Source organism: Rhodamnia argentea, chromosome 10 (genome assembly GCF_020921035.1).
Source record: "Rhodamnia argentea isolate NSW1041297 chromosome 10, ASM2092103v1, whole genome shotgun sequence".
NCBI classification, from domain to species: Eukaryota; Viridiplantae; Streptophyta; class Magnoliopsida; order Myrtales; family Myrtaceae; genus Rhodamnia; species Rhodamnia argentea.
Window position 1 is genome coordinate 23,425,703 of NC_063159.1, and position 71,938 is coordinate 23,497,640.

General features: G+C 39.3%; 5 protein-coding genes across 5 annotated transcripts in view; 3 read left to right on the top strand and 2 right to left on the bottom strand.

Moving 5' to 3' along the window:
- Positions 1 to 5,098, bottom strand: part of LOC115735071 (protein APEM9) — a 7,431-nt gene extending 2,333 nt beyond the window's left edge. Inside the window, exons 1-4 of the mRNA XM_030666125.2 lie at positions 4,825 to 5,098; positions 4,549 to 4,725; positions 3,643 to 3,720; positions 1,066 to 1,348 (exon numbers count right to left, since the gene is read on the bottom strand). Of these exons, the coding sequence (XP_030521985.1) occupies positions 1,066 to 1,348; positions 3,643 to 3,720; positions 4,549 to 4,725; positions 4,825 to 4,895 (609 nt within the window). The 5' untranslated portion in view covers positions 4,896 to 5,098. The remainder of the gene's footprint in view (positions 1 to 1,065; positions 1,349 to 3,642; positions 3,721 to 4,548; positions 4,726 to 4,824) is intronic.
- A 25,871-nt stretch (positions 5,099 to 30,969) lies between these two features.
- LOC115735014 (F-box/LRR-repeat protein At5g02910-like) lies at positions 30,970 to 33,704 on the top strand. Its single transcript, XM_030666054.2, has 3 exons — positions 30,970 to 32,171; positions 33,036 to 33,215; positions 33,308 to 33,704. The coding sequence occupies exons 1-3, from the start codon at positions 31,125 to 31,127 to the stop codon at positions 33,614 to 33,616; spliced, it is 1,536 nt and encodes a 511-aa protein (XP_030521914.2). The 5' UTR covers positions 30,970 to 31,124; the 3' UTR covers positions 33,617 to 33,704.
- A 6,260-nt stretch (positions 33,705 to 39,964) lies between these two features.
- LOC115735025 (putative F-box protein At1g49610) lies at positions 39,965 to 42,756 on the top strand. Its single transcript, XM_030666068.2, has 3 exons — positions 39,965 to 41,219; positions 42,088 to 42,267; positions 42,360 to 42,756. The coding sequence occupies exons 1-3, from the start codon at positions 40,173 to 40,175 to the stop codon at positions 42,666 to 42,668; spliced, it is 1,536 nt and encodes a 511-aa protein (XP_030521928.1). The 5' UTR covers positions 39,965 to 40,172; the 3' UTR covers positions 42,669 to 42,756.
- Positions 42,757 to 50,135: 7,379 nt separating this feature from the next.
- Positions 50,136 to 51,158, top strand: LOC115735158 (fasciclin-like arabinogalactan protein 11). The gene has a single exon (XM_030666270.2). The coding sequence runs from the start codon at positions 50,244 to 50,246 to the stop codon at positions 51,000 to 51,002; it is 759 nt and encodes a 252-aa protein (XP_030522130.1). The 5' UTR covers positions 50,136 to 50,243; the 3' UTR covers positions 51,003 to 51,158.
- Positions 51,159 to 55,620: 4,462 nt separating this feature from the next.
- LOC115735172 (zinc finger protein JACKDAW-like) lies at positions 55,621 to 58,235 on the bottom strand. Its single transcript, XM_030666290.2, has 3 exons — positions 57,691 to 58,235; positions 57,110 to 57,509; positions 55,621 to 56,853 (listed from the first exon to the last, which is right to left on the bottom strand). Exons 1-3 carry the CDS (start codon positions 57,830 to 57,832, stop codon positions 55,884 to 55,886), a joined length of 1,512 nt encoding a protein of 503 aa, XP_030522150.1. The 5' UTR covers positions 57,833 to 58,235; the 3' UTR covers positions 55,621 to 55,883.
- Between the last annotated feature and the right edge of the window lie 13,703 nt (positions 58,236 to 71,938).

The window sequence follows — 71,938 nt, forward strand, 5'->3', positions numbered from 1 at the left end:
GAAACTGGGACATTTTGAGTAAAAAAAAGTTCAGAGTGTATGCTGCAGTGTTTCCTTTTCTTCTTTTTGATGTGAATCAATAACTGGCAAGCAGAATCCAAAACATATCTTAACATTTGCTCCAACATCACAAGTGTGGACACCAATTTATCAATACAAAACCCTATATACCACACAATGCATGATAAGCAAGAAACGCACTAGAAGGTCCATCTGGCTCTAAGTAACAAGATCAGGCCTTCTATAACCTAGATTCACCTGAGCATGAATTGTGTCCGAGTAGTTGGGCAGACCAATAGGGTTATCCAAGATCAAATCTACCACCATGCTTTTGCATTGTCAAATATAGATAATTGTTTCAAACAACCGTTAAGATGTAACAATGGGTCTAAACTTTTAATATTGTGTGCATGTGCATGTGCGTGTGCGTGTGTGTGGAGAGAGAGGGTGGTATGAGATCTGTATCAGACAAGACAAGCCCAGTGAAATGCCATTATCCCATTCTTAATGTCATAAGGCAGATTGAGATTAAAGCCAGAAGGCTACGGATGTTAATTAAGACAAAACAGAAACAAGAGAAACTAGACTCCTCCCAAAGAATATCGTTCCATTGGTTGAGATTAATGACATTATTTCCTTTTGCCACATTATGGGATAAAGTGGAATGTCCACTTTAACATCCATACCTACTGTCAAGCACATTACTGGCCCGTCATCATTACTACAAGAACTAATGGAAGATGGCCCTAACTAAACCTGCAATACAGTAGTCATCACATGTGAGGAGCTGGAAAAAAAAAAGACTGAAGTATACACCTTTTCCATTATTTTCAATGATACCAAAAAATTTATCTCAAACTAATTTGTAAAGAAATTAATTCCACCTATTTCACAATTTCTTGCTATGATTTCAGCAATCAAATAAGTTAAGAAAACATGGAAAGCAAATTGCATACTCCAGGCTCACTTATCATCAAAATTGCAAGCATGCTGAACAATAATCAATGATCACAAATTCCATAAATGAGCATCCCTTAACGAATATGGTTGCAAAATCTCTCATACCTGCTTTTTATCCTTGGGCAATGCAGCTTTCTCAACCCAACTTATGGCCAGTTCAAGTTCACCCAAGTTTCTAGCCAGTAAAGTCAGTGCATAAATGTCAACAACCTCCAAATATTTATCAACTGCCAAAACAAAATGTCCATCACAAATTTCTGTGCAATTAGCATTTGCCTCTGCATTGACAGGACTGTAATATTTCCCATCCGCATAGCTCCAGTTGCTAAGGAACTCCTCTAGAAGTTCTCTAACCCCTGGTAGACCTTCTGAAAGCTGCAAACAGGCCCTGATACAAAACTGCACCAGTAAGCGAAGCTCATGTTGTGGTAAAAGAGGTTAGCTAACTTGCATTCAACATGATAATCGAAGATGCTCTTAGAGACTAAAAGGATGAAGAGAAAGCCCAAAATCAATGTTCTTAACTATTGCCAATCTCACATCTTCCAATATATACTAATATCACACCAACAATTGGGTAAAAGAGGACTGTACAGACCAAGCATAACATAGGTCTTATTCTGCAATAGAGTTAAGATAGAGTGCATGAGATGATATTTAGTGGGTGTCATAGACCATGTCATCTGCTGATTTGACATATTGACTACCAATAAGAATATACCATCAAGTTGCATTATGGATGTGGCGCAAGTGGGTAGGGTGGTTGCCACATCTAAAAAAGCATTGTGTGTAGCATACACCAAATCAATACATGACATGTACAACTTCAATGAACGTATTCCAATACTGCACTCGTTTCATCTCTATTCTATTTTACTTCTATCAACCTCTATACAGATCTACTACCAAAAAAAAGAACCTCTATACAGCTCTTGTAGAAAAAGACACAAGGCTTCAAATTAAGCAACATATACTTCATTGTATAACCTCTCTAGGGCGGGGTGGGGCAGGGCGGGGTATAAAACTCTAACGCCCCCTGATTTGGATAAACTACAATCACTCCCGTTATATTTGTTGAAATTGAAGAAAACAGCCCCTCGTCCTTTATAATAAATTAACCATGAGATAGATATTAGAAGTCATTGGAGCCATAACAATTCAACTACATTGAGTATGGAACTTCAAAGTTCATAATGTCTAAGGATTGAAATGACTCTTGCCTATTACTTTTTATTCTTTTAAATCTTGTAGCTCAAGCACTTTGGCTTTTTTTTAACCCAAAAAACCTGAAACTTTAACAACAAACTAATGTTTGACACATGAATTCACATAGAGCATTTTCATAAATTTGAAGATTCGAACAAAATTCTAAATTTCGGCGAAATGCACAAAAGAAAAGCTTTTTGTTGCTGCAAAACAACAACAAACGCGCTATAACTAATGTTGACATATAATTCATTGTTTTGCAAATTTAAGTACATTAGTAAATGGGTTTAGGTCAATCTAAGTGTGGCATACTCCTAACCATTTACTTATATAGATGGCACCAAAGTGCCAAATTATTAAACCATGTCAAGTCTTCGGCAGTTAGGACTTAAGAGTTTATACAAACCTTGAGGCACTTAATCAAAGCGATGTCAAAATACTCTAATGCTTTTCTATAACTCTTCTGCATAGGGCTTTCAACTTATAGTCAACTTTGTACAAATGATAAGCAATTTACAAAAAGAAAAAAGCCCTCAGGTTTATCCTTATTAGCATTTTGCATCCTCTACTTCACACCTTCTAATTCCTATAACATTGGCTAACAATTTCCTCATAACATTAGAGACCAAGGCATAGACTGCCGGTTTTCTTAAAACCTCTCAGTGCAAATGGATAATTTGGAAACAAAAGGGTGCAAAGTGCATGTAAGGGAAAGTTCAGGGCCGGTTATGTAAAATCCTTTTGTTAGGCCAGATGATATCCCCCTAAAGGTCGTGAGATGGATTTGGAAAATATAATATCCAAATAAGTTTAGAGGCCTGAATAACATGTATCTCTTGGTGTAAGCCTTAAGGAACAAATGCAATAAACCCATCAACTTCATATACAATCTCCCTAAATCCTCTTAAGATCTGTGTGTTTCATTAACAACAATTGGTAAATGGAGCAGGCCAAATATGAATCTAACAATCAGGTAAAACATCAAAACAAAACCACTGCCCAATAGGCAAATAGCCTAGTAGTTTGTCTAACGTAGTGACCAAAGACAAACAAATTATCATGCAAAAAGAAAGAAAAAAAACAGAACAATGAAGAACACAAAACTCCAGATATTTGCTTTCCAAAAGAAAGGAACCCAAATAAGATGAGCATAAATCGGCCTCATATCATGTATGCATTCCTTCAACGATCTGGTTTACCCCAACAACCCAAATAAGATAAGCATATAAAGGTTGAGAAATGTAGCCACGCTAGCTTCAAGAAGGACTTCAGTCTACCAATGTTAACCTAGCAAATGCAAACACTCCAAAAATTTAACCAATGCTTATTGTATTTACTGTTGTTTACTTCTTTTGCACTTTTGATCTTCAAAAGGGTCAGGAAAGCATCAACACAACCATGGAAACCATTCCACGGAAAGGCACTATTCAACATGTAGTGATCGAAACATCATAATGCAAGAGGACACTAAATTACCCAATTTGGAGAACTTCAATGGGGATGGCAGCAACAGGACCGCACAATTCCGTTAGCTTATGCAGAATTTCTGCAGTCCTGCAAGAATATACTACAAGTTATAGTGCAATTTCAACTTTCCCCCTAAAACTAAAGCGAGCATGCGATTTTGCATAAATGAGTCGTCTTATCTATTGTGCAGTTAATAAATTGTCCACCATGAAGCTTCCTTCAAATATCTTTTTTGCTAGTTGAAGAAGTGCTATGTAGGTCAAGAGTACCTTCGTCCACTATCAAACTCGGAAATTGTTCCTAACCCCTCATCTCCCCCTCCCCCTTCCACCAGGCCATGTGCCTCGGTGGTTCTTTCAAGGAGTTAAAATCTAAAATAGGGGGACTAAAAATCTTGACTGATGGATCAGAACAGGTAAGGATCTTGTTGATATTGTAAAGATTTTGTTAATGAGTGGCAACTGCCTAAGGAAACTTTATAGTTTCCAATGCACTACATGTCCTCCCATTTTGTACGATCAGTGCTTTGTAATTGGAACATTTCAAATAAAGTGCAGCTAACAAGTGCTCCTAGGGCACTCGATAACAAGACCCTCATTGGTACTAAGATCTAGTGATGTATCGATATACTTTACCATTAGAAACCCGAAAAATTTTCTCATGAGCAGTTTGATGCGCAGCTTTTTAAACTAAAAAGACTGAAAGACGAAAATCTGCTTCTAAAGCTTATAAGAAAGTTCTGTCAATGCCAATGGCGTGAGATATGAAATAACCCCAGATAAGAACTAGACAGGGAAGGCTGCAAAATGCATGTGTTAATCAAACTAAGAGAACACGTAAAGAACATGTACACACTCATCAGATGGAAACTCATTACGAATGAATGAAATCAAGAAGAAAGGGAAAATACGGGACCTCCCCATTTCTTTCAAAGACTGCACTAACACCATCCCAGCTGATTCCATCATGTCATGCAGCTGCGAAAGACCGTCTCCTGCTTCTCCAATGAGATCACTCTTGTTCCGACACAGACGCTCCAGAACAGAGGAGGCCGATGAAGCCGCCTCCTCGTACATAGAGCACACCAGGTAACTGCGAATTTCAGAAGAGAGAGAGAGAGAGAGAGAGAGAGAGACATGAGCAAAACAAAATCGAAAAGGGCGATGAAAAGAAATCGACCGAACCCTTCACCTCTCGCAGAGGTCGATGTCTCCCCAAATAGAAGGTTCCGACGAAGCCCCCATCCTCGCCACTGCCTCCATGTCCCACCGTATCTTCTCGAGGCAACCGATGATGTCTGTTTTTCACCAAGGAGCGACCGAGAGCCGCCGGAAGTTGATTGTCCCCGCCGTCGGAAGAGCGGGTAAGGGGACTTACCGAGATAGAGTCGAGAAATGGGGACGTAACCTGGCGGCGCCACTGGCATCCACCGACGAGCACGCGAGTTTCAGAGAGAGATCTCTCTCGGTGGTGGGAGGCTGCGTGGTGTGGCCGATAGAGCGGGGGCTCCGGTCGAGTCAAGAGGCAATGTGGGGGCCTCAACGGGAATTACTATCTAACAATAAATTTATTCCAAATTAATTCGTTAATCATAAATTAAAAAAAAAAACTCTAAATTGCTACAACTAGAGGAGGCCATTTGGGCCCGTGGGCCCGGAACCGGCCCGTTGATCGGCCCGGAACCGGCCTGTTGATCGGGCCCACGGTTCCGGAAACGTGGGAACCGGCCTGGAATCGGCGATTCCAGGCCGGTTCGGAACCGTCAACAAACAAAACCAAAAATAAAAAAATAAAAAAAAATAAGTGGGCCGGGGGCGAGTGCCGTTGGGCTCTTCGCCCCGGCCCCCCTCTCCTCCCCCTCCCCCCCTCTTATCTCCTTTGGGCCGTTGCTTTAGATAAAAAAAAAAAAAGAATTAAAAATGATTCTTGCCTATAAATACATATGCTTCCCTTTTCATTTTTGTCACAAATTCTCCGAACAATCTCTCGAATTCTCTCTGAAATCCTCTCAAATCGCTCAAATTCTCCCAATTCTCTCAATCCCGACTCAATTCTCTCAATCGGATTTCCGATCAATTCTCTCAAAAATGGCAAGTGGAAGCGGAAATGCCGACAAGGGCAAGATGGCTATGGGAGATTCCGAGTATCCCATTCCCGAATATGATCCTCGTGAGTATGCAAGTTGGGAAGACGACGACGATAATATCAACTATGTCCCGATTCCGAACGTCGAGCACATCCCAACACAAGAAAGTCTTCATCCTCCCACCGGTGTCGAAGAAACGTCAACGGCAAATAAGCCGGAACGGAAGGGCCGAGATAATACATCGGACTTGTGGCTACACTTCGACAAGGTACGTGATGAAGTCGAAGGTAAGTATAATGTAAAATGTAAATATTGTTCGCAAACATATAAATTTACGAAAGGAGACGGCTACGGAACATTTCGTCGGCATTTGACGAAAAAACATCCAACACAAGCGGGGATGGACAATACGCAACAACAAATTTCCGAGTACGCCACTTCTAATCCTCATCCTATATTTCGTTTCCTTGAAGCACTTTATAAACAAACATTAGGTGAATATGTTGCCCTTGATCATGCTCCGTTTAATACTGGTGAAAATTTTAATATGAAATATTTGATAAATATTGCGTTGGTTCCGCAAGCACCAACTATTCCAAAAAATACTCTTAAACGCGAAGTTTTTCATCTTTATAAAAAAGGAAAAAAATCTTTAGCAAAATTTTTTGCGGAATTCAATGGACGTGTGCATATAGGTAGCGATATTTGGAGTGATCCTTGGCAAATTCATTCTTATATGGGTGTTACGTGTCATTGGATAGATGACAATTAGATGATTCAAAAAAGACTTATTGCATTCCGAGTTTTTGATGAAAGCCATTCGGCTCATAATATTTATAGAATAATTAGGCAAGTTTTAGAAGAATATAATTTAATAAATAAAGTATTTTCAATTGGTTTTGATAATGCCGCCGCAAATACCGCTTCTATTCCCGAATTAGAAAATATTTGCAAACCCACTTTTGGCGGACAATTTTTTCACATTAGATGTGCTTGTCATGTTTTAAATTTATGTGTACAAAATGGTTTACGAACTCTTGACACTTCTCTCGCCCCAATAAAAAGTGCAATTAAATTTTTATGGAGTCGTCCCCAATGTATGAAATCATGGGGAAAATTTTGTAAACAAAATGGGAGAAGGGCAAGAAGATTTCCAAAAGATATTCCGACTCGTTGGAATTCTACGTACGAGTTGCTTCGGCAAACTTTTGAATATAAAGATTTATTATGTATGTTTATTTCACAAAATATTCCCGAAATTACTTTACTTCCTCAACATTGGGACGTTTGCAAGAAAATTTTAGATATTTTGAAAATTTTTAATGATGCTACTAAGACTTTATCTGGTATTTATTATCCTACAACGCATTTATTTTTAATAGAGTGTGTTAATATTAGTAGTGTTTTTAGTGAATATGAAAATGATACCGAATTAGGTCAAACTATTTTAGTAATGCGAGAAAAATGGTTGCATTATTATTTGCAAATTCCTCTTGTCTATTTAGTTGGTATTGTTTTTGATCCACGTATTAAATTAGACGGTTTACAAGATTATTTGAATGTGTATTATCATGATTGTTTACATTTGGATGATTCAATAGATATTTCAAATATATTAGGACATGTTAAAGAATCTATAGTAGCATTATATGGAGAATTTTGTAGTAGATATGGTTTAAGTGATTCTGGATCTTTACAATCCATCGCCTCACGTAGCGAATGTGGTAGTTCACTTAGTAGAGGGTATAATATGCTTAAGAGTAGGCAAAAAAACAAAAAGGGGCAACAAGTAGTATTTCCGAATTAGAAAAATATTTAACCACTCAATTTGAGTTTCGTGATGCGTAACATAGTACTGATTTGGAAATCCTGAAGTGGTGGAAGAGTCACCAAATCGAGTATCCAGTTCTCGCCCTCATCGCTCGTCAAATATTAGCAACCCCTTTTTCAACGGTTGCGGTTGAACAAGTATTTAGTTATGGAGGATTAATTTTGGACTCTCGCCGTTCAAGATTAAGCCCGGACTCTGTGGAAGCTCAAGCTTGTGTCGGCGATTGGACGAGGGCGAAATATCGACATCAAGAGTTAGATCGTGAACACGAATTTTTTAGCGATGATGTTGGAGATACCACCGCCACGGGTACCACAACGGGTAGCGACGATTGACGATGAGGTAAGTTGGGGTTCTCAAAGGTAAAAGAACTACATGGGCTTTGATTCTTCTATCCCCAAGAAGATATGTAGGCGCTTAATGATAATTCATTAAGTTCAAGCCCATTCCTTCTTTTTTTTTTCCCATATTTTATTACAATGTACAATTTAATTGTATTTTATAATTTATAATTTATTATATTTATTTTATTATTTATTATTTTAAAAATTATTATTAAAAAAGAATCGGAATGAACAGGCGGTTCCGAAGCGTAACCGGAACCGGCCCGGAACCGCCATTTTACACGGCCGGTTCCGGTTCCACCTTTTCATGGAACCGGAACCGGCGGTTCCACCGAACCGGCCGTGACTAGCTACAACTAGTAAAAATTTATCACAAACCCTAAATTAATACATTCGATTATTTCTATTAAATTGAGTTACTTTATTTTATTGACCACGAAGATATTTAGGCATAATTTTTTATTGATGGTGAATATATTTTTATTCATCTAATTATATGAACCGATATAGATGACCGGTTTTACGGGGTATCGCGACCTAAAAAATAAACAAGTTAATTTCCGGGCTAATAGATTATCAGGTTAATTAATTAACTAACCTAACTCGGACTCTCCAAAGTCCATACCAAATCGCAACTTAAGGTTCAAATAATTAACAAACAATGTAATTTGAATTTGGAGTCGCCACTAATTATTTTCGGTAGATCGATTAGAAACCTAAATAAAATAGCGGGAGAAAACTATCTTATTTCTACGAACCGGAGATTTTGAATCCGAGGATTTGGTTACGCTAGATTACTCTAACGCCCTTTCGGTACCATTTTCATGAAAAATGTCTGATTTGGCAATTTTGATGGATTTTACTTGAAACTCAAAGGTGCAGTTTTTTGGTTTTTTCCTTTTTTTTTTCTTATGAGAATGTAAGACATTGAACTTTATGCGATATATACCATGGATGATTTAGAAAGAAAGAAAATGCAGCCAGTCATGAGTATTCACAAAAATAAATTAACATATAATAATGCTAAACTTTGGAACACGTATCATATCTAAAATAAACAAACAAATGTTCAAACCAAACAATTACATCTTTGTAGATCAAGATAGAGAAGATTACCTTCTATTACACAAAATCTTACTCACGTACACGTTATAGTTTCGTTTAAGATCTCGGAGTTGGAAGAACGTGGTTGTCGTCAAAAATGGCAAGCAGTGGCGTTGTTGGGTGGCGAGAGGCGAAGAATGTGTCGGGACTCGTCGAAGATGATGCTCGACTAAAGCTCTTTTCTTCACTCTCGAATTTTCTCTTTTGGTTTTTCTCAAGAACTCTCTTTTTCCTCACTTAGAATTCCTCTCAAAAACTCTCTCAATTCTTTTCCCCTCCCAAAACTCTCTTCTCTTCAAGAACTCTTCTTCTTTTATAGGCAAAGTTTTTCATCCTTCATTCTTCATCTTCATTTCCTCATCTTCCATTTTCATCTTCTCTTCTTCTTCTTCATCTTCATCTTCTCTTCTTCATCTTCATTTCCTCACCTTCTATTTTCATCTTCTCTTCACCATCCTCCTTTCATTATCTTCTCTTCTTTATCTTCTCTTCACCATCTTCCTTTCATTATCTTCTCTTCTTTATCTTCTCTTCACCATCTTCCTTTCATTATCTTCTCTTCACCATCTTCCTTTCTCCATCTCCTTTTGGAATTTGTAATCTGATCCCCGAAGTTTTGAGTATTTGCAATACGGCCCCCGAAGTTCTAAGTATTTGTAATACATCCTTTGAAGTTTCAAGTATTTACAATACCGTCTCTGAAGTTCTAAGTATTTGCAATACGATCCTTGAGGTTATGAGTATTTGCAATATAGTCCCTGAAGTTTCAAGTATTTGCAATACAGTCCCCGAGAAAATATTTCTTTCAATCCCAAATCTTCTTGGTGCATTTTTCCACCCCATGTCTAGTCCAGACGCCTGTTAAATCAAGGTCAAATTATATGCCAATGCTAAATGAATATGTGAGATGATTTTTGTTTAGAACTAAAATTAGTTCTAATTTTTATGTAAAAAATAGATTAGTCAAAATTTAGGCGTCAACATTTGCCCCTCTTTGAGTGGAGGTTCGTAGAGGTTCCGCTCAAAGACAAAATTGAATCCTGAATTTTGACGGTGCAAATTATGGATGAACTTTTTTGTGGGAGTTTTAATCCCATTTTTTTTTATGTAATGAAGTGATGCATGATATGCAAGACTGTAAATAACATGTGCTATAATTTTTCTTTTCCATGTTAGAGAAACCTGCACATAGATCACATATGAGAATACATGTTTTACCCAATACCTCATAAGCTGTTGATTCCCTTAATTTTCCGGTTTACGCAAACACGAAGACCTTAAGGTATTTGGCCTATCTGTTATCAAAGACTTCTCCCAATGCGAGACAGCGCAAGATATGTGTGTCCTTCGATATCACAATAGCTACATCGTTGTGAGTCGAAAGAAGTGGGATCAAGTTCACAAGAGCTACGTCGTTGTGAGTTGATTAAATGTCGAAATTGCCGGTGCATATGTCCTCACGATTCGACAAAGGGGAACTAAAATCATAAGAGCTACGTCGCTATGATTTGGTTTGGATCAAAATCATGGGTGCTTATGTCTTCATGATTTGATAAAGGAGCCGAGAATCATAAGAGCTATGTCATTATGAGCCGACTAAAGGTCAAGATCACCCGTGTATATGTCTTCGTGATTCGTGACCGAAATCATAAGGGCTACGTCGTTATGATTTGATAAGATGTCAAGATCGCCGGTGCATATGTCTTCACGACCTGATAAAAGAGGCATATTGCTTGAGTTGAACAATATTTGATAGGAGCACCATCGAATGGAATCGATAAGTACGAAATGGGCATATTGCACGAATTGAATCATAACAACTATCATCAGAAGAGTTGTTAATTTGAAAAGGGGTTCAGCAAACTTACCCGGGTTCTCCGAACGATTTAATCAAGGAACGAAACAGATTACTCGTATTGTACTTGGTAGGTATTTGCCTGCAGAACTTGCTCATTCAATAATCCTTTGATGAATTTTGCGACCTTGGGAGGGAATCATCGGGAATGCATTACCTATCACGGAATGTCGGAGGTAACATGTGCAAACATATTCAACAATGAGTTCATGTAAAACTATTCTGCCGAGCTTGCAATGATTAGAAATAACATGTGTATAATGCAATCACTCATACTATTGTTCATGCATAACCATTCTATCAAGTTAGCATTACCAATTCTGTCTAGGGATGTTCTCACATTATGAATACCTCAAATGTGAGCTGAATGGGGGCTTTAGTCCGAAAGGGCTTTTTCTCACTCTCAAGAAAAGCTATTTATCATGTCCGTAGGATTCAAGAAAAATCACTCAATCTTACGATCATCGCATTCGACAAGGATCCGAGTAATCTCGCAATTGATACGACCGAGCCGATCTAGAGGTTTTGATTAGGACCGTAATGAGGGCTAGGTCAAAGGTTTACAAAGGGGACTCTAGTCGAGTCAAGGCCGCTGAAATGAATTTCTTCGTTATCTACTATGGGTTTACAAGTTAAGAACCCCGCAAAATGAGAGAAAAACAATTTTGCTCGAACTTTTTCGAGCGATGCTTAAAATAATTGAACTCTACGTTAACTCAAGTGCCATAGTCGGAAAAGACTTTTGAATGGTTGTACCGTGGGTTATGATTTGGGGACTTGGAAAAGAAATGATTCATTTTGGCTCGGAAAATGTATGAGAAGCAGCTTGATGTTAGTGACCATTGCAATCTTGTCACCTATCTTGGCCTTTTGGGGTACCACCATTACTTTGAGGATGGTATGAGCAGAGGATTGCATTTTGCAATTTGACACTTAATGAGAACCTCTCTTGAAATGTACAAGAGAATTGTGCATTACAAATGAACAATGAATTGAATGGACATTGGCCTTACTTTTGGTAGGCACTTCGCTTTTTAAATGTCCAGGAATTTTTTGTAGAATCAACCTTTGCTCCTTTTTTTTTTCAGCTCTATTTTACTGCTGCATATTTCAGTATCTTGATGAGTTCATTCGAGGATTTTCGGTTGATCCGACTTTTCAAGTCCTACTCAAAGATGGGCCGTTTTTGCTTTGGGACAACAATGGTCACCAATAAGGGCTTTTAGAAATGCATTTGCAGGTTCAAATGGGTTGTGCAAATGGATATAAATGTGTAGGATAGAGTAACAAATGATTTTCATCATCCTAAGACCCTTGAATTAAAGTGCAAGTATAATGTAAGGAATCACCCGAAGATTAATGTTAGTCCAAGCAAGAAAATTTCCAACCATTGTGCCTCGTGATACCGATGGAATTACCTCTGTTTTGCCCCAATGTGGGGTGATTCTTGACAGGGTTGTAGAAGTGAAACCTCCGCTCAAATGGGTTAATCAACGGATAACCCGTAGTGTTTAGGATAGAGAAATGAATGCCTTCGTCACTTCGGTTATCATACCTTTCGCGAGAAAACTCTTTACCTCGGGGAGTGCTAAATTTAGCCACCATTCATCTCGCCAGAAAAAATGGGACGTGTTTGGAAAAGGATTGCCTTTCATCATTCCGTCCTGCCCCATTCTGTACATTCGATGTATCTTATGTAGTCTATGCTCCTTATTTAGAGTTGGTAAATTAAACATGATGAATAGTTATGCATAAACCATGAAGTGTATGAGTGTTTTCGAGCATACAAAATGCAGCAACTTTTTATCTTGGCGAACAGAATTCGCAAGCAAGTAAGAAAATTCTTAAGGGCGTGGATCGCGAGTTGCCCATGCTCGTATAAATGAGTTGCAAAACTTTATTGTCTACTTCGAGACATGAGATTATCAAAGGCTCCAAGAATTTCTCATTTCATTGATTTTTAGGGAGAAGAGATATTTCCCTATTTGGATAGGCAGTAACCCCTGTAAAAATCAAGAGGGAAAGCGTCAATGTACGTTCTCATGTTCTAAACGAGCTGAAACGATACCACTTTACCCTTGTACGCCTTTCTTGCGAACTTTGAATTAAAAAGGTCGACTCATCTAGATCGGATTGTATGTCCGGGATGTTATCTCTCCGGGTTACGTAACCATCCGAGCCAAAACTTCAACCGGTACTGGACTGTCAAGCAAAAAAAAAGTTTTTTTTATTAATCTTTGTACATTGATGCCAAATCCCAAGATCGAACCCCGGACGCCTCGGACTACTGTCATTCCCCCAACCACTAGGTCGTGGTGTTATTGGCGCCCACGGGTGGTTCGCTTTTTGTTATATTGTTCTCAAAGTAGTTGGTAATCCCTTGTCAAGAATAAAATAAGCTTAATTTAGAGTTTGAAACGACCGAGAGCCAATTGGGACGATACAGAGTTACCCATCTTTGAGCCCGCTTGGTCTTTTACTCGTATTCTCCCAAGTAAGGCTATTTAGAATCTCCCTTTACGGGCATTCAGGGGCGTCGTCCACAAATTGATTTGCTACAGGCCTAGCTTAACAAGGAACTTACGCATTTGATAAGAGAGGAGAAAATTCGCCCTTTAACTCTAGATAAATTCTAGACAGCTAGAAAGCAAAAAAATATCCCACGCAGGGGAACTATACATGGAATTAAAGGAGTATTCATGCGAGATTGGTTCCACCTCTTTTGCTGGCCATTCCAATGATCGACTAATTTTGTCTTGGATCATACACCAACGATCGTTGTTTGAGGATCCATAATCACTTGCTTCGGATCACAACTCGGGAGGTCCTTTAGTTCCGAACGGGCCGATCAAGGTGGCGAGCCCATCATCAAAGTAATCTTCTGATTTTTCGAGCAATTGATACTCGAATTGGGCATTGTTACTTGCTAACACTAGCGACAGATTTCCCACTTTGTTTTTGCCGTGAGCAGCTCGACTCCTTGAGTTTGAGCATTCGCCGTTGTTCGGGAACTTGTAGGGATGATCAACCGGTCTCTCGCTAGAACCACCAGCGGAAGGTTGGTATGGCCAATATTCTTGATTGGGAAGTGGCCGGGTACCTTTTACTTGGTAAGTTTTCCCGATATTGATCTTCCAATCAACTTTGCTCCGATCGCCTTGGTTCCAAGCTGCATCGTGCTTTTTCAGCTTATTTCTAAATTTTTGAAGGTGATTCGTGACACTTTGTAATGTGAGTCCATCTGCATTCATTATTTTGAGTACGGCCGTTGGTCGTGCTGAATTGATTCCTAGCTGTCGAACCGCATCAATGAATATAGAATGAAGCTCGGTGGACCAAATGGGCCTTTTCTTTTCGACAAAATCGTCATCGTCGGCTTGGCCATAGTTTTTTTGTTCGAGTAATTGCTTCCTTACAGCATGTTGCCAAATGTTTTAGAGCACTCGAACGCAGATCGGTTTCTCTAGGATGCCTCAAGCACCATGCAATGTGGCCCCGTTATGAACTGCCGATCATCACTTGCTGATGCTACGATGACCGGTATCTTCAACTCGGAATCAATGATCTTTAAGAGACTAATACCGTCCATATCGATCCCTACCATAGCTGTGACGACGATGTTAAAATCATATTTGTATTGCCTCGGCGCTTCTAAGGCTTCCGTTGCTTTCGCATAAGCTGAAACCATGTAGATGCACTTTCTCAAGATAGCAACGAGGATCAAGAAGGAAACGGGGTTGCCATCAATGGCCATGACTCGCAGATCCTCGGGATAGGAAGCTTCCCATACTTCCACCTGGAATGAACGTGTACTTCTTTTAAAACTTTCCATATGTAGACCAAAAATGGGTATTTCGACCAAAGACTAGGCTTTATATGTTCTTGGACTTGCAAAAACAAATTGCCCAAAAATCATAAAAGTGATGATGGCCTTTCGTGACGAGTTTTGGAGGTCATTAGATGCATGGAGACTTCAAGTTCCTTATAAAATTTTTCTAATCGGTTAGTCCCGCATATAGGTTCTTGCTTTCTCTACGAAAGAGGACAGCTTTTTCTCTCCTTTTCGATCTAGTGCCTTGGATCCATTTCGTAATAACTCTTACCTCTCACTTAATCTGTCATCTTTTTTCTTTTTTGATATGGAGGAGCCCTCAAATCTTTTCGCTTTCTCTACGAACGAGGCAGTTATTTCCCCCTTCAAATCTTTTCACATTTACCTATGTGAAGGCTTTCAATGCTTTTCTTTTCGGCGCTCAATCAAATCTGACAAGGAATTCACGCATTTAAGCATGATGATATTCGTGGATAGTACTGTTCTTTACCCCTGGATTAACTCTAGGCGTAAAAAGAAGAATATCTCACATGGGGACTTTGTAACAAACAGTACATTCATTCGTGCATGTCCCTACTTCTCTTGAGGATTTCATAAAGGCTGGCTAGTAATGCTCAAAAGAGCGATATTTTGAGAATCAGTAGGCTACAGATTCGGAGTTCCATCAGCGTTGAATTGACCGGATTGTGACATCGGGAAACTCCAATTGTAGTGATGCATGTCTCTTTCCTCGAAGGGCGTCGGTTCTGCCTCCGCAAGATCGACTTTCTGGGATGTATCCTCAACGAAATCCGATTGTGCGAGAATTTGCTCTGGGGGATGAACCGATAAATGAGCATTTTCAATGCTCGGATGTGGCTCATCGAGGAACATGTCACCAAAGGTGATGGGGCTGCTACAAACATGGCAAACAGCGATATTAAGAGCATCCCTATACCTCTTGTTCTCTGCTTGAAGCTTTTCATTTTCTTCTTTTAAAAACGTGAGTTCATGACTTTCATTTTGAAACTTCAATCGGGCCCACTTGTTTTGAAACCAAAACTTGACCTTCAAGGGCTCCATTCCTAGCTTCCGGCTCAATTCATTTTTTCGTTTCTTGTTCACGTAAGGGTGCTCCTTGAAGGCAACTTCGAGCTCTTTGATTTGATGTTTTCTTTTCTAGGGTTGACTACGGCTGCTGCTGCTATTGTTGTTGCTGCTATCGAGACCTTGAGCTTCCTCGCCGAGGGGGTTGGGTTTCATGGCTTCGACATTGGACTTGACCTCGAAATCTTCATTGCCTCTCGCCAGTTCGCTCTTAGGGATATCTAGGTCGGTTGCCTCCAGTAAGTGATGGTAGCCTCTAAACATGTTAGTTTGAAATAACTCTTACCGCCTTGTGTTCACTCGGGATTCTCTACTCTCCGATATACGCTTATTCTTTCTAAATTTTTTTTGAGTAATCATGTATGTTCCAGAGCCTCCTTTTTAACGTGGATGAAAACCACCAAGTCGGCGCTTCTCCCAAGATCTCGTGTTTTCCCGCTCTGTCTCCCTCCTTTCCTCCCGACGTGGTGGGACCCTCAAATCTTTTCGCAAGTATGCTTGTCTCTCTTTTAATATGGCGGGACCTTTAAGTCATTTCACAACTTTTTCGAATTCATGAGCCTCGAGATGGTAGATCCGTGATTCACGGACGAAACATCCGTAGTTTTACCCAGATAATTAACTCGGCCCCCCACAATAATTATGGCTATGACTTTTCCTGTCCTTTAAATTCGGATTTAACGCCGAGACGATTATCGCTTTCATATCTTCATCTTCAACCTTCTAAGCACTCTTTCGCACCCATTCTTTTTCGGTCGCTTCAACAACAATGGCCTCCCTCCCTGCACACGTCTTCTCGGCCGAAGTTTTGGTCAAATGGGAGAAATTTTACAATCTCCCGGGCCAGGGCTACTCTTATATAGCCAACCATCCAGAGGTTGAAACTGAAATTCGTCTTATGTTTAGGGATATGGACACTGCTTCTATTGAAGGCACCAAGTTAGAAGAGGAATACATGATCTTCTCCACCCTCTTCACTAACTTCCTAGAGGCTTACCATCTTGCCCATCAAGATGTTACCTTGGCCCATCTTGTGAGAGCTCGCTATCGGGATCGATCGCCAGCTTGGTGTTGGCCGGTCTTGTAGCCGGCAATCATAAGAAAGCCCTTGATTATGGTAATGAACAAGTCTCACCGCTGATTCGTGAGAGGGGAAACTTGGTGGAACGTTTGGCCATGTTCCGGACCATCTTCGAGCGCGATCCGCTCAATATTGTTTTGAAATTCCAATGCACATGGCTGGAAGAAAGGCTGGACGATCCGACCTTGGATATAGCCCGTGGGAGAATGCTGATCCATGATCCGGAATTTGCTGCCGAGTATCACGAGGACAAGGTAGCCAAGCTTAAAAAGAAATGTGAGCTCCTCCTCTTTAAGCCGGCGAATCTCGATTCTCGTAGCGATCGGTGTAGGCGGAGCATCAACCGTATGGAGAGTCGGTTAAACTCCTTCGTGATGATTATTAGGGCTCGGTTTGGCTTTACGTTCCCACCCCGATGATCTATTTGTAAGGCTTTCCGATGAATGAAATGAATGCAAGTTTTTACTCATTTTATCTTGGTCGTCATATATTTTTTTCGCAAGATAACCCATTTTACTCTGTAAATATGTAAATCTCACACTCCCGATGGTCAATTTAATTGGGCCAGAGAGATTCCCCCATTTGAAACAATCTCTCAGCAAAGATTAGTAATGAGGAAACAAACGAATGCCCAAATGTGAACAACTCGTGAATCAGTATTAATATTATAACTTGATTATGAAAACGTTAGAGTGAATCAAGTATAATATTTCTTTACAGTGTCAGAGTTGACTGGGTTGGTAAAGACACGACCATCCAGCTTGGCCGTAATCAAAGCACCACCAGGGAGCACCTTCTTTACTATGTATGGACCACCATAATTTGGAGCGAACTTCCCTTCTGGGAGTGAGACTATTAACAACAATTTCCGCAAGACTAGGTCATTGATATGAAAATATTGAGGTCGAACTTTTTTGTTGAATGATTTAACAACCCTCTGCTGATAGCACTAGCCATGACATACGACCTTAAGTCTCTTTTCGTCGATCAGATTCAATTGGCTCGCCCTCTCTTGGATCCATTCAGCTTTAGTCGCCTTAGCCTGAGACAATATACGTAAGGAAGGAATTTCCACTTCAACCGGTAGAACAGTCTCCATTCCATATACAAAAGAATACGGGGTTGCCCCAGTAGATGTCCGGATCGAGGTCCGATACGCCATAAGTGCAAATGGAAACCTTTCATGCCAATCATGATAATTTTCAACCGTCTTCACTAAGATTTTCTTAATGTTCTTATTAGCGGCTTCTATCGCTCCATTCATCTAAGGACGATATGGGGAAAAGTTCGGATGCTTGATCTTGAATTCCTTGATCAATTCGTCCATTAGCTTGTTGTTCAAGTTTGAGCCATTGTCGGTGATTACGGCTTTAGGTGAACCGTATCGAGCAATGATGTCCCGACGGATAAATTTCACGATATTTCGTCTTGTGACCGCCGAATAGGATGCGATTTCGATCCACTTAGAGAAATAGTCAATTACTACCAAGATGAATCGATGCCCATTGGGTGCTTTAGGGTTGATAGGGCTGATAACATCAATGTCCCACATAGAAAACGGTCATGGTTCGGATAATCGATGCAACTCGTTCGGAGGAACATTAATCTTGTCACCATGAATCTGACACTTGTGACGCCTTCGAACATGCTGAATACGGTTTCTTTTGAGCGTGAGCCAATAATAACCCAACCTCATAATCTTTTAGCTAACAAGTGGTCGTTCATGTGTGGATCACAGATCCCTTCATGTACTTCCATCATCAGACGAACCGCTTCGGTTGAGTCAATGCATCTTAGCGGGACGTAATCGAATGACCGCTTGTACAAATTCTCTCCGTTCAAGAAGAACTTCGAGGCCATCTTCCTTATGTACTTTTGGTCGGATACGGTACTTTTTTCGAGAAACTCTTGCTTCTGAATGTAAGTTTTGATATCGTGGTACCATGATTTGCCATCGGGTTCATCGGTCATAGCCATACAATATGCTGGCTTCCTTAGTACCTCGATCTTCAACGACTCAACCTCAAGTCCATTAGTGACTTGTAACATTGAGGATATGGTAGCCAAAGCATCATCGAACCGATTATGAGTTCTAGGTAAATACTCGAACGAGATATCGTGAAACTCCTCTATTAATTCATCTAGATACTCATGGTAGAGCAACAGTTTGGCATCTCGGGTTTTCCATTTTCCAACTGTTTAGAGGATAATCAATGCCGAATCCCCAAATACCTTGAGTCGAGTAACTCCCACCTCGATGGCAGCCTACAAGCCGAGGATGCACGCTTCATATTCTGCTATGTTATTTATGCAAGGGAATACCAATTTTGTTGCTACAGGATAATGTCGACCACCTGGAGATATCGTAACCGCGTTCGTACCTGATCCCGATAAATTGACAGCTCCGTCAAAATACATAGTCCAGATGTAATCCTCCACCGGCATGATTCGATCCTTAGAATGATAGGCATCATCATCTCGCCCCGGATTTTCAGCTAGGACATCTGCTATAGCCCGTCCCTTGATTGACTTTTGGGACAAATATTGAACATCAAACTCGGAGATGAAGATTTGTCATTTGGCAAGTCTACCAATCAAGGCGGGTTGATTAAACAAGTATTTGATAGGATCGCACTCTGTCACCAGAAGCACCTGGTAATGCAAGGTATATTGCCAAAGCCCGTGCAGTACCCTGACTAACGCCGCACATTTTTTCTCTGCTTCGGAGTACTTCATTTCCGAAGCTGTGAATTTCTTGCTCGGATAATAAATGGCTCGTTCTTTTCCATCCTCATGCCTCTCTTGGGCAAACATAGCACCCAAGGACTCACTAAGGATTGTGAGGTAGAGGATTAAAGGTTGCCCCGGTATTGGAGGAACAAGCACGGGTGGATTCATGAGAAGTCGCTTTAGTTTCCTAAAAGCTTCTTCACATTCGCTATCCCATTGGACTAGCGCATTCTTCTTTAACAGCTTGAGGAATGGCTTAGTGGTTTCTGATAAGCGAGAGATGAATAGAGTAATATAGTTTTGCCTACCCATCAAACTTCAAACTTTTTTAATCGTCGTCGGCGGCTTAACCTCACGAATAGCCTTGACTTTAGAAGGGTCGACTTCAATACCCTTGCCGCTTACCACGAATCCGAGCAGCTTGCCCGAGTTGGTCCCAAAGACACACTTGGCGGGGTTGAGGCGTAACTTGTACTTTCGAAGTCCGTCGAACAATTTCTTCAGCGTTTCGACGTGATATTCTCCATGCCTTGTTTTTGCTATCATGTCATGGACGTAAACCTCAATCTCATTATGCATCATGTCATGGAAAAGGGCAACCATGACTCGTTGGTAAGTAGCTCCAGCGTTTCTGAGACCGAACGGCATTACCCGGTAATGGAACATTCCCCATGGTATGGTGAAAGTGGTTTTTAACTTGTCATTGACATTCATCGGGATCCGATTGTACCCGGAGAAACTATCCATGAATGAAAATAATTCAAACCCCGCAGTACTATCAATAAGTATGTTGATATGCGGGAGGGGAAAATCATCTTTAGGACTGGCCTTATTCAAATCTCGATAATCGACACAGCACCGAATGCGCTCATCCTTCTTCATGATCGGGACTATATTGGCAACCCAATCAGAATATTCTATAGTTTCATGACCTCCTCTTTGATCTTCTGGACCAATTCCGGTCCAGCCCTCCTTGACTTTTGCACCACCGGCTTAGCCGAAGGATCGATCAGCAAACAATGTTAGACAATGGAACGGTCAAGACCGGGCATATATGCATAAGACCAGGCGAAAATGTCCCGGTAATCCTTCGGGAGCTTAATCAAGCGCTCAGACATCTCTTTGGAAAGGTTTGCCCCGATCTTAACTTCTTTAGGGTTTTCCGCATCGCCTAGGTTGACCGAGATAGTTTGTTCACCGGTCAAGGGCTTAATCTCCTCATGTCGCTCGAAATCTCGACGAATTTCCTCATAATCTGGACTGGACTCATCTAGGTCGTATACTTCTGAATCCACTAGGTTTCCCTCCTCATGTTCGCCCCTGAAACATAAAGTGGCGAAAATCGGAAAAACAAACGGGGTTTAGTTGCAAGGTGATTTTTTTTGAAGAACTTTATTTATTTATTTATTTTATTATTTATTTTATTTTTCGAAACCGTGGGACATGAATTCTTGAAGAAGCCTAACCCTCGGTTTTTACCATGATGACAAACTCGTTGGTCGTTGGTTATCGTCATCGGGTTGGTTTGGGATACTTCAACAAGATTTAAAAAATAATGCAATTTTATTGATATGAAATTACATCTTTTAGGAAAGAAAATCCAAGAGTACAACACAGAATAGAAATCCCAATGCGACCCAAAACCTAAAGGAAATAGAAAATGTCCCACGTAGGGGATTGCATAAACATAAAGATATTACTCTAAATCTAAACCCTCCAATGGATCATCACATATGGCATTGACGAATGATTTGGAAGGTTTAGGCGCCGGGTAAGGTTTCTCCTCATACGCTCCGTCTTCGGATATAGCAGCAATGGTTACATCGTCAAAACAACCGGCGATTTCGAAGACCTCTTCATCCTCTTCGGACCCTATTGGCTCAACTAGAATGCCTTGATCCTTCGGTGTGTCGGAGAACACAATCCCCAAGTCATCTTCGAGTTGGGTCAAATTATCGTAGCCTCCGACCACTCTAGCCGATCGGAAAGTGATATATAGAGGTGTGGGTAAAGGATCGCATGCTCGCTTACCGCGACCCATTGCGCATCTTTTATGCCTACATCCTTGACATCCCGCACCGGCTGTATGAGATTGGCTTTTGGGTTCAATTGGGGTGCGGATCCCTTGGCCATGTCGACCTAAACCCATACCGGGCTTAAAGCCATTGTCCACCATTATTTTAGCCACCATAAGAGAAGTGGTTAATATTTCGGGAACCGGCAAAGGACTTTCCGGTGATGCATGGATGGTGAGTACTATCTCAAAAGCATGGTAGGAATCTTCTTCATCATGAGCCGGCTCGATGTAAGGGATGACCGTTTCATTGAAAATCTGGTAATCTTCCTCTCCATGGACAATCACCAACTTCTGTTCGACCACGAACTTAATTTTCCGATGAAGGCTTGATGGGACAGCTCCGGCGTTATGAATCCAAGGTCGGCCTAGGAGAAGGTTAAAGGCCGAAGGAATATCCAAGATCTGGAAGAGAATGTCAAATAAAGAAGGCCCGATCTGAATCTCTTAGTTGATCTGCCCCAAGACATCCTTCTTTACGCCATCGAATGAGCAGATGGAAGTCTTGGCCGTCCGCAACCTGGCCGTGTCGATTCCAAGACGATTCAATGTGGCTAATGGGCAGATATTCGGTGCCAACCCGTTGTCAATAAGTACCCGAGCTACGTGAGTTTGCTTTTGTTTGATCGTTATGTGCAAAGCTTTGTTATGACCTCGTCCTTCGAGCGGAATCTCATCGTCATCAAATGCGACCTGATCCTTTAGAAAGATTGTCCCTACAAAGTTCTCTAGTTTGTTATGTTCAATATTCGCGGGTACGTGAATTTCACCGAGCACCTTCATTAAGGACTCCCGATGCTTCTCGGATGATTGCAAAAGTTCAAGTAGGGATACCCGAGCCGGTGACTTCCGCAACCGGTCGATAATGCTATACTCACTCGCCTTGATTACAGCCAAGAATTCCTTAGCATCTTTCTCGGTGACTTGCTTAGTCGGTTGGTCATCGCTATAAGCGCGTCTTGATCTTGTTATCGGGGCAAGATCGTAGGACCAATGAACCGCTTTGTCACTAACATACGGAAAAGGTTGGGGCGAAGCAATGACGATTCCGAGTTCATCGTCCGATGCATCTTCCAAGACGGACATGTCCGCTAACTCTGGGTCATTCTTGATCGAGTTAGTCACATTGGTATCTTCCACCCGAGACTCTTGAAAGGTCCCGGGTTGGGTCAAAGCTGCAAGCTCTTGATCCCGATCAATGATAATCTGGGATATAGTGGCCATTGTCCCGGTTTGACTTACCTAGACTATGAATTCGTTCTTCATGAGAGCAGAGACCTTTTCCTTCAACCGATCGAGTGATATCGGTTCACCGGCCTCATAATATCCTGCCATGATCAGAGCGTTGAGAACATCGGCTACTTCAACCTTAACAGCACCAACCTGTCTGATTCCTAGCCCGAATACAGCATTAACTTTACCCGAATGATCCGGCAACGGATTATTTCGGACATTCGGCGGTTTGTTACCTTGGAACGAGAATGCCTTAGAATCGAAAAGATCTTGAATCCGATGCTTCAATATGAAACAGTTGTCGGTGTCATGTCCAAACTCCCCGCAGTGGTAATCACATTTCTTTGATGGATTATATCTTGGCGAGCTCGTGTTACCGGGTCGTAGAGGCTCGGAAGTCGGTAAACCTCTCTTACGTAGAACCGCGAGTACTTGCGACGGGATTCCCGGTAGAGGGGTAAACCGCCGAGGGGACCGTTGATTCCCTCTTTGTCATTGCACGCCGAAATTAGCATGCTGCTGATTAGGAATCAGTACGACCGGCGTTTGGGTCGTGGGTTTTTGGCTGTTGGTCATGTTGACACATGGGGTCGGCTCCTTATCCTTTCCTTACCGCAAACCTCTTAGTCGTCGTGGTGACATCATCGTACCAACCTTTCTTCATACCGTTCTCGATTTCTTCAGCCATTGCGATGAGATGGCTGAATGACGTAGCAACGGATCCCAAAATTCGAGTTCTCATAATTTGCGGCAGAGTGGAAACAAACAATTTCATGAGCTCCCTTTCTGGAGGGACTGGTTTTAGCCGAGATGCCACGTTCCTCCACCTGGTGGCATACTGCTTGATTGTTTCTCCTTTCTTCATCTCAAGCTGTTCAAGATCTTCTTTGGTGGTGAGCACGTCCAAGTTAAAGCTAAAATGTTTGATAAAAGCATTAGCTGCCTTCTCCCAATCATCCATTCGATAGATCTTGTAGTCCGTATACCATCTCATGGCAGCTTCTTTTAAACTAGCCTGGAAAATTTAAACCATTAGAGAGCCGTTGGTCGCATACTTATTCATTCTTGCCTGGTACATCGGGACGTGCTGAACCGGGTTGGAAGTTCCATCATACTTCTCAAAGTCGGGCATCTTAAACTTCTCTAGCACCGTGACCTTTGAAAAGACAGACAGGTCAATCTGGGGTATGTTGTGAGTCCCCTCGACCTCTCGGATCCTTTGTTCCATTTGGGCCAACAGTTTGGCTGTATCATCATTCAATCCGCGGGCCGCGGGGCTAGTTTAGGGGATTGGGACTACGGGCGGCGTGCTCGAATTCACGCCGGTGATGATCACATCTTCTAGCGGCATTGTCGGATATGGAGTAGCTTCTAAGGCTTTACCGAAGTTGTCCGTAGGAGGAATTAGAGCGAGAATGGTTAGCGGCAAGCTGGCGGAGGATGATTGAAGTTTGGCGGCGAAGGTGGCCATCATTTCTTCCATCTTTCGGGACATCATCCCTTCAAAGCGCTCGGTCAAGGAGCCAAGTTTCTCGTCTAAGGCAGCACCGACGGTGGCGTTGATGTCGGCCATCTTCCTCGCGACCGATCGAGTAATATGTGGAGGATCCGTGATAAATTACTTGCACACAATAACAAACCAAAATAAGTACAGTGAGCAAGAATAGCGAGTCGGCCCATGATGTCCCTCTAGACTCAAACGAACAAAGTAGGTACGACCAAAGGGTTGAAACAGGCACTTTTCAATTTGTCCGTTTTTACGAAAAAAATCGTATTAATTCACACGTTGATCGAAATGCATCCAAATTTTACGAGCTTATAGTTGAGAAAATGATGAACAACTTTTATGTTGGCCAATCGGACTAGAAATGAACGGATCAAATCAGTTTAATGTGTCTTTCCGAAAAATCACGTTCAAAAAACTGTTATAACCGCCTGTAGTTGAAAGAACGAATGGTCCTCTTAAATTATGAATCTAATTCTGAAATTTTGTAGGATATTAGTTGAAACATAGGTCTACAACTTTCGTGTTTGGCATTTACTCAAAGCTTGATCGTAGAATTTAGTAAAAATCGTACAAAAGGAACAAACCAAATCAGAATTGAGAACAACCGATGAAATTGTAAAAGCTACGGAAGCAAAGTGCGAAATTGGAAACAAAACAATGAGACTCCTAAACAATCAACCTAAACCATGGACCAGCCCAAAATAAAAATGAGATAACAGGGTACAAGAGACAAGAAATTACCGCTCATAGGAAGAAAATGTCAATCGCAAAGATATGCGCATGAATCGTGAGTTTAAATCTTATTCTATCTATCCAAAAGGCTTTTGCAAAGTGAAATGATGAACGAAACGACATGTCGCAGCCTCGCACGCAATCATCATGACTAGTCGCAACCTCGCGTACAATAGTCATGACTAGTCGGGTCTAATCACTTCGGCTTGGTTCGGTCGACAAGGGCAATTCTCATGTATCGTAGCCTCACGTGCATGAGAACGACCCTTAAGCCATTTTTTGGAAAAATTTTCGGGATCTAGATGGGATAACCTTTAGCGAAACCTTACCGCCAAGGTTAAAGAACCATCTAAATACCATCTTAAAACTATTAGTGTAACCCTGGTCCGGTCACGGGTTGTGTGCAATATAGTGCAAATACGATAAATCATGCACAATAATTAAAGGCAAACACCGCTTCAATGATTCAAAAGTTAAATCACAATTCCAATTCACCAAGCCTGCAAAACAAAGGGTTAGGCGATCACTCCTCCCCTTATAACTCCCAATCTGCAAAAACATTTAACACCTAAGAATGAGAATTCAACCAAAGTTTGCCAAATCAAGTGATTTCTTTTTCATGAAATTATCTAGCTTAAGTCCTCTTTACGTCCCCAGATGAGTCGCTAAGTCGTCGCGACCTAAAAAATAAACAAGTTAATTTCCGGGCTAATGGATTATCGGGTTAATTAATTAACTAACCTAACTCAGACTCTCCAAAGTCCATACCAAATCGCAACTTAAGGTTCGACTAATTAACAAACAATGTAATTTGAATTTGGAGTCGCCACTAATTATTTTCGGTAGCTCGATTAGAAACCTAAATAAAATAGCGAGAGAAAACTATCTTATTTCTACGAACCGCAGATTTTGAATCCGGGGATTTGGTTACGCTAGATTACTCTAACGCCCTTTCGGTACCATTTTCATGAAAAATGTCTAATTTGGCAATTTTGATGGATTTTACTTGAAACTCAAAGGTGCAGTTTTTTGGTTTTTTCCTTTTTTTTTTTCTTATGAGAATGTAAGACATTGAACTTTATGCGATATATACCATGGATGATTTAGAAAGAAAGAAAATGCAGCCAGTCATGAGTATTCATAAAAATAAATTAACATGTAATAATGCTAAACTTTGGAACACGTGGCATATCTAAAATAAACAAACAAATGTTTAAACCAAACGATTACATCTTTGTAGATCGAGATGGAGAAGATTACCTTCTATTACACAAAATCTTACTCACGTACACGTTATAGTTTCGTTTAAGATCTCGAAGCTCGAAGCTGGAAGAACGTGGCTGTCGTCGAAAATGGCAAGCAGTGGCGATGTTGGGTGGCAAGAGGCGAAGAATGTGTCGGGACTCGTCGAAGATGATGCTCGACTAAAGCTCTTTTCTTCACTCTCGAATTTTTTCTTCTAGTTTTTCTCAAGAACTCTCTTTTTCCTCTCTTAGAATTCCCCTAAAAAACTCTCTCAATTCTTTTCCCCTCCCAAAACTCTCTTCTCTTCAAGAACTCTTCTTCTTTTATAGGCAAAGTTTTTCATCCTTCATTTCCTCATCTTCCATTTTCATCTCTTCTTCATCTTCATTTCCTCACCTTCCAGTTTCATCTTCTCTTCTTCATCTTCTATTCACCATCCTCCTTTCATTATCTTCTCTTTTTTATCTTCTCTTCACCATCTTCCTTTCTCCATCTCCTTTTGGTATTTGTAATACAATCCCTGAAGTTTTGAGTATTTGCAATATAGTCCCTGAAGTTTCAAGTATTTGTAATACCGTCCCTGAAGTTCTAAGTATTTGCAATACGGTCCCCGAGAAAATATTTCTTTCAAGCTCAAATCTTCTTGGTGCATTTTTTCACCCAATGCCTAGTCCAGGCCTTTGTTAAATTAAGCTCAAATTATATGCCAATGCTAAATGAATATGTGAGATGATTTTTGTTTAGAACTAAAATTAGTTCTAATTTTTATGCAAAAAATAGATTAGTCAAAATTTAGGCGTCAACACAGGGGCGTTCTCAATTATCCATTTTTTGCAAAATAAACGGAGTCTTAATTTCCGCGTCAAACTTCCAAGAGCAAAAACCTCGACATGATTGCTGAACGCCACATGGCACTGCATTTCCCTAATTCGACCTTTTATTTCCAGAACTTTTTCGTTCCGTGTTTAAATTATGCATCGCACGAAGTATAAATTAGTAGGGCAAAGAAACGAATGCCCAAAACTTGTCATGTCCGACCCGACCCCAACCCGATCAGAAATTTCGTGGCCTCAATAGTTTGGGGCAAGATTTCGAGCACGTTCTATTTCGTATGTTAGGTCAATGTTGAAGCCTGAAATGGATTGACTCACTCAAACTTCATATTGACATGGGCTATTCTATTAATAGTTATGCACGCCCGACTAGCATTTGATTGTTTTGTTATAATAAAGGAAGTTTTTCCAACAACCAAGTGATTTGAGAGTAGCATGAGCATGGCACGCGTCACCCGAGCCGCCCACCGGCACACGTGCAATGTAATTTTTGAATTTTTTATTTAGTTGAACGTGATTCATGAACCGTAGTTCAATTGCAATGTGGTCTCTGAGCTTTTTAATTTGTTCATTGTGATGCATAGACTTTCGGTACATATTCGATATAGTTCTTAAATTATATGAACATGTTCAATGTTATCCTTCCATTAATTTAATACCAGGGACAACATTGAAAACTTTTATATAGTTCATGGATTAAATTGAATGTGTAGCACAAATTTAGGGATCGCATTGAACATATTAAAAGGTCGGGGACCATATTGTATAATGGGCTAGTTCAAGGATAATATTGTATATTGAGTTAAAAGTTTCGGAATTATTTGTGCCATTTTTCCCCGTTTATTTGATAAGATCAACATGCTTTCAAAGGCACAAAAGATTTTCTGTCTTTGTTGCTAATACCAAGTCTTCAAGCCTGATTTGAATGGAGACATAGAACTTGGTGTTAAGGATGGTTTGGTTATCGGCTAGTTATCGATAAAGGAGACATTTGACGATAAACATGATAATTATCGGTGACCAAAGTATACAGCTAGCGACTTACGATAATGATTGATCCACGTCATCACCACAAACTTATGTATTCTATCAGCATAATTTCGTTTCCGAAAACCCAAAGATCTTCTTTCGGCGAAAGGTATTTCACTAATTTTTAGTGAAACGGTCCTTGTATCTCAAGAAGGAATTAACTAGTGTGAGTATTTTTATTTTTACAGTATTAATTGTCTAAACGATGTTTCTGTCATAATATTATCGAGGCAAGAGGTCTTTCGATGGTATCAATAAATTTGAACGGTGGGATTTTTCTACAATCTCGTTGGTTTGGCCGCATCATTCGGTCACCATTTGTATTGTTAGATGGGAAATTGATAGATGAGTACAATGCAATAGATTTGATCCAATAACTTACGTCTATGATCGAATTGTCGCGGAAGGATAAGAACACATCTTTTGATTATTGGCTGGGTCTATGGTATACATATAATATATGAAGATGACGATTCTTGTTTCTATTTTCTATCGCATGAGATTTCCTGTTGATATCAAAACTCAAGATTTGATTACTTAAAACTTACTTAAGCGACCGAACTATCACAAAATGATAAATACACATTTTTTGATCGCTAACCGTATCTACAACAGAATTCTTTCCCAGGAAGTAAACTAAGAAATGTGAAGAGGACGATGCTTTTTTCTATTTCCGATTATAGGAGGTTTTCTGTCGGTATCAAAACTCATGGTTACATTATCAATAACTTATATTAGTGATCGAATTGTCACGGATTGTATTTAACGCGGACGGGAGAATTCCTACCGAGGAAGTAAACTAAGAAATGTGAAAAGGAGGCCCAATATCCCAAAAAAAAAAAAAATTATCCCAACTTTCCAAAACTCTTTTTTTATGTCATAAAAGAACCCTCAAATTTTACATTTATCCCAATTCTGCCGACCTAATACCAGAAAAAAAATCCCAACTTTAGCATATGTATTGATTGTATCTACTTTTGTATGAATTCTACCACCGTCGGTTTTCCGTCTATAATCACCGTTAATTAATCCTACCTAACTTAAATTTTCTCACTAAACTTACCAATGAATCTTCGAAATACGGAAATAGCGGGTTTCGTGGGCGACGAGATTTGAGATGGTTCGTCCAGAGAATTAAATCTCCATGTCTAGTTGTTTTTTGGGCTATTGAATACTGGGAAGAATTCGAAAGACGCCTTCTTGAATGGCTCTATATCTCCCGGCAATGCTTAGGGGAAGTAGTTGGAGAGTTCTTTCATGTCGGCTTTGTTGATGTGTAATTTATTAATGACGTGGAAATGTCACGTAGGATTAATCAACAACGACTATGGACAAAAGGTTAACGGTGGTAGAAATGAGATAGAAGTAAAAGTTGAGGACCTTTTATGAGACAAAAATACGTTTTGCATATAATTAGGACAAATGCTAAAGTTGAGATTTTTTTTTTGTATGAGACCGGTAGAATGGAGATAAAAGTAAAAGTTAAAATTTTTTTTATGAGATAATGAAAGTTTTGGATATGATCGAAACATATTCCAAAGTTAGGAGTCTTTTTGAGTATTGGGCCATGAAAGAAATGGTGTTTTTTCCTACTTTCTAATACCATCCTTTCCCATCCTTTCCCATCCGTATCTAAACTCATGGTGAGATTACCATGAACATGAAGACTTCAGAAATGTGAACACGATGATGCTCTGCTGGGAGTAGAGGCGTCACGGAATGATAAAACATATTTTTTGATCACTTACTGTAATTCTTAGCCAAGAAGTAAAATAAGAAATGTGAAGAGCACTATGCTTTTTTCTATTTTCTATGATACAATGTTTGTTGTCTTTATCAAATTGGCGGTTAGATTGTTAATAACTTTGCTTAAGTAATGAAATTGCCATGAAAAAAATTAGGGGTGTCAATGATTCGGTTCGGTTCGGTTCGATTCAAACCGAACCGAACCGAACCATTAAGATGTAAGTTTGAATCGAGCTAAATCTCGTTCTGAACTGAATATGAACTGAACCCAAAATCTAGTTTGATTCGATTTGATTTTCAATTTTCAATTTTTATTTTATTTTATTTTCTATTTTAGTTTTTTGATGGCTAAGGGCCGGCAACCCCACCAGCCTGTAGGCGATGGCCGCAGGCGAGGGTTCGCAGCCCCCTCGCAGACGAAGACGAGGGCATCGCCAGCCCTCGCCTCGGTCGATTTGGCCATGGAGAGAACATCGTCGTTGCGGATAAAAGAGTCGCAAAGCAAAAGCGAAGAAGCGAGGAGCAAAACGAGCCGGGTCAGTTCTCACTGGCCCACTCGGTCGCTCACTGCACCACTCGCAGAAAGAGAAAAGGAGGAGAAGGCACAGGAAAGATATCCAATCAGAGGTGGCGACAATCACCTCGCGGTGGAAGAACCGAACCAAATCTGCCGGTGGCCGTCGAGAGGCCAGATCTGGCGAAGGAGAAGAAGAATGCAAAGGAAGAACTGCCTCTACGTCACTCAGCCAACAAAAATGGAAAAACAAAAACCAAAAAAATAAAAATAAAAAGGGGTTTTCACTTTTCAGTTTTGATTCGGTTAATCGAAACAAACCAAAATGAACTGAATCGATTCAATTCGATCAGTAATTCTGTTGAGTTTTTTGCACATTCTGTTCTTGCCGACTGCATTTATCATCATCCACGGAATTCTCAGCGAGCGATGGAGTAAAAGTGAGAACTGTGAACAGGATTAAGCTTTTTTCCTGCTTTCTTGCTCTGCCCGCCTCGCTTGGGTTCAATTGCGCGAACACCCACTGTGAGTAATTGCGCTTGCTTTTCAGTTTAATCCTCGGCCCACGGAATTCGTTGCGAATGCATTTGTGATTAAGCTGGTTCCAGTTCTTTCTTGATCGCGTTGGGATGGAACAAAGGCGTGATCTTGATGAGGATTATGGAATCAGTAGGAGGAACAAGGCAAAGGGTGTTGTGGAAAACGAGCAACAAGTGGACAGGATCAAGGATTTGCCCGATTCCATTTTGATTCACATCCTCTCGCTTTTACCCACTAGGGATGCGGTGAGAACCCTAATCATCCCCAGCTTTGGCGGCCTCTGGGCTTCGATTTACAATCTGGACTTTGATTGGTGCCTGTTCCACGATTGCTCGAACAATTTGCTGTACACTCGCGAAGGGTGCGGCCTGTTAAGGTTCGCGGAGTATGTTCGCCACACGCTCGCGTTTCACCGAGGTCCCAAGATTTGCAAATTCTGCCTTCGTTTCGAGTTTTCGATATACCACCTACTGGATGAACTGATGTCTCTCGAGCCCGAGGAGCAGGGCGTCATGATTGGGGCTGGGGGAGCTCGTTTCACATATGCAGGTGAGGTCACTCGTTGGATTGAATTTGCGGTGAGCAGGAATGCCAAGATCCTTGATTTGGATTTTCTGGCATGCGGCTCTCTCAGCTCGACTAAATATGAATTGCCTGGTTTTGTTCTCCAGAGCAGCTTCTTAACTGAATTGAAGTTGGTGAGCTGCGACGTGAATTCATCCGCGAAAATTGTCATGAGGGCACTTAAAGTGTTGTATCTTAAGGAAATCGCTTTGAATGATGTTCCAATCATGAATTTTATAGATGGGAGTCCTGAGCTCGAGAGCTTGACTGTTCTGGATTGTCATGGCCTGCGTGAACTAAATTGTGGTTCCCACAAGCTTAGGAGTGTGATGATTGCTCCACCTGGTTGTGATGAGCCAGAAGTTAAAGTTGCCTGTCCAAATATCAAATCACTAGCCATCTCTGGATGGGTTGAGCTTCTGGAACTAGAGAACCTATCATCTCTGCAAGATGCATCTGTAGATTGCTATGATTGTTTCATGAGTGAACATCTGGACTATTTTGCTGTCCAAAAGATTCTGGAGGAGCTCCATCAGGTGAAAGTACTTACAATGCATGACCGAGCAATTCTTGTGAGTTGACCTTCCTTTCCTCGTTTGCATAAAAGATGATTTGCTTGTAAATCGATATTTATTTTTGTTTTCCCCTGGAAATCAGGCTAGTTTTCGCTGTTGTTGATCCTATTACATGCTGAGATCTTAAATCACATCTCAAGATGAAAAGCCCCACCACACACCCCCAAGATCATGGGGTTATTTTTAGCTTTGTCGACCCTTCTCTCTCTCTCTGTCCTTTTCCAATTTTTAGTGGGACGGTGGAGGTAGTAAGGTTCCTTCAAGAAATGCCAAGAATTATGGGATTTGCTTTTCATGGGGTCATCCATGGTGTGGCCTTTCTCTCTTTTGCTGAATCGATGTAGCCATGGCTGGTTGATGGCGGTCAACCTTATTCAAACTGTGCCAGTACATTTATGAGCTTTACCTTGGTTTTGGGATTGTGCTACTTCAGTATGAACCAAAAGCATTGCTTGAATGATCCATGCAGCAGCTATTGGCTGCTTTATTCTTCTTTGATGTGAAGAAAGAAAGCTTGCTGTTGCTGATGTTGTAACTGAAGTCCATTCCTTGTGGCTGTTAGAGCACTGGATGATGCCATTTTAACATGGATTCTTGATGTAATAATGTACATGAGGGAAACAAATTAGTAATATATGATATTCTAAGCCGGGAAGCAATGGTTCTTAAATTGGTGGAGAGTCAAAACATGCTGGTGTCCTTTCCAATTTCAAAGCAGTTCCCCACTTTTCTCTTCCTCGCTGAAGTATGTGATAAGCTTTGGAGTATCATCTCAGTTATCGTTTCTCATTTCTGCAAGAGAAATTTTATGGACTGATTGGGATGATTTTTACGTCTTTTATGTCACTGTTACTATGTCAGTTTCTCACGGTATGGGAGTCGACAAACTTGCCTTGCCCATCCAACAGTTGGCAGCACTTAATTCTTAGGACAATGCTGACCAAATGGCACCTCCCCGGAATAGCGAAATTATTGAGAAGCTCCCCTAGCTTGGAAATGCTAGATATACACATCATCCCAGGCGAAGTGCCTTCCATTGTTGTGAGCACATTTATCCCCATTTGAAGTTGTGCTATACTTGCTATTCCAGGTATGTGCAATTTCTCATGCAACTGTCTGCTCTGGTTTTCCAGGCCCAAGAAGATTGGCTGCCTTTGTACAACATTCGTGAAGGGAACTACTGGGATTCACAAGATGGCTCTTTTGGATGTCTTACCGACAGCCTCAGAATTGTCAGAATATCCGGCGACATAACGAAGGATCGTGCAATTCAAATAGTGCAATTCTTACTCCGTAAGGCACTGGTTTTACAGAAGCTTGTCATCTGTACAGGGCCGAATGATTGTTCCATGGCAGCCGAGGAACTAAAGGAATTTTCCGACAAGTTGTTGAGTTTTCCTAGAGGTTCTCCTCAAGCTGTAGTTTTGTTTTCTGATGAATGACGTTCTCTCCTGAATGCTAAGTAGGGATGAATTAGTAGACCACATGTTATTTTGTATGCATCTCATATGAGATGCATGTTAGGATTTCGTGAACATCTAACAAAACTTGGAAGTCTTGCACTAATTTTTTGAAGTTTGAGACCATACGTTTGCTGGAATATAGGCTCCGATGCTGCAATTTTGTAACAAGCGACGCACCACAGCCGCATGATGCTTCGACGCGGAATCAATCCAATTTATGGTGCGTTTATTTAGTAAAAAAATTGATGATTTAGAAGATAAAAAAATTGCTTGTATTATTTTGAAAAATGGACGAACGTAAAAAAAAAAAAAAAAGAATGGATTGACCGCGAAGATGTTTAGATATAAATTATTGTTGATATTAAAAATAGTTTTATTTGACTAAATATATCAAGCGATATGAGCGATCATTTTACGGAATATCTTTTTCCACTTATTTGTTTTCCATGAAACAAACGTAGTCTATTTCGAGGAGAATTTATTTAGCACCGGGTAAGAAATCATTGGAGTCGTTAGCTTTCGTAAGACGCTTATTATTTTTGTTATATAAATCAATTACTTTAGCTGCTATTACTATTGATAAATTTTATCACAAGTTGTAAAATGCCACGTCAAATTTTTCAATAAGGAAAATCGCCGATATCACTCAAGTAATATCGAAACCATGTTACGGCACACTTTTGTCGAAATCCACTAGACCATACAGGTTAAAATCATTGTATTTGAGGGTTTCATAAGTGAGACCCCATAAGATCAACGGTTGTCATACATTACGTTCATTGAATCAAAATCCAAACAAGAAATTCCATACAAGTGCGGTCATCAAAATATGTTTTGTTTTGAAAGGTAGATAGTCGTTAATTCTTTGGCTGCGTTTGGTCGTCCGTATAAAACTCGGAATAGGATATGTTTTATTCTATCCCGTGTTTGGTAGGTGTCCTGGATAGTATAATGTTGGATATAGAGGGGATGTAACCTAGATAAAAAAATCCGAGGGGAGGGGGTAGGATAAGGTCGGATAGGGTTTCTTTTATCCGTCATATAAAAACTAACTTTTAGAATGATGACAACTTTCTTGTCTCATTTGTTTCTATTTTCATTTTTTTTATTTTTATTTTTTTGCAAAGAGGTTTGAAAATCTAATAAAATGTGTATATTTTCAAGTTTTTTTGTATATGAGAACGTTATTTTTATAGTAATAAGATCGGAATATTTCATGAGCATCACGTAGGGGCATATATGTCCTTTATATTAATATACAGTTTCTACCAAATGCATGATATGATAGGATATGAGAATATTCGATTTTAAATCCATGATTCACCAAACAGTGGATAGGATATGACCAAATCCCTAGATTTCTTATCCTATTCTATCCAATCCTATCATGACCAGAAATCCCGATGACCAAACGCAGCCTTTATGTTGTTTGATTTGCTTTCAAGGTGATGAAGACTATGTTTGTTTGTGTATTCTACTGAAAGTAAGCGTAAACTTTAGGGACTAAAGCTAGGCTTAGAACCGAATAGGATAGGATATTAAATTAAGGGATGTCATATGGTATCCATTGTTTGGTAAATTACAGTAATAAAGTTATATATCTTCACATCCTATACTGTCCATTGTTTGATATAAATTATATATTTAATGATCCTAAAATTTCCACAAACGGCGATGGTAAGAATCTCTCATGACATTCTTACCTACTTCATTCTTATTTGCTTATCTTTTTATTTTTTAGCTATTTGTATATTGGAATTATATTGAGATTTATAATTAGGTATTTCAACATTATAGGTGTGTATGCATAGTTTACTATTCAATAAAATTTAAGTTAGAATATAAATTTAATTTTATTAATATAAGAGGTTTGTTATTCAAGAAAAATAACTTTTTTGTTATTAGAAATCATTTTCATCTTTATCCCATCTCTCCCATGGGGTGATTTATCAGCATTGTATCCCTTTTATATTATGCTTTGTCCTGTCTTGAGCATGCACCAAACACTTGATATGATGAATTTTATTATATCTCGAGCTTCATCCCGACTACCAAACATAACCAAGTTACATTGATATGCTTGGCATTCTTAAACTTGGTAGGTTGATGTCTACTCATTTAATTTAGAATATGGTATTAAGTTTAAGGGTTAATATTATGAAAAACCCCAAACCAATACACATGTGATAAATTGACCATAAACTAATTTTTTTACCACAAAAAAAATCCCTCAAATTAGTACATCTGTGATAATTTTACTCCAAACTAAGTTTTAGACAATCAAAAACTTCAAACCGGTACACTTGTGACAAATTTATCCTCAATTAGTTTTCATTAAAATGGGTGAATAACCTCAAATTAGTATGTTTAGGCGCAATTTTGTAGATTTGCAGGGATAGGAGAGCTCTTTTAACAGTGTTATTTATGATTTTAAGTTTTAATTAGTGGGTTATTAGGTTGGATCAATTAAAGGAAACAGTGTACCAAAATAACTAGTTTTGAAACTTTAGGGGCAAATTTGTACTGTCACCAAGTTAGATGACTAATATGTTAAACTAAAAATTTGGGGGGCTGATCGCAGAATCAGAAAATTTATGATGATAGATACATAAATATTTTGAGAAATAATTGCTTAATCAAGACAATTTATCTAGACAAAATTGGAATTAATTCATAATAAAATCTAAATATGCAAATCTACGTTATTTGGTTTTTCCGATAAATGCGGACATGGGCCACTGGTCGGTCTTCATGCAAGTTTATAATTCTAACGCGATTGATCTCGGGGTTAATTACAAGTATATGAACTTCCCTAATGCAGCATGCTATATTAACATGACTAAATACCAATGAAAACTGACTTGTTACCTCTTGCCACCTTATTTGATCAGATGAGCAGCAATAGTGACTTTAGTAAAATTCACGTATCTTTCAGTCCTGAAAACGATCAAATACACCATCACAAGTCGAAAAAAAATCGAAGTTTACACGAGGTCGGCTATTCCTCTCATGATGTTGTCACCATTGTGCAAGAAAGAGTTGATGAGATCCACCATGAAATTTGGAAGATTTGTGCTGATCTGTACTTTCCTGGTCTCCTCATACTCTCCATCCAGTATTACCCTAGACAGATTGTAACAAAAAGGACGATTGCTTCTTTACGAGGCAAACGACATCGTATCGAAATGTGCAGCCGACTGATCTAGCGAAAAGACAGATGCTAGGTAGAAGAAGATATGAGAGCCATCATCTCGTTCTTCATGGTGTCAACGTAGTTTTGGAGCTTCTGTTGAGCCGTTTTCTTCTTCTTATTTTTCTCACACAAAGAGAAGCAGAGATTCAAACCGGAGAAGTGAGATGGGTTAAATATGTGTCGAATATCGAGAAACTGTTTAGTGAGGGTGATCAAGTGCTCTGTTAGCGATATAAAGATATTTAGTTTATTGTACACATGAATCAAGATTATACATATATCTCCTTTGATATTGCAAATCCTTGATTGATTATATTTGATATTATGTTTCTGTTATTTTCTTAAACAGTCTTCTAATAAAGCTTATAAATAGGCTCTCCATGTACTCTTATCAATATATCGAAATATATTAAAATTCCCCATTTCTTCTTTCGTTTTACATTAATTAACTTGCTCGAATGCATTTATACCTTTGAATCACATGGAAACTCACACGAGGTCCCGTTGTTTTTAATAGTCGGATGCATTTCAGTATATTAGCCCTATTTGGTTCAAGATTCCAAATGAGCATTGGGGCTCTAAAGTCCCTTGGCCAAATGCAAATGGTGTTTCGTTCATTTGTTGGCTCATTTTGGGGAGATGCAATTGCATATCAAATGCTCACCAAAGTCCTTTAACCCAAAGTACCTCTAGAGGTACTTTGGGCTAAATGACTTTTGTGAAATATAACTATTTTTTTTTATTTTAATTTTGCCACCTTCGCTTGCCCCCGCTGCCCACCGCCATCGCCCATTGGCCGCCGGCCATCGGTCGCCGCCGCCTCTGCTGGTCGTCGCTGCTACCGCCGATTGCCGCCCGCGCCTATCACTGCCGCCGCCTTTTTTTTAAAAAGAAAAAATATTTTACAAAGTTCATTTTTCACCAAACAACATTTACGTCAAAGTTGCTTTCCAAATGTGTTTTTAAAATACACTTTACCAAACACTACTTGTATTTTAAAAAATGCATTTAGTCCAAAGATATTTGTATTTTCTCAAAGTCTATTGGCCAAATGTTGAACCAAACAGGGCCATTGTCACACTTGTCTCTACAAGAATCGAGAAGGATTGTGTCGATGCCTTGCGGAGTATCAGGAGATAATCAATAAAAAGGTATATGGATATTTGATCTTTTCCTGGCTAACACCCTCAACTGAATTTGGTAGGATGTGCTGCATGTCCAACGATACGTTATGACGATGTTTCTGTCATGATATTATTGAGGTAAGAGGTCTTTCGATGTTCTCAATAAATTTGTATTCTTAGATGGGAAATTGATAGAGGAGTACGATGCAATATATTTGATCCAATAACTTACATAAGTGATCGAATTGTGGCGGAACGACAAGAACACATCCTTTGATCGTTTACTTGGATCTTTGGCATACAACATAGTTCTCAGTGAGGAAGTAAAGTAAGAAATGTGAAGAGGACGATGCTTTTTTCTGTTTTCTATCACACACGAGGTTTCTTGTCCATATCAAAAACACATGATTAGATTACTTATAACTTACTTAAGCGATCGAATAGTAAAAAAATGATAAATATATTTTTTTTTTATCGCTAGTTGTATCTACAACAGAATTCTTAGCAAGGAAGTAAAATAAAAAATGTGAAGAGGACGATGCTTTTTTTTCTTTTTATTTCCTATTATAGGTGGCTTCCTGCCGGTATCAAAACTCATGGTTAGATTATTAATAAATTACTTAAGTGATCAAATTGTCACTGCCTATATGTAACGATGGATGAGAGAATTCCTATCGAGGAAGTAAATTAAGAAATGTGAAAAGGAGGCCCAAAAAAAAAAAAAAAACCAACTTTAACATATGTTCCAATTATATCAAAAAAATTAATGTCATAAGAAATCTTTAACTTTTACTTTTGTCTCAATTCTTCCAATCTAATATAAAAAAAAAATCCCAACTTTAGCATATGTCCCAATTATATCAAAAAAAAAATTTTATCTCATAAAAAACCCCTAAATTTTACTTTTGTACCAATTCTACCGCCGTCAATCTTCCTTCCACAATCATCATTAATTAATCCTACGTGGTTTGAATTTTTCGATTGTACTTACTAATGAATCTGGGAAATACGGAAACGGCGGGTTTCAAGGACGATAAGACTTGAGATCGTTCGTCCAAATAATAATATCTCAACATCTAGCCGTTCTTTGGGTTGTTGAGCGTTGGAGAGAATCCGAAACGCACCATCTTGAGTGGCTATGTATCTCCCGAGATTGTGCAGGAGAAGTCAACAACAAAAGAGAAGTTGGAGGGTTTTTTGTCATGTCAGCCTTTCTGAGGTGTAATTCATTAACGATGTGAAAATGCCACATAGGATTAACCAACAGTGATTATGGACGGAAGACTAAAGATAGTAGAAGTGGGACAAAAATAAAAGTTGGAGTTTTTTATAAAACAAAAAATATTTTGGATATAATTGGGACAAATGCTAAAATTAGAGTTTTTTTTTTAAGTATTAGGCCAGTAGAATTGGAATAAAAGTAAAAATTGAATATTTTTTATAAGGTAAATATTTTTTTTTTTGGGATCTAATTGTGACATATTCCAAAGTTGGGAGTGTTTTTTGGTATTGGGCCGTGAAAGTGATTGTGTTTTTTCTTACTTTCTAATACCATACTTTCCCATATGTATCTAAACTCATGGTGAGATTACCACGAAGAGTTCAGTTCGGTTCGATTTTCAATTTTTTCTTTTTTAATTTTATTTGTATTTTTTTCCTTTTCTTTTCCTTTTTAATTTTTTGATGGCTGAGGGCCGGCAAGCCCCGCCAGCCTGTCGGCGAGGGCTTGCCGGTGGAAGAACCGAGCCAAACCTCGCGGTGGCCGGCGAGAGGAGAAGAAGGCAAAGGAGAAGGAGGAGAAGAAGGCAAAGGAAGAACTGCCTCTACGTCACTCAGCCAACAAAAATGGAAAAATAAATACAAAAAAAAAAAAAGATTTTCAGTTTTGATTCGGTTAATCGAAACAAACCAAAATGAACTGAATCGATTCAATTCGATCAGCAATTCTGTTGAGTTTTTTTTGCACATTCTGTTCTCGCCGACTGCATTTATCATCATCCACGGAATTCTCAGCGAGCGATGGAGTGAAAGTGAGGACTGTGAACAGGATTACGCTTTTTCCTGCTTTCTTGCTCTGTCCGCCGCTCTTGGGTTCAATTGCGCGAACACCCACTGTGAGTAATTACGCTTGCTTTTCAGTTTAATCTTCGGCCCACGGAATTCGTTGCGAATGCATTTGTGATTAAGCTGGTTCCAGTTCTTTCTTGATCGCGTTGGGATGGAACAAAGGCGTGATCTTGATGAGGATTATGGAATCAGTAGGAGGAACAAGGCAAAGGGCGTTGTGGAAAACGAGCAACAAGTGGACAGGATCAAGGATTTGCCCGATTCCATTTTGATTCACATCCTCTCGCTTTTACCCACTAGGGATGCGGTGAGAACCCTAATCATCCCCAGCTTTGGCGGCCTCTGGACTTCGATTTACAATCTGGACTTTGATTGGTGCCTGTTCCACGATTGCTCGGACAATTTGCTATGCGGTTACGAAGGGTGCGGCCTGTTAAGGTTTGCGGAGTTTGTTCGCCGCGCGCTTGCGCTTCACCGAGGTCCCAAGATTTGCAAATTCCGCCTTCGTTTCGAGTTTTCGATATACCACCTTGTGGATGAACTGATGTCTCTTGAGCCCGAGGAGCAGAGCATCATGATTAGGACTTGTGGGGCTCGTTTGACATATGCAGGTGAGGTCACTCGTTGGATTGAATTTGCGGTAAATAGGAATGCCAAGATCCTTGATTTGGATTTTATGGCATGCGGCTCTCTCAGCCCGACTAAATATGAATTGCCTGGTTTTGTGCTCCAGAGCAGCTTCTTAACTGAATTGAAGTTGGTGAGCTGCGACGTGAATTCATCTGCGAAAATTGTCATGAGGGCACTTAAAGTATTGTATCTTAAGGAAATCGATTTGAATGATGTTCCAATCATGAATTTTTTAGATGGGAGTCCAGAGCTCGAAAGCTTGACTGTTCTGGATTGTCATGGCCTGCGTGAACTAAATTGTGCTTCCCACAAACTTAAGAGTGTGATGATTGCTCCACCTGGGTGTGCTGAGCCAAGTGTTAAAGTTGCCTGTCCAAATATCAAATCACTAGACATCTCTGGATGGATTGAGCTTCTGGAACTTGAGAACCTATCATCTCTGCAAGATGCATCCGTAGATTGCTATGATTGTTTCACGAGTGAACATATGGAATATTATGATGTCCTAAAGATTCTGGAGGAGCTCCATCAGGTGAAAGTACTTACAATGCATCACCAAGCAATTCTTGTGAGTTGACCTTCCTTTCCTCGTTTGCATAAAAGAGGATCTGCTTGTAAATCGATATATTGTTCTCCTTTGGAAATCAGGCTAGTTGTCGCTGTTGTTGATCCTATCACTTACTGAGATCTTAAGTCAAGTCTCAAGATTAAAAGCCCCACCACACACCCCCAAGATCAAGGGGTTCTTTCTAGCTTTGTCGCCCCTTCTCTCTCTCTCTCTCTCTCTCTCTCTCCTTTTCCATTTTTTAGTGGGACAGTGGAGGTAGTAAGGTTCTTTCAAGAAATGCCAAGAATTATGGCTTTGCTTTTCATGGCGTCATCCATGGTGTGGCCTCTCTCTCTTTTGCTGAATCAATGTAGCCATGGCTGGTCGATGGCTGTCAACCTTATTCAAACTGTGCCAGTGCATTTATGAGCTTTCCCTTGGTTTTGGGATTGTGCTACTTCAGTGAAAACCAAAAGCATCGCTTGAATGATCCATGCTGCAGCTATTGGTTGCTTTATTCTTCTTTGATGTGAAGAAAGAAAGCTTGCTGTTGCTGATGTTGTAACTGAAGTCCGTTCCTTGTGGCTGTTAGAGCCCTGGATGATGCCACTTTAACATGGATTCTTGATGTAATAATGTACATAAGGGAAACAAATTAGTAATATATGATATTCTAAGCAGGGAAGCTATGGTTCTTAGATTGGTGGAGAGTCAAAACATGCTGGTGTCCTTTCCAATTTCTAAGCAGTTCCCCACTTTTCTCTTCCTTGCTGAAGTATGTGATAAGCTTTGGAGTATCATCTCAGTTATCGTTTCTCATTTCTGCAAGAGAAATTTTATGGACTGATTGGGATGATTTTTACGTCTTTTATGTCACTGTTACTGTCAGTTTCTCACGGTATGGGAGTCGACAAACTTGCCTTGCCCATCCAACAGTTGGCAGCACTTAATTCTTAGGACAATGCTGACCAAATGGCACCTCCCCGGAATAGCGAAATTATTGAGAAGCTCCCTTTGCTTGGAAATGCTAGATATACACATCATCCCAGGCGAAGTGCCTTCCATTGTTGTGAGTACATTTATCCCCATTTGAATTTGTGCTCTACATGCTATTCCACGTACGTGCAATTTCTCATGCAACTGTCTGCTCTGGCTTTCCAGGCCCAAGAAGATTGGCTGCCTTTGTACAACATTCGTGAAGGGAACTACTGGGATTCACAAGATGGCTCTTTTGGATGTCTTACCGACAGCCTCAGAATTGTCAAAATATCCGGCGACATAACGAAGGATCATGCGATTCAAATAGTGCAATTCTTACTCCGTAAGGCACTGGTTTTACAGAAGCTTGTCATCTGTACAGGGCCGAATGATTGTTCCATGGCAGCCGAGGAACTAAAGGAATTTTCCGACAAGTTGTTGAGTTTTCCTAGAGGTTCTCCTCAAGCTGTAGTTTTGTTTTCTGATGAATGACGTTCTCTCCTGAATGCTAAGTAGGGATGAATGAGTAGACCACATGTTATTTTGTATGCATCTCATATGAGATCCATGTTAGGATTTCGTAAATATCTAACAAAACTTGGAAGTCTTGCACCAAATTTTTGAAGTTTGAGACCATGAGTTTGCTGGAATATAGGCTCCGATGCTGCAATTTTGTAAAAAGCGATATTGAGAATCCATATTAGTCTACACTTTTGACCTCCTTCCCCCACGGAGGCAAACGACACACCACAGCCGCATGATGCTTCGACATGCGGAATCAATCCAATTTAGGGTGCGTTTATTTAGTAAAAAAATTGATGATTTAGAAGATATATGACTACCCGTATTATTTAGAAATATGGATGAACATAAAAAAAATTGCATTGATCATAAAGAAATTTAAACATAAATTATTGTCGATATTGAAAATGGTTTTATTTGAGTAAATATATTAAGCAACATGAATGATCATTTTACGAAAAATATTTTTTTAATTATTTATTTTTTGTGAAATAAACGAAATACCTTTTTTCACTCATTTCAAGGGGAATTTATTCATCACAGATAAGGAATCCTCGGTGCCAATAACTTTCATAAGACGTTTATTAATTTCGTTTATATAAATCAATTACTTTAACTACTATAACTATTGATGAATTTCACCACAACTTGTAAAATGCCACGTCAAATTTTCTAGTAAGGAAAATCGTCGATATCACTCAAGTAATATCCTAACCAAGTAACCATGTTGTGGCACACTTTTGTCGAAATCCACCGGATCAGATAGGTTAAAACCATTGAATTTGTGGGTTCCATATGTGAGACCCCACAAGATCAACGGTTGTCATACATTATGTTCACTAAGTTGAAATCCAAACAAGTAATTCCATACAAGTGTGCTCATCAAAATAGGTTTTGTTTTGAAAGGTAGATAGTTGTCAATTCTTAGGTTGTTTGATTTGCTTTCAAGGTGATGAAGACTATGTTTGTTTGTGTATTCTACTCAAAGTAAGTGTAACCTCTACGGACTAAAGCTACGCTTAGGATCGAATAGGATAAGATATTAAATTAAAGGGATGTTATATAATATCCATTGTTTGGTAAATTACAGCAGTAAAGTCATATATCTTCACATCCTATAATATCCATTGTTTGATATAAATCATATATTTAATGGTCCTAAAAATTCCACAAACGGAGATGGTAAGAATCTCTCATGAAATTTTTACCTACTTCAGTTTTATTTGCTTATCTTTTTTTTATTTTTTAGCCTCTATTTTTAATTTTTATTTTTTTAAAAAAATTATTGAATAGTATACTATACAAATATACCTATAATACTGAAATACCTAATTATAAATCTCAATTAAATTCCAATATACAAATAGCAATTGAAATAAATAAAAACAAAATTGTTGTTTTTTTTTATTTTGAATTTATATGTTTGAATTCAAATATAATTTATGTTAGAATATAAATTTAATTTTATTAATATAAAAGGTTTTTTATTTGAGAAAATAACATTGATATTATGGATATTAAAAATCGTATCCACCTTTATCCCACATTCCCTATAGGGTGATTTTATCTGTGTTTTGTCCATCTTATATCCTACTTTATCCTGTCTTAAGCATGCATCAAACACTTGATATGATGAATTTTATTATATCCCGAGTTTCATCTTGATCGCCAAACGTAACCAAGTTAGATTGATATGCTTGGCATTCTTAAACTTGGTCGGTTGATGTTTACTCATTTAATTTAAAATCTGGTATTAAGTTTCATAGGTAGTATCACGAAAAACCTTAAATTAATACACATGCGACAAATTTATCCAAAGCTAATTTTTGACCACAAAGAGCTCCCGAACTAGTACATATGTGATAAATTTACTCTAAACTAAGTTTTAGACCACGAAAAACCTCAAATTGGTGCATCTGTGATAAATTTATCCTCAATTAGTTTCCATCAAAGTGGATTAATATCACAAAAAACCCCAAATTGGTATGTTTAGGCCCAATTTCGTACATTTGCAGGGATAAAAGAGCTCTTTTAGCAGTGTTATTTATGATTTTAAGTTTAAATTAGTGGGTTATTTAGGTTAGATAAATTACAGGAAAAAGTGTACCAAAAAGCAAATTTGTATTTTCTCCAAGTTAGATGACTAATATGTTAAACTAAAAATTTGGGTGGCTGATCGGAGAATCAGAAAATTTATGATGATAGATACTTAAATATTTTGAGAAATAATTTCTTAATCAAGACAATTTATCTAGACAAAATTGGAATTAATTCATAATCAATTTGAATTTTTTTTCTCTTTTCCTTTCATTTTGATTGACAAGGGTCATTGGCCACCGAAGTAGGGCAAGCAAACCCTCGTAGCCTCGTTCGCTGGCCTCGGGAGAGATGGCCCTTGCCTAGATGTGCCGAGAGACTTCGTGGCCTCGCCAGTAGCCATCGAGGGCTTGCAGGCCCTTGCCAGCCCAAATGGAAGGAAAAAAAAAAGGAATTAAAAAAGAATTTCAATAAAAAAATATACATAAGATGTTGATGTCAACCAAGCCTTTTCACGAAGAATGGTCGGTGTTCATGTCAGCAATTTTCGGCTCAAATTGGTCGGGTCAACCCATTGGCAAATGCAAAATGTTTAAGACTAAATCTGCCCAATTAAAAGATTTAGAATTGAATTGGCATAAATATAATAAATCTACGATTTTTTTTTTGGTACTCAGTAATTGAATGCTCCCGAGGAAATCGATCGCCTTAGCGACGCGGGAATCTATTTCTTTCCTTCGATGACGTTGGTACATCTTCACACAGACGGTGTAAAGGGCTTGAATCGCGGCGGAGGTGCGTTCCACATACCTGCACATCTACTACAAAGCCAGCCTGCAGAAACTCAATTAAACTCTGCATTCGGCGGTCCTAAGTATGATAGGACTAGCCTATTTTAGTTTCGTCGATGAACTGACGGAGAATCGATCACGACATCTCCAAATATTTCCGCAGTGATCGATGATCTAAGATGGAAGGAAATAAGCAAAGCTCGACACGATACTTTCGATAATCAAAACGAAGTATCCGAGAAGAGTTTTCACCTCCAGCCAGGGATAGGATCTTGTGTGCTCACATGATGCAGATCCTCCATTTTTGCTGTGCAAGAAAGCTTTTCAGTCGACAAAAATCCTCTTGTTTCTCCATACAAAAGATTTGGCTATATGAACTAAAATCAGAACCATCAAATGTATTACTCGATAAACGGCCACCCTCCACTCGAAATATGCCGGTGGGATGTCGGGAGCGATTGCAACTTCACCGGCGAAGAAGTCTTTTCCTTTTTTTTTTGCTTGAATTATTTTTTTTTAATTTTAATTTTTTTCTTTTTTCCTTTTTTTTATTCTTATAGCTTTTATCTCTTTAAATTTTCAAGTTTTTTTTTTTCTGATGCAATGTTTGGTGGGAGCTAAATAAGTGCTGTACAAAAATTATGGGACTTGTGTTGTCATTTTCGCAAAGTTAGCTCATTCCCCATATTCATTTCAAATTTATTCTATACTATTTTGGCAAAGTCTTACATAGAAGCTCGTTAGGATAGCCAAAAATGATATTGCCAACATAAATCAGTGTGAGCAGCATATCAATAATTTTCTATTGTATAAATAAGGTTTTGCTTCTATTTTTTCGGAACACCATATAACTTATGAACTGGTTCATGAGTGGAGACTCATCTCCAAGTTAAGATCACCACTTGAGTACTCTAGTCTTTTTTGAGGGTTTTGTTATTGGAAAACGATCTGATAGTTACGACTCTTAGCCTAAACCATGGGAATTAAGGGTGATCGGTTTCGGGGTTGGTTGATTTCGAGATCGGAATATGGAACCTACACAACGGGTACTGCAAATTGAAAAATTGGAACGGAGGACCGAACCAACTATGCTTAGAACTTATCCGGGATCAAATCGGCCGGTTTCTGGTTCTATAACCAGGTTAGCTTTGTAAAAGTCACATAATTGACTTTGTACATTATTTCTTTAAACTATGACTAGTAAAGTCTTGATATTGAGTGATTTTGGGTGCCTACTTCAAGCTGAAGGTCATGGGTTCTGAATTGGTTAAAGGCCGATTCCAAGGTTCGAAACTAGGAGCAGGGTCGGTTCTTTCTTGAAGAAACCAAGTTGTGTAAGGTCGGTTCAAATTGGTTCCCGAGTTGAACCGAACCGGTTAAACCAACCCATTTGCTCACACCTAGTGCAGTCCGATTTGTTGGTAATTTTTCAGTTCCAAGGTTTGGAACTTAGAAGAAGACGAGACCGATTCTTCCTAGAACCATCCTAAAACTGGTTGGGTAAGGCCGGATCAATTCAATCACTGAGTTGAACTTGCTCGCCCCTTCTGCGAACCTATTTGTCTATACTTTTTCAAAAACAAAAAAAAAAAGCGTCCTTTTGTTTTGCCAAGTTGATAATCATATCCCAATTTCAAAATATTCTGGGAATAACAATATTGATTTTTGTTTCACATCTTTACATAGAGAAGAAATAACTATAGAAGTTTTCAATAAATCAGTATAAAATTGGAAAATTCCAAAAAATCAATGCGATCATATATATGAACAGTCTAGATTTACAAAGATCTGGAAAACAAATGATTACATAATTTCTACTAAAGAAAGAGATATTCCTTTTTCCTATTCTTATTCCATAATTCAACTTTTAAATAAAGAATCATCTAAAAAACATTAAAAAAAAAAATTACCATTACCTACACAGAGGAATGGTCCAGACGGGGTATCAAACCTCCCATCAAAGAAGGTTTGAACTCTTCCATACTTCTAGTATTAAGAGACGCAAGACTCTTAAGCTATGAAGATTCCATACTTGGAACTGTAAAGACAAGTCTCTGCAGTGGTCCTATCCACTTTGATTGTTACCCAAATTTATTTTTCCATATCTCTAAAAGACAAGAACATCCTCAAATCTCGTCTTGCAGATCAAAACCCATAATTATCATATAATCGAGGGTTCAATACCTTTAACTCTCATTTATAAAGTCCATTATAAAGCTATGTCTTCTGCTTTCGATAGTAAAGTTTTAAATAGGACTCCAAAAGGAGAAACTCTCCTTTTACAAACTGATATTTCCCATTCCAATACTATACTTCCGAAATCCATTAGTTGGAATGATATTACACTCCATGAACAGTGGGAAATTGAGAATCCTATCCCTTAAACTATTGTTCAGAATAATGATCCAACAAATATAATCCAACATCCCGAGGGAAGAGTAACCATACAATTCTTCAGGAGATCTTTTGATATTCAATCTCATCCCTCATTCCATGGTTCTTCCTCCAAAAGATTAGTGGATTTTCATCCAAACCTACCTCCTCTTATTACTTTACCGGTAAGCAGCCAAGGTAGTATCAATACTCTTGTATTATGACACACCAATCCTAGTGCTCCTCCTTTAAATTTGAGTGGAATCGACACCAGATTAGGGATTTCTAGAACTGTCTATCAACAAGAAAGTCAGGATGCTGAATCTCCTAAACCCACTCTATCTCGAATGGAAGATGATCCTGAAGTCAATATTCTCAAAAGGGAATTTGAGCCAAACAGAGTCTATTTGAATAATGATTTCAACTCCATAAAGAATTCCGATATTAGAAAATGGTTTTGTTGTGTTTCATTCCAGTGTTTGGAAATGAATTGAACAACTTTCTCTTTATCATCTTTCTTTTGTTCAAGAATTCCTCCGTAACCTAGATCTGAGGCATCTATTTCAACAATTTTGAAAGCAGAATGGTTAGCCAAGTGTAAACAAGGAATTTCTTTGACAATGGATTTTATCTTCCTTATCGTATTAGTATGCAAATCAGTTCATGGGACTGGGTTTTCTTCAACCTTTATATATAAGCAAAAAGTAAAAATCCATCCGAACACGAATGGAAGAGAAGATACTTATTCCTTGATTCATACGTAGAATTCAAAAGCAGTGACCCACCCTAAAACGTCATAATTGGATACTCCTTTTCTGGAAATAAGTTGTATCTGAAGCTAGCCGTAGATGTTGTACCTGGCCCTCCAAAATGCCTTGCATCTTACTTTGATTGTAACTCAAGCATAAAACTATATGTTCTCATGGTGTTAACTATGTGGAAATGGGTTGCAATATATAAATCACATCGCGGTACCTTCTCTAATACTATAATACAATCTATTATAAAGTAAAGGTCCATGTACTTTAGTCCAATGTCTAATGTTGTCTCTCGACTTTGTAGTCCTCGAGTTATCGATAAATATTTAAACTAGTCCTAAGTTATGTGAAAATGAAGGACCATATTGAATATTTATCAATAATTTACGAACCATATTAAACAAATTTAAAATTCTAAGGATGATATTGCTCATTGGACCATAGTAGACATGGCCACGGGCCGGTTTGGGCCCGGAACCGGCCCGTGGAATAACCGGAACTAGTCCTTTGATCGGGACTGCCGGTTCTGAACCGGAACCGGCCCAGCCCCTCACGGGCTGACTACGGTTTAAAAAAATTTGGAACCCGTCCGGAACCGGTTCCGAACAAAAAAAAAAAAAAACAAAAGGGCAAAAGTGCCAACGGCTCTTTTTGCCCCAAACGGCCCAAAATTGGGTTGAGCTGGAACCGGCGATTCCGAACCGGACCTGGGACCGCCCCTTCAAGGGCCGATTTCGATTCCGGTTCAAGCATGGCCACGAATCGGAATCACTGGTTCATGAGCTGGAACCGGCAGTTCACAGCCCGTGGTCATGTCTAGATCATAGTTCATGATCATTTTTCTCATTTTCACAGGTACTATATCCTACAAAATGGGGTTGCTTCCGGTTCAAACCATCGTCTTCTCCATTACATAATCCAACCTGTCAACTTCACTTATTGACCGACGGAAATCAATACGCCAAAAAAAAGCTTCTTTAAACACCCTCAGCACCTACCGCCGATCGGTACATCTTCCCAACTCGGTTTCCTTAATGCGATCAGTGATTATCGCCATTGAAGAAGAAGAAGAAGCAAGAAGCAAGAAATTGCCGTTCAAAGGAACCACAGTGACTCGTCAGTTTGTGGTCACCAATCACCATCATCCTCAATTCAAAAGCAGAAGGTTGTGGTCAGAACTTGAGTCGCAAGCTTCCTCGAAAGGTTGGCTAACTCGTGGCGCTTGACTCAGTTATCATCATTCCCTTTCATTTCCACGCTCCATTTTCGTCGCCCTCAGTCAGTCCCACAACCCCAGCTGTATTCCTGCCCCGCCAAGCAACCTCTACTTCTTGACTCTTCGGTCTTTGCCAAGCAAGTTGGTTACAATGAAAATCATCTCCTAACTACAAACAATAAACCCTTTCACCTAATTTTATGGACAGGGTACCGTCGTCCCGCATGAATATATAGCCCTCAACCTGCCTCCATTGGAGTATACTCGGAGCTCCGACCCGAAATCTTTCCTCCTCTCCCAGAATTTCTTCGGTTCTTCTTCTTCAGCGCCCTTTCGTCCCGAGAAACTAGCTAGAAACCATCCTTTTCCTATGATGAAGCGTCAAACAGTACTTCCATTTGCTTGCGTCTCGATAGTATTCCTCCTCCATCTCGCCCCCGTCACCGGCCAAGCTCCTGCGACGGCTCCGACAGTGTCCCCTAGCCCGACCAACATCACCGCGATCCTCGAGAAGGCAGGTCAGTTCACCATCTTCATTAGGCTGCTCAAGAGCACTCTGGTGGGCGACCAACTCAGCTCTCAGCTGAGCGACAAGAAGTCGAACCAGGGCTTCACTCTATTCGCGCCGACCGACAATGCCTTCTCTAGCCTCAAGTCGGGCACGCTGAACATCCTCTCCGATCAGCAGAAGATCCAGCTGGTGCAGTTCCACGTCATCCCTTCCGTCATCTCGCTCACGCAGTTCCAGACCGTCAGCAACCCACTACGGACCCAAGCTGGCAGCAGCGACAACGGCCAGTTTCCGCTCAACGTGACCACATCGGGGAATCAAGTGAATGTAACGACCGGGATTGTGGCCGCAAGAGTCGACAACGCAATAACTAGTAACAGCAAACTGGCGATTTATCAGGTCGATCAGGTGCTGCTTCCGTTGGCCATGTTCGGGTCGCCGGCACCAGCTCCACCGCCGGAGATACCCAAGAAAGAAGCGGCGGCTCCATCGCATGAGCCATCTGGATCGGACAGCTCCCCCGTCGATGCCTCCGATGCAGGAGCCAATAGTTTTGATTCAAGGGCATTGGCTTCGTTTGTTGTCGGTGCTACTTTGGGTGGAGTGCTTCTGTTTTAAGACCAAATTTTTGTATGATACATGAGGATGGTCAGTCCTATGATTTTTTTTTTTTTTTTTGCTTTTTTTGTTTTTGGCATCATGCGTCTCAATGTCTTTGACAGCGAGCTATATCATTCGTTGAGTTCCTTCCTAATGAAAATCATGCTTTCAAAAGAACCATTTTCCTACTCATTCCAATGGACATGAAACGAGATGAACTTTTCATTATTCAACAAGGGCAACCAGATGCATTGTTTGCTCAATAATGTTCTAGCCTTCTCAAGAGAAGGCCCGAGCACTACGATGAATCCCACATGCACGGAATTAGTTAAAGCTCAACTCGTTTTGCCAAAGCAACAAATAAAGCGGAGGACATTGAAGATTCGATTGATTTCATCTACATCCACGGACTCAGTGCCCTCTCTGCGATAATTGACCTAAACCAAAACCAGTGGAATCCGTCAAAATGAGTCGTAAACCCATTTCTCAACACAAGTATGATTGACTGAGTTGTTATATGTGTTAATTGTATTGAGTAAATGGATTTAAACATAATATAAGTGTTAAATGGATCGTAAATGGGTAATAAATTATTTATAATTTATTTAGACACAACCCACTCCTAAGACTCTTTCTTCATTCTCTTTCGCTCTCACTCAATTTCGCACTCACTCACTCACGCTACACTCTCATCTTAGTTTGGGTATAAATTTTCCTAGATAGGATCAAATATGAAGTATTTTAGGAATATGGGTCGAGTCGGTATGAGTCACTAGATTTACATTATAATAAATGAGTCATAAACGGGTTAAATGGTGTTTGGGTCGGGTCATGTGATTCGACTTACTCGTTTGACGGGTCTAACATGACCGACATGAATCGGCGTAACATTATTTGATTGGGTTTGGAGAAACATTGTGCCATCAATCGGAATTGGACCAGATACGAGAACTTTTTATCTGGGCCTGTAATGGCTCTTCTGGATCCAGGCTCAATCCAACCCCAGAGTCCCGTCATCAAGACTTGGAGCTTTTCAAAGCAAAGCCTAAGCCCAAAGGAGTCCCCTGACCGATCTTGTCTCAACGCTGCTATCAACCTCAAACTTTGTCCACATTAAATATTAAGCAGATACCGACCCAAAAAAAATATTAACCATATATATATATATAGGCAAAAAGGTCATTTAAAAGTGTTCGCATAGCAATCACATAACCACAAAAAAAATATTTCAAATTTACCTTAAACTTTTCCACGTGACCGACAATTTAATTTATTTCCCGAAATAGGCAAATCACATTTTTTAAAATTAATTCCATTTGCATTTTTGCCCCCACATATGTTTATGCCTTTTTTGCTAGTTAATATTAAATCACACCCAAGAGACGATCTCAGCTTTTCAAAAAAAAAAAAATTCAGGTGCTTTTTTCATGAAGAAGCCCATGTTACGTTGTAATAGTGTAATATAAAATAAGGGGCAAACATGGTATTTCAAAAGGAAACTAAATTCCCAACACTTCAAATTCTGACTCTTTAGATCTCATTTGATCTGAATTAAACATACTTAAAATGGACCCTACCTTTAGGAACTTTTTTCCCTGAATATTTCTATGTTCTTATTTTGTTTCTCACGCCAAAATCGAGCGCTCTTTGGCTAACATAAACAAAGCATCTTCAAAATTTGATATTTCTAGAGACCATAGATTCTTTTTTAATTTGGTACCTTTTTTTAAATAATTTTTTATTTATTAAAAGGACCATAATTATCCTCACGACTCAAGTTATGTAACTCGAAAATAGTTCAAAAGTAAACTCTTAAGTGTCTGTATCCTTTGACCAAAAAAAAAAAAAAAAGGTGGTCTGTATCCCCCTTTTTTATTCGCTCCTCTCAAATTTGAAGAAATTAATCCATACAACATTTTATGTCCCTACTTAAAGCTTTTGATCTCTCAATTATTGCTCGGATACACCATCTTACGTTGTTATCATACCCTGTGGGGAGTAAAATAATTAAGCAATTGGGTACTTATGTCATGTTCTATTCTATAATCTCAAAAAGGGTTTTGTTAACAAGTGCTCTCGGGACACTTATAAAATATGCTTGATGAGGAAATATACCATTTTCAAAGCATTCATTTACACTATCACGAGGACAATCGGTGCATTCAAAATCACAATATTTCTTTCATTCTCTTATCCGACAAGTATCTCGAGAATACATTTTAGCAAAAGCCCTTTCAAAATATCAAAGACGGTAAAATCATGGACGATAGAATTTGTACTTCTACTTCTTTTTTTTCCCCCAGGTCACGATCAAATGGTAATCAAAGATAGTTTTTCAATTTCTTGAAGAAAGGAAAAGAAAAAGAAAGGAGGTCCAAACTTCAAGCTATCAAAGTCTCGAAAGGCCGGCCAAAAAAAGACAAGTCCCAATGAAAAAGGCAAACAGTCATTACGATCGATGTTGTTCCCTCCCATTGAGCATTTTAATGTTAGCTTTGCTCGGCCAAGCATCCAATGCAGCCTCTATTGACAAAACAATTTGTACTTCTCAATGCCTTCTACTCCATTTACATTCAATAAACAATTAAAAACAATTGACCTTCATTTAAAAAGGGAAAAAAATGCAAAAAAATCCTTCCCTAACTTCCACCTTCTGGTATAGGGGGGCTCCAATACCTACCGAAGTCCACTGAAAAGTCAACGTCTTGCTCAATGTGGAACAGGAAAAAGGGCAGCTGTCCAAAAAAGGTTCTTTGTCTTCAAAGGTTGTATGCATGTGATGATATTTTCGAGGAATATTGTGAACTTTTTAGGGCGCATCCTATGGGAACTCTCGACACATTCTATAGAAGCATAACTTCTTTACAAGCTATAAATCCCCAACAGTTCTATTAAGCTACTGAAGCGGAAATGCTCCGGGGGCCTAAATAGGAAAGGTAACACATAATAGATAATCGCGTTGGAATAAATATATTTTGCTTCATAAGACTTGGCTTCACGTAAAGGCAGAGAGGATTGTGAAGGCTTTAAGGCACTCGATAGACCTTTGCCTTCGCTACCATCTTAGGAAGTCTAATTAATGGCATAAATGATTAGAGAACAGCACAAATTATATTTGGTACCTTAAAAAAGCTAAATGATTTTTTTTTGTTTTTTTTTTTTTTTTTTTTTGTGATTTTAGCAGATCTCGATGTGTATAATTGTTGGGGTATTAGCTCAAAATGTCAAGTGAAACAGTCATATTTTTAGGCTGTTACTAATGCAGTCTTCTATCTCTATTTTGATTCGAGTCCATCTTATGGCTTGTGCATCACAATCAAAAAGCCTGAAAGAGTTTGGAGAGGTCTGAGAGTGGCCGGCGATGAACCCTTTGATGAACCCTTTGATACCTACATTTACAGCGAGACTTCTTTGATGGGAAATTACCTGGCTGGAAAGAAGAACTCGCTATTTCCAGCAAGACTGTGAAGTAGGTAGAGGCCAGAAGCGAGGACCTGGGCTCTATATCTGTTCGGTGTTTCAGTAAGGTCGATCGAGAATTGGTCGGTAGGCCGGCGTAAATGCCGCCCATCTTCGTTAATGTTGGTCTTGATGTCGCAATTCGTTGCTCGGTTTTCGATCTAGTCGCGCTTCCGACCTAGCCCATGGCTCCATTAGGTCGTCTGGTTTTGGAGCCTTAGGTTGGGATTGGAAACCAACCTTGCCATCGGCATCTTGTCGGTTCGCATGAAATGAATATTAAGGGTCCATTTGGGGACAGATTTAAAACCGCTAATAACTTCTCCGTTTGACCTTTTCCTCCACATTTTGAAATTCGAAAAACTATATCATATTTGCAAACACTTTGGAAAAAGGATTAGACATGACTATACGATATTTGTAAATTTTGAAATTTCAAGGAAATAAAATTCTAATGGTAAAAGTCACAAGATTTATGCTTCATTGTCGACTCACAACCTTTTGCCATATGCTAGACTATGTATAAACTGTGGATATGTGTCTAAGATTCCATGTATTTCGTCGAAAATGAATGTTTTGAAAAATATTTTTTATAAAATGATCGTTTATATCGCTTACAAAAATAAATGAACGGAAAATATTTTCATCATCCATGCAGATATTTAGACACAAATAGTTATTGGCAATGAAAAAAAATTCATTAGCCAATTTTATCAAACTATACATGACGATTATTTTTCAGAAAATGTTCCGCAAAACATACGAAACCTGACATTAACGCTCTTTTCGGCCTCAATGTACCAAAACCCTAGAGTCATCCTTATGGATCAGCATTGGAGTCCAACAAGAACCTAAGATTCTCGCCTACCTAAATGATCAACCCCTCCCTAGCTACATAGCTTTTGATCTGCTTCCTCCAAACATAATTAAACAAATTAACAGTACAAACCCCCCCAAAAACCCACGGCAACACGTTACTATTATCTTTACCAACAAATCTCCAGCACCATCGTTGACGATTTTGAAAAAGTGAGCCCGGCGACGACGACTTCTTCGACGGCCGGTCAACGGCCGCACGTATTTTTTCCGTGCAGCTCTCGATCAAATCTTTAGGGAGATCGAAAATAGGAAAAAAGAAAAGAAAGAAAATAATAAATAAATAAATAAAAAGAGAGAGAGAGGAAAAAGGATCGAAACAAGTAGAACTAGATAAAAGGAGTCAAGACACCACATAAAACAAACGAGAACATGCAACGAGAGAAAGGTCAAGCGAGAAAAACGTTTGTCGTCCGGCTCAGACACGAACTGGGCCCCACCCGCCCGCGTACACTGGCCACTCACGAGCTCTCCTTGTCTCCCCCTCCATTATCTTTCTCCAAGAATTATTATTCTCGTTATTATTACATGACCTTCTAACTTTATGTGATCCTCTCAGTGATTCTAGTTGTTTCCGACGAATTGGCCGAAGCCCATGGCCGAGCTCATCGACGCGAACTTGGCGAGCTCTTGCGGCGAGAATGGAGGACCGCCCGCGCCTCCGCCCATCCCAAGAAAATCCCTCGTCGTGTTGAGCTGTAGGCTGTTCGTCGCCGCGGTTGTTGTCGATCTAGTGGTCGTCGACGAGCTCAAATTGGGAATGGAGTCGCTCAGATTACTCATCCCGCCGACCGACACGGCAAAGCTCTCCTGCTGCTTACTCATCATGCTCTGGTTGATGAACTGAGATGAGAAGTCGTTTGGGCTCTGGCCAAGGACGTCGAACGCGGTCGTGTTCGACGAGGACGACGAGCTCATCACGCCGAAACTCTCCTTGAAGAGTGAACCCGGGTTGCTCCGAGCGGACCCCATTTGGGCCGCCTTCTGTAGGAGTGCTGTGGCGGACATGAGAGCGGCCGAGGGTTTTGTCTGGGAATCGGAGTAGAGCGACGTCTCAAATAAGTTCCCTTTGTTGCTCCCAGCTTGATCTTTCAGTCCTTGCCGAAACGCCGATAGGGTCAAGTTGGTCTTTTCGAAAGCCGAGAATTGCTTGTTGCTTCCAAAGTTGGTCATGGGAGATGAGCCGAAGAGGCTATTACCGTTCGCATTCCCGATTTGCACCATCTCACTCAGACATGCGTGGTTGGGATTACTCGATAAGATGTCGCCGGGGTTCAGCACGGGGTTCGCCGGGTTGATCCACTGAGACATTCTTGATTTCTGCTGAAGTGCCGGGAGAGAAACTCCGGCGACATCTTGAACTCCTCGGTTGTTGCCGAACCCATGCAGTGGTAAGTTAGAGTGAGCGCCGACGGTCGTCTCGTTCACGGCGTTGTTCGAGAAGCTCAGATTAGTGGATGAAACTGAAGAGAATCTTGCACTCTCTTCGGCTAAGGCGTCACAGAAAGCCCTGTGGGTGATGAAACTGTCTTTCCTGATGCACATAAAAAGGAAAAGGAAAAAGGAAAAACATGAGACAATCAAACAAGACAAAGGCATATATTAATGACCTAATCATGCGACCATCTTCAAGGCATTCAATTCATGCCATCAATGGTTATTGCAAGCATCCTCCCCCATAAAGAAATTTACAAAGTTCTTCTGCAAGGCGTAAAAACATGACCAAGAACGGAAATCATCTCCTAGGCAATTTTACTCCATTCATCCTGCATGTATCTATGAATTGGTACCTGGAAAAGAGGGTTCCGCAATCGCACTTGTACTCTCGAGTCCCGCAGGTCTTGGAGTGGGCCTTCCAATCTGACTGGACCGCATACTTCTTCGAGCACTTCTCGCACTTCCACTTCTTCTCGCCATGCTTCCGGCTGAAGTGCTTCTTGATCCCGGTGAGGTCCCCGAGCGCCCTGGACGGGTCGTGGTGCACGCACGTCTTCTCGGGGCATATGTACACCTTCTTCTTGACGACCTCCTTGTTGCTTCTCTGCCGGAGCTTCCACGGCAGGTTGTGGCCCCTCCGGTGGAGCTGCAGGTTCTGGTCCCTCTGGAAGCCCTTGTTGCATATCTCGCAGACGAACCTGTTGGTCGCCATGAGCGACTTTGGCGATAGCGCGATGACCTCTGCATCTGGATCTGTCGCATCCATATCATACATGAATCAATTCACAAGGAAAACATTGAAAGCTACGGAAACCAAAGAAGAAATTAATGGAGATAAAAAGGATACAAAAAAGAAAAAAGAAAAGAAAAGAAAAGAAAAGAGAAATCATGGGTACTTTCAGCAAGCATCAATTGAGGTGAGATCTTTGCTTACCTGGTGTTCCTGGCAAATTTCTCTTCTTCTTGGCTCCTGCGTTAGTGGCAGGTTTGTTAGGGTTAGGGTTTGGGTTGTGAGCTTCATCGAAAACGCCTACTAAGTTTGGTAGGCAAAAAGGATCACCAGACATCATTTGCATATTTCTAATACCACCAAAACACAGCACGATCTTTTCGGCTCAGAGACACAGAGAGAGAGACACTGCAAGAACAAGCAGATAGAAAGTGTTTGGTAACATTCAAGAGACCTCAGCAAACTCTCTCAGCTCCTGCCAAAAGACAGGAAAACCCCAAAACTCAAGCTTGGAGCTTAGCAACACCCCAAGAAACTGCACAACTCTACTGATGTTGGAGTGATCTCTTGTTTGTTTACAGAGATCTGGGTGGATCCTTGTTTGGTTTCAAAAGAGGGCAAAGACCCCCAAAAGAAAAAATGGCTATAAGTTGCAGACGAACAGAATAATTTCCTCTTTGTTTTGTAGCCACCGAGCTCTGTCTACAATCTTTTGGTCTTACCCGTTCTCTCTCTCTCTCTCTCTCTCTCAACTTCAGCCACAGTCTTAGATGGACCACCACCACCACAACAGTATTTTGGCTGTCACTCTCTGAAGAGCTGTGAGCTGCTGCTGCTGCTGCTGTGGTGTAGAGTACCTGCGTCTCTAGTCTTTGGAGTGTCTCTAGTCTTGCTTTATATACAGTCCGGAGAGAGAAATGTTCCATTTATTTATGATTTTGAGATCATTGCTATTAAGTATTAGGTGCATTCTGTAGCTTTTTTTTTGTCCTTTCCCTCCATCAAATCTAGTATGACTGAATTACCATGACTGATTTACAATTGCAACATGCGGGCGTGCAATTAAAGTTAACTGGTTTCGTAAAATGTTTTCGTTGCCGACTATGCAAATACCACGGAAGCATAATATTTCTCGGTCCATGCTCAGCAAACAGGATTGCGTTATTTTGAATTCCACATTCAATAAGAGGAGTCGATTCTTCTTGTTCATGAGAGTAGTTATGGCTCAATTAGAAGGAGGCTATCTTTGGTCATGAGTTGACTATGAATAAGTAATTCTATATCACATAACATGTTCCAATCAATCAAATAATCTCTTACCATATTGCTTGACATGCCTACACGGTTCATTTAGCTACATCTGCTTTCGAAAAGAAAGGTAGAAACGGTCCATCTAATCGACCTCAGAGAAAGTACAGCACATTCGTGCTAGTTCTATGGAACCATCCCCATTAATGCCACATCGCTTTTGACATTCATCCTCTCCAACACCCATGAGTGGGAAAGCGATGAACATCGACAAGTTTGAGGGACGTAGCACAAATTAATAATCAAAAGAACTCAAAAAATTTCTGCTGTAAGAAACTTAGGAATGAGCGAAAGTATGTAAGAAAAGGTGAAAAGCTGTTCCCGTTTAGTTTTTTAAGACTTCCTCTTCGTGAAAGGCGAGGCGATGGGATTGTTTTGAAAATTGGAAGATGTTGTTGGGGCTTGAAATCGAAAAGGTGGTGGGAAAAAGGTGACTTTGCCCCCTTCGATTCGATCGGGGTGTGGGAGAATGATTGAGTCATTATGGCTTGAATTGACCTCCTCCTCCTTCTTCTTTTTTCTCCTGAGCATGCAAGAGCAGAGCAGAGAGAGTTCATATGGAAAATTCAAAAGGAAAAATGGATAGGGCTTACGCTGCCCGAGGCAAGTGATAGGACCGTCCGTGATGACCCCTTGTCTGTCTCGCTCGTCAGTGAATTTTGGAACGGGTGGGGCCCAGCTTGGACAGTCTTTCCCCACCGTCCATCAAACCTAATACGTCGCGAGTGGTTGCAGAGAGACTGTTATCCACATGATCGGCGTGATGCAGTCATCAGCCGCTGCTGACTTTTCACTGGTATGATTTTAGGTAGACATGGCCGGTTCCGGTTTTACGAAAGGTAGAATCGACAATTTCGGGCCGATTCCGGTTCCGGACAGATTTCAATTTCGTTTTTTAATTTTAATTTTTAAAATAATAAATAATAAAATAAACATAATAAATTATAAATTATAATCAAATTGTACATTGTAATAAAATGTGGGGAAAAAAAGAGAGAGGAGAAATGGACTTAAACTTAATGAATTATCATTAAGCGTCTACATATTTTCTTGAGGATAGAATAATCAAAGCTCATGTAGTTCTTTTACTTTTAATAACCCCAACTTACCTCATCTTCAATAATCGCTACCCGTTGTGGTACTCGTGGTGGTGGTATCTCCACAATTCTCACTAAAAAATTCGTGTTTTCGATCTAGCTCTTGGTGTCGAAATTTAGCCTTCATCCAATCGTCGACATGTGCTTAAGCTTCCACGGACTCCGGACTTAATCTTGAACGGCGAAAGTCCAAAACTAATCCTCTAGCGCTAAATGATTGTTCAACCGCAACCGTTAAAAAATGAGTTACTAATATCTGGCGAGCGATGAGGGCGAGAACTAAGTAATCGATTGAGTGACTCTTCCACCACTCTAGGATTTGGAAATATGTACTATGTTATGCATCACGAAATTCAAATGGAGTGGTTAAATATTTTTCTAATTCGGAAATACTACTTGTTGCCCCCCCCTTTTTTTTTGTCTACTCTTGAGCATATTGTACCCTCTACTAAGTGAACTATCGCCTTCGCTTTGTGAGGCGATGGATTGTAAAGATCCACAATCACTTAAACCATATCTAAGACAAAATTCTTCATATAATACTACTATAGATTCTTTAACATCTTCTTGTATATTTGAAATATCTATTGAATCTTCCAAATGTAAACAATCATGATAATACACATCCGGATAATCTAGTAAACCGTCTAATTTAATACGTGGATAAAAAACAATACCAACTAAATAGACAAGAGAAATTTTGAAATAATAATACAATCATTTTTCTCGCATTACTAAAATAGTCCGATCTAATTCAGTAACTTTTTCATATTCACTAAAAACATTACCAATATGAACACACTTTATTAAAAATAAATGCGTAGTAGGATAATAAATACCGGATAAAGTATTAGTAGCATTATTAAAAATTTTCAAAAAATCTAAATTTTTTTTACAAACGTCCCAATATTGCAAAAGTAAAGTAATTTCGGGAATATTTTGCGAAATAAACATACATAATAAATCTTTGTAATCAAAAGTTTGACGAAGCAATTCGTAAGTAGAATTCCAACGAGGCGGAATATCTTTTGGAAACATTTTTGCCCTTCTCCCATGTTGTTTATAAAATTTTCCCCATGCTTTCATAAAATGGGCACGACTCCATAAAAAATTTAATTGCACCATTTATTGGGGCGAGAGAAGTGTCAAGAGTTCGTAAACTATCTTGTACACATAAATTTAAACAATGACAAGTACTTCTAATGTGAAAAAATTGTCCACCAAAAGAGGATTTGCAAATATTTTCTAATTCGGGAATGGAAGAGGTATTTGTGGTGGCATTATCAAAACCAATTGAAAATACTTTATTTATCAAATTATATTCTTCTAAAACTTGCCTAATTATTCTATAAATATTATGAGTCGAATGTTTTTCCATCAAAAACTCGAAATGCAATAAGTCTTTTTTGAATGGTCCAGTCGTCACTTATCCAATGACACGTGACACCGATATAAGAATGAATTTGCCAAGGATCACTCCAAATATCGCTACCTAAATGTACACGTCCATTGAATTCAATAAAAAAATTTGCTAAAGATTTTTTTTGTTATTTATAAAGATGCAAAAGTTCGCGTTTAAGAGTACTTTTTGGAATAGTTGGTGCTTGCGGAACAAACGTAATATTTATCAAATATTTCAAATTAAAATTTTCACCAGTAGTAAACGGAACACGATCAAGGGCAACATATTCAGCTAATGTTTGTTTATAAAGTGCATCAGTGTAATGGAATAAATGATGAGGATTAGAGTTAGCATACCGGAAATTTGTTGTTGCGTAGTGTCGATCCTCGCTTGCGTTGATATTTTTTCATCGGATGCCGATGAAATGTTCTGTAACCGTCTTCTTTCGTAAATTTGTATGTTTGCGAACAATATTTACAATTTATATTATACTTACCTTCGTTTTCATCACGTACCTTGTCGAAGTGTAGCCACAAGTCGGATGTACTCTCTCGGCCCTTTTGTTCCGACTCATTTGTCGTCGACGTTTCTTCGACACTAGTAGGAGGATGAAGACTTTATTGTGTTGGGACGTGCTCGACGTTCGGAATGGGAACGATATTGATATTATCGTCGTTGTCTTCCCAACATACATACTCATGAGGATCATATCCAGGAATAGGATACTTGAAATCTCTCATCGCCATCTTGGCTTTTTCAGTATTTCTGCTTCCACTTGCCATTTTTGAGAGAATTGATCGGAAATCCGATTGAGAGAATTGAGGCGGGATTGAGAGAATTTGAGATAATTGTTGAGATAATTTATAAGAAAAATGAAAGAGGAAGGATATATATTTATAGAGAAGGAGAGAGTTATTTAACTAAAAAAAAATCAATTTTTTTGAAGTGTTACAACGGCTCTTTTTTTTGGGGGGGGGGCAAAGAGCCGTTGGGCTCTTTCCCCACCGGGTCCACCCCCCACTTTAAAAAAAATAAATAAATAAACGGGTCGGAGCCGGCCTGGAACCGCGTGGCCCGGTCAACGGGCCGATTCCGAGCCCCGGTTCCATTTTGGCCATGTCTAGTTTTAGATGTGTTTGTTTTTTCCCGAATAATTGTTTCAAAAATCTTAGACATATTTTTCTACGGCCAATTGAGTTATAAACATTTCAATCGTGCCAATTTAATCTTTAACTTTTTAAATTTATCAATTTAATAACAAATATTTAATTATACCAATAATTTATCAATTTGCCAATATAACTCTAAATCTATTATTGGGACACTTGGCCAGAAGGACTATATTGATAAAGTTTTTAAAGAAATTAGAAATAAATTGACAATTTTCAAAATCTTTAGAATTAAATTGGCATAACTAAAATTTTTAAGACTAAGTTAGCAAATCATTGAAAGATTTAAGACTGAATTGCTTAGGTTTAAAAAAAATTTTCAATTTTTCAATTTTTTGTTTCTTTATTATTATTGTTTTTTTCGGCGGTTAGGGTTGTTTTGTTATGGCTATAGGTAATTAAGGTTGATGATGGAGGTTCAGTTAAAACTAGTACAAACATTTTCCCTTGCTCCTTGGGAGCGTGAATATTGTCAACCCAGGACCCAGGTTCAGCAGAACTTGTGGATTAAAAGGCCAGGATCCTCCCAATGTAGAAATACTTAACATTTTTTAGTTACGCTATATGTAACACCGACACGATGGACGATATGCGACCCAACACGACACGCCGATAAGTGATTCTAAAAAAATAGAGAATTTCGACACGTTGGAATACATTCTATAACAAATATATAATAATAATAATAATAATAATAATAATAATTATTATTATTATTATTATTATTTCGGTGAGTTTCTTCTTCTTTTATTAGAGATTTACTATTGGGTTTTTTTATGGCTGGTTGGGTATATTAGTTTTGGGATGGCTAAGTATATGGTTTAAGAATATATATTTTTGATATATTTACATTTTGACCCCTAATTTATTGAAAACGCTTAAAGTTGACTCCTTGCGTGTCGGGATGCTAGACTCGCATGTTGTTGGCGTGTTTGGAGTGCTACCCATATATCGATCGCATATATGAGAGTGTTAGAGAGTGTCTGACACGATATGTAGGCGCCCGGAGAATATCAGTGCTTCATAAGTTACGCTTTGAAGGTCAAGCAACCTAGCCATCGCCCATCACCACGCGCTAACGTATTGGCTCAAACCCATGGTATTCGTCTCAAGAGACTTTTGATCTTGAAGTGGTTGTCATGACTACTCACAGAGCAATGACCAACGACAATGGTGCGAGGTACCGCGACAAGGAGCGAGGCAACGGAGTCGAAGGCACGGGAGGGGAGATAGCGGAGGAGAAAGTTCGGGTTCTTGGAACGTTTGTGTAAATTCTCGAGAATAGTTTTGGGTAAATCGGCGTTAATAGGTTACCAAAACTTGCCTACTAAATAATGTGGCAATTTCTAGTTAGGTATTTAAATAAGCGAATCGCTCAACTCACGAGCGACACGACTCTGTATGTCGATTTCGATAATTAATGTTTCTTAATTCATCCGGCATTTCCCTTGTCCGAGTAATGTACCTCTTTCCTTTTCTTTCGGTTTTTTTTTTTTTTTTTTCCCTTGGGTGCTAAGGTGCGTGTAATGTACCTCAGGATAGAGAGAATGTCGTATAGAATGTGTCAAGAGAGGCTTCGAAGGATACATGCGATCGCCTCTTTCACCAAAAAGGCTATAATCGTCCTTGACTAAGCATAACTCTTACGTACTGCACAAAACACAATTAAGGTCATTGGTTTTCGAGACAGTTTAAGATCATTTTACTTGCGTCCAACCATCTAAGACAGATCGATATCAGTTGGCGACTCATCGTTTCCAAGACTCTATTCTTGCAAGCATAAGACGACATCATTTCAGCCCGACGAAAGCTAACAAGTCATCTAAAAGCGAACATAAATTAATGATGCTGGTGCGGTTGTGTGAAGTAGGACGTTTCATACTACAATTGCTGGGGCATCTCCCTAGAGCTACCTGGTCCCTCATGGCCCCAATGCTAGGTTGAGTGATCTATCACCACTCTACAGATCGATCAGCATCTATCATGCCAATTTTAGAGTATTTGTGTTGAACAAATATGCCTTACGCATATACATCGGTCGACTCGTTTCCGTTATAATTCAAGTTTTTTTATGGAAAAAAAAAATCGTGCCCTTTTTATGACGAAAAAACTATTTGGAAGTATTCGACCAAAAAAACAAATTTTCTCTGACAATGTGAATGTCAAAAGTTGGTAGTGATCATAAAGCTTAAATAGGACTGGAGCAGCATTTCCTATGCTCGAATCTATTTTAAACCCTTGATTTGCCCTCCGAGTTTTAACTTTCAACAGTGCTCTGTCAGGCTGAATTCCAAATTTGACGTGCGGCCTTCTGATGGAGTCTATAGAATTCAAATGGTATACTAAACTTGGCTATTATTTTATCCAGTAAATTTGGTTAGTTTGTTTCGTGAAAATTTAATTAAGGAACATGAATCGACGTACAATCTTAACGAAAACTTATTCTTAAGTTCAAGAGGACGATTTTCTCTTGACAAAATAGAAAATCATTTTTCGAAATACAGCTGGATTAAAATCTAAATCCCCCGGATGCACGCTCCGAACATTGGTATCAGAGCCAATGGTTCAAGGAAGAAATCTCACGATTAACGCTTGTTTCTGGTGAAAATTGTCATCATGGTTAGTCTAGCAAGATGAGACCATAGACAGTTGGTATGGTAACACAAGTTTTGGCCAGAAGAGATCATGGACAATTGGTCTAGAGACTCAAGATGGAGATCATGGATGATGCAATCCCAAGTTAGCAGTTGATGTTGGTTGGTTGCGACACATAGTTGTGAATGCATTACAATCATTTAGAGATTCAAGTTAAGATATGTTGGTACAGAAGGATACTTGAATTAAATGGGAATAGACCTAACATTGGAGCTCACACATGAGGGAGAGATTGTTAGAATACACGTGTGAGTTGTGTTAGAGAAGTTTCACATAGGAGAAGTCCTATATATGAAAATTGATGTGGTGTTGAGCAGCTAATATATCTTAGTTGGCTTATAACTTATTGGCTTGAATTTTTGAGTGAATGTGAATTTAATTGAATATATTAATGGGCTCGGACTTAGATTCGCTCTTGGCCATCTTCCCGAGCGAAGATATCAGGCTTATGCTGCGCGTTCCCAATACTGGGGCCAATCGGGTGTGGATCTCCCAAGGCTGGGCTTGCGACCCTGACACCAAACCTGCTACCTAGTGTTGTACTTGATACCTTTTCTCATATGTGTGTTTTCATAATTGCTCCTCCCTTCGGTCGTCGGCTCCACTGTCATTTGGTCAAATTCTTTCCTATATATATTACAGTAAAGTTCATTTCCCATAAAACAAACGGCCGAAAACTCAGTAGTAATTTTCCGATTGCTGCAGCTAGACCCAGCATTCTTCCATGTGACAGCTTAGGTTTGGCTGTTTAATTTTCCTTTGAGAGAAACAAATGATAGAGGATTTGCGGAAAGATTTATACAGTAATATTTACGCAAGTGGATCTTTTCTATTTTTTTTTTTTTGTTTTTTTTTTGTCCAAGTGGATCTTGTCTAATTAGTCCGTGGATATATTGAAGATTTGTTGTCCCATTTGCCAACCTAAACAACTAGACCGGAGATTTCGACCACGCAACCACTCCAACTTGACTTGCGATTTGGCAAAATCCTTTGAGCAATCGAAACTCATGTGTCGATTTAACTCTCTAAAGCAAACCGCCACCTCCTATTGGGTGATTCAAGCCACGTGTCGACAATAATTCTTCTCGAAATGGTTTTTGATCGAGACATTTTGCTCTGGATCTTTTCCAATCATTGTTGCATTTTCTTCTGCCAGAGTTAACAAGAGAAACAGCTGCCGTTTACGTTTGGAGAGGATTCACGAGCATTTAGGTATGATAATAATAAAAGAAAGTTGCTAGCCTGACAGTCGAATAATATTGTTAGTTATTTCGACAAGCACGATCTCCTAATCAACGAGTGTTTTGTGCAAAATATGTGGGTGATGGTATGTGAATTTACGGATGAGATTATACTGCCTCTAACAGTATTGTCAGAAAAGCATTTTCCACAATAAAATTACTATTCCATCAACGGGTTTTGATGAAAATCACCTAAGGGCACTTGTGAATGCTTAAATAGACAAAATTTGTAATTTATGATGCACCGTCTCTCTAACATAATATGTATGGTTAGTGCAATGAAATGAAAACATTTTTTTCTTATTAAAACACTCGCTAATAAGGACTTTCGTGAATAAACCTTAGCCCCTCACATTCACAAATAGACTAGCTCTCAGTAAATGTCATTCTTTGCAAGAAAAAAAAAATCCTTCTGGTGGTGTTGGTGGATTCTACATAAGGGAAAGATTCAAGTGGTTAAAAATTTCCACTAATCTTTTGCCGGCGACGTGGTCAGCTCTCTCAACTCTTTGTTTTCCCTTTTTGACGGATTTACTTTAAGTAAAAATAAACATAAAAGCAAACGATAGGTTCTATAGTTGAATTCGGGAAAAGTACACTAGAAGTGCTATAACTTTTGTACGTCGTTCACTTGAGTATCATAACTTTCAAAACGTTCACTTAAGTATCATAATTTTTAAAAATCGTTCACTTGAATACCATATTGATGTGGCAACCGTAAAAGCCGACGTGACACGCCGAAAAAGTTACTGTAGATGCCGGAAAGCCGATGTGACATGCCGGAAAAGTTCTTGTAACACTCAAGTGAACGATTTTGCTTCGACGTAGTACTTAAGTGAATGATTTTTTAAAGTTATGGCATTTAAGTGAACGTTTTGAAAGTTATGACACTTAAGTGAATGCTGTACACAAGTTATGACACTTATAGTGTACTTTTCCCGTTGAATTCCAAAGGAAGAGAAATATGGGCAAAAGTACAGCAAGAGTTCCAATATTTGTATATGTCGCTCACTTTAGTGCTAATATTTTTATTTGAATCATTTAAGTGCCAATTTTTTTGAAAAATGGTTATTTCAATGCCAACTCCGGTGAGCTTCACCGAAAATTCTACGTGGCGTCCACGTGGCCCGCCAGAACTTCCAAATCAGCAATAAAAAAAAGACAAAAAGTTAAAAACATTAAAAAAAAAGTCAAAAAATATATATAAAAAAAGAAGAAGTCCGGTGTAACGGCGAGGGCTCATAGCCCTCGTCGCCGTCACCCCCACCATCGTCGACAATGGCTAGCGAAAGGTGGGGTTTGGTCGAGGGGGGTCACCGAGCCCTCACCGGGGTCGCCGAGGCCCAACCATTGCTGGCCTCGCAAACCCATGGTGAGGCGCTACCGACCTCGCCGAGCCGTCGCTAGGCAAGGCTGGCCACGCCTAGCCCCGGCGAGGCTCAACCTCGCCCAAATATGGGGGAGGTCGGCCTCGTCGTGGGTTTGTGAGGCCGGCCATGGTTGGGCCTCACCGACCCTAGCGAAGCCTCGGTAGGGTTCGCCGGGGGAGCCCCGGCGACCCCCCTTGGCCATCCCCCACCCCTTGTCGGCCATTGCTAGCGATGGTGGGGGCGGCGGCGGCAAGGGCTCACCGCTGCAAACTCACGGTTTCCTGTTCTTCTTTTTTTTTTTTTTTTTTGTCTATTTTCTGTTTAATATTAACTTTTTTTAAAAATAATTATTTTTAAGTTGAACAATCCATGTAGACGCCACGTGGTTTTTTTTTTTTTTTAAAAGTTGACGCGTAGCATTAAAAATTTAATAAAAAGTACCACGTGTACTGTTTGGCTTGAATTAACACTTAAATAATCATTTTTTTTTCGAAATTAACACTTTGGTAATCGTTTTTTCCCTGATTTAGCACTTAAGTGATCCGAAAAAAATTATTGGCAATAAAGTGAGCGCCGTATACAAAGCACTTGTGTTGTACTTTTGTGGAAAAATATGTGAATACTCTACTCAAAATTTTCACAAAAAAAAAAAAGTTCATACGATCATACATGACTACAAATTAATTGTATGACATACCATAATTCACAAAATATTTTATGCCATCATCCACATCAGACTGACTTTGAGAGCTTGAGCGGGACCCACGTGTCACATTCCTAGAGAATTTCCGTCCATGGAGAGAATTAAAAAATAAAACAAATGAAGGAGAGGGAATATTATTAATTTGCATGAATGCATGAGATTACTTCAACTGCTCTTGTCTGCTTGCGTTTGGCTACACTCTCTAACAACTGATTCTTCCTTCCCTCTCCCCTTTTCCCTCAGCATCCAAAGCGCGCTCTCTCTCTCTCTCTCTCTCTCTCTCTCTCTCTAAAGCACATGCACACGTGTACATCAGCTTCACACGTTGAAAACCCTAATTCCCAGGTTGCCAAAGAAAGAGGGTAATTAATCAATGAGATTAATAAAGTAATTATTATTGTTATTGTTAATCCGAAGTCCGACCATAAAAAGACATCTCTCGTGCCAATCCATGGAGACAGATTCTCGTATCTGCATTCCGATGCAAGCATAGGCATTAGACCCATGTTCTTTTTCCCACTTTCTTAATTCCCTCTTCTTTCGAGTTCCTTCACTGCCGGGTCTTGTTGGGCGGGAACGAATAGATTTATATCGCCAATGAGTTACAATATGTTCGTTTAATAAAGGAAAAATTTGCACCAGAAAACGCGTGGCTTGTGTTGGGTTTTCAAAGGGCCTGTCTAGAACCCTAGGGTTGGGGAATTCCATCTTGGATGAGTGTGCACATGAAATCTTGTTTTATATGCATTACTTTTCCAACTGTACTTTGATTCTACTTGTGATTTATTAGTGATGTACTTATAAATATTTGCTAGTGGGTGCTTGAAGATCTATCAAGATGGTGAGGGAAAGATGAGGTTTAGACCGAAGCGGTTTCAGATTGATATAAGGGTCGAATAGATAATGTTGGGGTTCAATCCGATTCTCATCCAATGTGTTGTAGCCCTGATTATTTTGTCGCTAAGACATTTGGGCAATGACTCCCGGATCAGATTATTACAAGACACATGCGCGGGTATACTTCTTAAGACATAGGCTTAATTTAAATATTTTAGGTTCGGGTTAATACCAACAAAAAACCCAAACCCCTTACCCAAAAAAAAACCCCCAAACTGGTACACCATTGTCACGTTTATCTAGAACTAATTTTCGTATCACAAAAATCCTAATCCGGTACATCCGTGCCACGTTTATTTCACGTCACAAAAAATCCTAAACTGGTATATTCGTGCTACATTTACCCTGAACTTTTTCTATTACGAAAAACTCCAAACATAACCTTTCTACTATGTTAAAAGCTAATGATTTGAGCTTGAGATCCGAGAAGTGAAGCAAACAGGCAAGAAGATGAGATATGTGCGAACTATCCAAAAGTTTCTAGCAGATAAAAGGGCTTGAACGCATGTTACTAAAGTTGGATTTTGAAGTAGAATAATTAGCAGGTATTAAATTGATAAGAAACAAGTTAATAACATGATTTTGAGATTTTTTTGTGACAAAAAAATAAGTTTGGGATAAATGTGGCCCCGGTATACTGTTTTAAAATTTTTGTGACATGAAAATTAATTTGGGGTAAAATTATTGGGCTATACCAATTTAAGATTTTTTATGATGTAAATTAATTTAGGGTAAATATTGCACAAGTGTACTAATTTGTGATTTTTTGTGGTACTTTAGTTTTGATGAACTTGGAATTGTTGAAAAAAAATTAGCTCATCATATTCAAAATAGGGAAAAAGCCACCAAAAAAAAACCTCAAACTATATCCGTTGTAACTCATTTACTATAAAATTTATTGTTGTGACACCACAAACAACAAACTTATACCCGTGTGATACATTTGTCCCAAATTTTTTTGTGACATTAAATACCCGTGTAATATATTACACATTTACCTCAAACACGTACTCATATGACATATTTATTCGTGAAAATTTCATTAACGAACGTCACTAAAAATCTCACGGGTTGCCTACATGGAGATGGAAAGCAACGGGTGCTGATGTGGCAAAATTATGTCAACTCATTGTATGGTTTTCCTTTTTCATTTTTTTTCCTTTTTTTTAACATCCGCATTTATTTTCTTGCTTGATTTGGCGACGGTGACGACAGTGGCGATGATGATGGTGATGGTAAGGAGGGTGGCGATGGCAAGTGCGCTATGATGTCAAAGGAGGAATGCAATAAAGGAAATGGACAAAAAAGTTTTAACGGAGGATAAATTTTGGGGGGTGAGTCTAAATTTGAGATTTTTGGTGTCATAAAAAAATAAATTTTGGATAAATTTGTCACATAGAAATAAGTGTTAGGTTTTTTGCGTCACAAAATAAGTTTGGGATAAACGTGTTACGTGAGCAGAAGTTTAGGATAAATATGTTACACGGGTACAAGTTTGAGATTTTTGGAGTTACAAAAAAATTAGAGTATATAAGTTACAATGAGCATAATTTGAGGTTTTTTTGTGGCGTTTACCCTTTATAATAAGGCATGGCCACGATACGACGCTGAACACTCTGCACTTTTCACAACAAGAAATTAAATGGACAATGTAATTTCGAAAGAAATTTATTAACCTTCACACTCTCATATAATGCCAGGTAAGAACGGAAGCAGGACGAATATAAGACGCTGACCTCGTCGCAAGCCCATGTCGTGAAATTTCAATTACTAGAAGTAGAAAACCATCTTACTCAAGTAGTCAGGGTAATCACAACTCACCCTAGTAATTTTCAATCAGCAAATTATCTCACTAAAAACTATTTCAAATTTACAATTACACTTATTCTTCGAAACTCAAACATTATAGATCTCCAATTAGTATATTTAATTTTGACAAAGAAAATTAGTAGATTTAAATAGTTTCTATAAGGTCAAGGAGATTTTTAGATGCAAAAATTCAGCGCTTACTAACCCTTTACTTATTTTTTAAAACAACGGCCGATCCTGACCATAGCCAACCTTGCCGACCCCGGGCTACGGTATCGCGGCCCTTGGCTAGACCTGTCGAGGCCATCTTGGCCCTCGACTACGGCCAGCAAGGGTCGTAAGCCCTAAGTTTAGAAGAAAAACAAAAGTAAAGAAAAAAAATTATTTTTTTAAAATTACTGTTTTGTCCATGTCGGCGTCGGTGATGCAGGCCGTTCCTATACTCAAGTCGAGCACGCTCAACCAAGAAGATCAACTTGTAGCCTCTCATCGACAAGTTCACATTCAAGTCTTCATATTCAATTGCAAGTCTTGTGGGATTAATCTGAGTCATTGCCTTGATTATTTGGTGAATTCCCTTTGTGGTTATTTGGGGAATCAGACTTGTGCAGGAATTTTGGGAGAAGATTCACAATGCTGAAGAGTCAAAGTTCAAGTCTCCAAGTCTTTAAATGTATTTTTGGTTTCGAGTTGCTTGAATGCATTTTATAATTACTAGTACTTTTATTACTTTCTGTTGAGAAAAACCTCTAATTGATTTTGAAGTTAACAAAATAATCCATAATCTCTTTTATCTAAGTT

Excerpts from the sequence above, each read along its gene's own strand:
- LOC115735025 (XM_030666068.2), top strand. The coding sequence starts at position 40,173 with ATGGAACAAAGGCGTGATCTTGATGAGGATTATGGAATCAGTAGGAGG. Across the intron at positions 41,220-42,087 it reads TGCATCACCAAGCAATTCTT|TTTCTCACGGTATGGGAGTC; the intron begins GTGAGTTGACCT and ends TGTTACTGTCAG. Across the intron at positions 42,268-42,359 it reads GCGAAGTGCCTTCCATTGTT|GCCCAAGAAGATTGGCTGCC; the intron begins GTGAGTACATTT and ends CTGGCTTTCCAG.
- LOC115735014 (XM_030666054.2), top strand. The coding sequence starts at position 31,125 with ATGGAACAAAGGCGTGATCTTGATGAGGATTATGGAATCAGTAGGAGG. Across the intron at positions 32,172-33,035 it reads TGCATGACCGAGCAATTCTT|TTTCTCACGGTATGGGAGTC; the intron begins GTGAGTTGACCT and ends TTACTATGTCAG. Across the intron at positions 33,216-33,307 it reads GCGAAGTGCCTTCCATTGTT|GCCCAAGAAGATTGGCTGCC; the intron begins GTGAGCACATTT and ends CTGGTTTTCCAG.
- LOC115735158 (XM_030666270.2), top strand. The coding sequence starts at position 50,244 with ATGATGAAGCGTCAAACAGTACTTCCATTTGCTTGCGTCTCGATAGTA.
- LOC115735172 (XM_030666290.2), bottom strand. The coding sequence starts at position 57,832 with ATGCAAATGATGTCTGGTGATCCTTTTTGCCTACCAAACTTAGTAGGC. Across the intron at positions 57,510-57,690 it reads AAATTTGCCAGGAACACCAG|ATCCAGATGCAGAGGTCATC; the intron begins GTAAGCAAAGAT and ends TGGATGCGACAG. Across the intron at positions 56,854-57,109 it reads TGCGGAACCCTCTTTTCCAG|GAAAGACAGTTTCATCACCC; the intron begins GTACCAATTCAT and ends TATGTGCATCAG.